Source organism: Amphibalanus amphitrite, unplaced genomic scaffold, assembly GCF_019059575.1.
Source record: "Amphibalanus amphitrite isolate SeventyFive unplaced genomic scaffold, NRLGWU_Aamphi_draft 001041F_arrow, whole genome shotgun sequence".
NCBI lineage: Eukaryota > Metazoa > Arthropoda > Thecostraca > Balanomorpha > Balanidae > Amphibalanus > Amphibalanus amphitrite.
Genome location: NW_024882535.1, coordinates 129,391 through 185,372, shown reverse-complemented (window position 1 = coordinate 185,372; position 55,982 = coordinate 129,391). Strand labels below are relative to the sequence as shown.

Genomic DNA, 55,982 nt, shown 5'->3' with positions numbered 1-55,982 from the left:
GTGCAGAGTTGGTGCTGATTTGGTCAAATTAAGTTCATTGTTCATTGTGTTTCTTAGTTATCAATTATATCAGTAAAATTGTCAGATTGGGTTTCACAGTCGCTTATATACCTGATTTGTGACTTTGTCCAATTACCAGTCATTATTTTCTATTAAAAAACCACACATGATATATCAAATATCTTCATATATGAAGATATTTGTTGTAAAAGAGACTTAGTGCATATTTGGTCCAGGTTGGCGCATTCACCTGATAACCCGTGGTGAAAGCGGCTATTTTTACCTTCATCTATGTAGGTGAGCACATTAATAAACAACCCCTCACGGTTCGCTTTGTCATTATTGGTTGACCGTGTCAGGACCCTCGGGGTTTTCCGTTCAAATCACGACACACGTGTTGAGCCAATATCTCCCAGTGACGGGGAGGTCACGACCTGACCCCGTCCTGGGGGGTGGGGGGGGGGGGGTCACCAGCTGTATATAACGCTAGCTAATGGCTAGCAGAGACACAGACTTCACCCACCAGGCACCAGCTGAACAAACATGTTCAAGGTAAGATACTACAACACTGGCTTTACGAATTGAAAGAGATTCGCATTGTGCATCGTGCCACTGAAGACACACAGAAAGCTTACCAAAATAAGGCTCATGTCGGAGGGACACTGCACTATTTGTCAGTTCTTCAGTGACCTATCTTACCCTGTAATTGTTTTCAGTTTATCGTCCTCGCGGTGTGTGTGACCCTGGCCGCTGCCGGAGGCTATGGGGGCGCTCAGAGCCACGCCAACGTCGAAATGTGAGTGAATATTTTCAAATGATTCTGATAAGATGACAAAGTTTGACCTTCTTATCCTTAGGTATGGCTCATGGTCAGCTCTGGTGAATCAATGTGAAAAAAACAGAGAAAAAATCAAATCTACTCCCATCCTGAATGTATAGGAGACTTAATTTTGTGTTGTGTTTGTAATTAAAATGCTCCTTTGCATGTTGCTTTCAAAATGTAGTCTTGCTAACTTTTCGTCACCGCGTTGGTAACTTTAAATGCAAATTATCCATGGCGCACGAATAGCATGTTTCTTTGATCTTATTTTCAGCTACAACGCATGGGGAGGTGCTAAATACGGTGTGAAAAATCGACACGCTGTGAACGTGTAAGTAACAAGTAGTTCAAAAATGACACACACATGTACCACATAGCTGGTTGCCATTAATCCTATATTTTCTCTTCGTATTGGTCGTTATGATTTTGGTTTATGTTCTATGACTTTGCTGGTAGAGTATAAAAATGTTGCTAGTGGTGTTGTGTTGAAGCAAGCAAATTACAAAAAAAAACGGGAAAAATGATGATTCATATACACAAAGGACGTATAGATAAGAGTCAGGGTCAGAATCATGAAATATAGTTTGACTGTATGCCCGGGCTATATAATTTGACTGCATAGCATAAGCGCTACACAAATGTTAATTTAGGATAAATGATAACAATAATTAGTCAAATGTATATTTAGACACACAAAGCTTTCGGTACGAAAATACCTTGATCACTGTGTTACAGAAATGAGGACAGAAATAATTTACAAATGATTTCAGGTATTTGAACGTTGAGCTGAGCATTGTTAATAAGATTATTAGAAGGATATTTCTATTTCTGATAGAAATGAGCAACAGGTTATTCATCCTTCTAATAATTTACAAATGTTAATCTTTTTCTCCAGAGGCGGCGGTGGAAAGGGTTACGGCGGGGGATACAGCAAATTTGCCGGCGGAAACGCACAGATCTACGCCGAAGGACACGGCTCTGGTGGATCCGGATACGGCGGTGGACACGGTGGATACGGCGGATACGGTGGTGGACATGGTGGATACGGCGGCGGATCCGGCGGTGGATATTCCTACAAGTACAGCGCTGATGTCGGACACGGTGGATCCGGCGGATCCGGCTATGGGGGCGGACACGGCGGATCCGGCTATGGAGGCGGATCCGGTGGATCCGGCCGGGGATCCGGATATGGACACTAGAATATGAACCCTTCCCCTAGCTATATAAACACAATGATTACGAGAAAGAAAGCCGCTAAATAGCTTTGTCAAATCTATCGTTCGATATTCGTTGTGTTCAACGTCCATGGGCTTGTTTGCTCGTCCAATTTCCATCCACGTGTGCTGTAAATATTATACGGACACCTTCCTCCCCGCTGGAATAAAAGAACAAAACAATCTGGTCTGTTCGCTTCATTTCCCGATGCAGCACGCAGCTACGCTTCATCGGAAAGAAAGCCGGAATATCTAGCGGCTGCAAGCCCAATGACCACTACGCAAAGCTGGTTCAGCCGGCAACCCACGAAAAGTGGCCATGCGGCGTGAATCGGAGATTGCGGGCAGGGTGCATACATTCTGAAGTGTTACAGAGTTGGACATTTTTCTTGACATGAATAATGTCCTAGCTTCACATGAAGGTCTAAAAGTAGCCATGTGTATGTTTACAATCGTTTCTAGACCCAATAACAGCTACGTTGTTCACTTAACCTTTATTCGTTGCACAATGTCATGTTTGCGGTCACAGCAGGTATTTGCGCGGTAACAAAACATCAACACTTCACCCGTCCACTGGTGACCTAAACAGACAAATATACCGCACCCAGCGGACGCTGCCCCCCCCCCTCACCAGGCAGCCACCGAAGGCCCGCGAACAGCCAGACGTTTTACCGTGCGGGGTCATCACAGCTTACACAGCTCATACTCGCGCCTGATATCGCAGGACTCCAGAGTTCAACGCTTCGATTCTACGGGTCCTCTGTGCGTCATGTTGATTGACGGACATCTGTGCGTCCTGCATCTGAAAACTGCCGCTACGGTATGGCAACTAAAATTACAAACATCTCCACCTATAAGCAGGGATCCCTTTATTTCCTTGTTGCGCCAGCGAAAAAAAAAATGTTCTGTGACGGTCCCTAAGTGATCCACATTAGTCGTGGACATTCTCGTTCGTGTCATCACTTTGGGTTTGGGTAATACTGACGTGTTTTATAGGGTAAAACAAACTAAAAGTAAGCGGATGTGGTGTATATGGAGAAACGCTAACAGAGAACAAGGGCAGCCTCCCAAGGTCGATGACACGCAAAAGACGCCTCTACACAGACCTCATGCTTCACACTGCATTCTGTTGAGCTGGCTCGCGATGCATCTCATGTGCCTTCTCTGACTCGTTGTCACTCTCGTCCTGGGCTCCTTCAAAATACCTGGACGCAAAAAAGACACACAAAATGAGCCATTGAATTCACAAAAAAACTATTGGCAATCAGCCCGTCATTTACTAACAAGAGATGACAAACAAAATTCAAACAGAGTGAGACGTTATGCAGCTCTAGCGTGAGTCTCCAGATCTAAGGGAGTAATTTTCGGCAATATCAGCTCTGGATCTGTTCTTGGGTGAGTCCCCAGTTCTCAGAGCTGGTGATTATTGGTAGTTTTACCAGACCAGGTTTAAAATTGGGGTTTTACCTGCTCTGTATCTGTTCCAGGGCGAGTCCCCATTCCCCAGTTCTCAGAGCTGGTGATCTATTGGTAAGTTTACCTATCCAGGTTTAGTATTGGGGTTTTACCTGCTCTGGATCTGTTCCAAGGTGAGTCCCCAGGTCTCAGTGCTGGTGATCTATTGGTAATTTTATCTGTCCAGGTTTAGAATTGAGGTTTTACCTGCTCTGGATCTGTTCCAGGGTGAGTCCCCACTCCCCAGTTCTCAGAGCTGGTGATCTATTGGTAGTTTTACCTGCCCATGTTTAGTATTGGGTTTTTACCTGCTCTGGATCTGTTCCAAGGTGAGTCCGCGAGTCTCGGGCAGCCAGATCTGAGCGAACACGATCTGTACAACGCTCAGCACTGACAGCGCCCAGAACACGCCGTGTATTCCCAACACGGACTCCAACCACACGTACGAGTGAACAAAACTGCGGGAAAAAGACACAGAACGTCATAGCCAACACACGCGCGAGTGCACGAAACGAGGGAATAGACACAGAACGTCAGAGCCAGCACACGTACGAGTGAACAAAACTGGGGGAAAGGACACAGAACGTCAGAGCCAACACACGTACGAGTGAACAAAACTGGGGGAAAGGACACAGAACGTCAGAGCCAACACACGTGCGAGTGAACGAAACTGCGGGAAATGACACAGAACGTCAGAGAAATAGACAGCGACGACTTCAGTCAGACGTACATACATAACTACATACACTGGCATTGTAGGCGTTAATTTTACTTAAATGTCTGGAAACGTCGGATGGTGGCATATTGCAATTTAATCAAAATGCAATTGACAATAATACAAAGAAACGACTCATAAATGATGTAAAACACCTAAAATGATGCTAATGTATCTGGCTGACAAACATTGATGCCTTTTAATTTCGCCAGGGCAGTTACTAAGCAATTACCAACGCCAAAACATTTGCAATGCTATTGAAAAGGTCAATGAGTACATCAAGCTGACGTAAAACAGTTAGCAGATCTGTATTACGTCTGGATATACTGGTCATGTTCATATGATGATCTGACTTGCATTTTGCCGGTGACCTGTCTGTGGTGGTACAAGCAGCAGTCACTAGGTGCACTGATGACAGTGTTTACAGTGGGTTGTGTACGAGTAAGTCATTGGACTCATTGTGAATATCATCAGTGGGAGCAGGAGGTGGTCACGTGCAGCTCAACTGTTGAAGTAAGGAGCCGTGTGGAACAACATGCGATTGCTCCTTTTTTTAGAATAGGCATATACAAGATGTTATTTCGAGTATAAGATTGACTCAATTTTTCCAAATAGTAATCAAAAACGGCTTTTATCAGCGAATGGTTTTTATCAATAGTCTGCCCAGGCGTACACAACAGACAGAAGGGATAAAAGAGACAGGGACGGACCCGTTTAAATCAATTGCACCATCAAAGACACAGCCAATCTGCGGTGGTGGGTCCCTGCACTGACCTGAACATCATGAGTCCGAAGCAGACGAGCAGGACGTTGAGGCTGACGGATCGGACCGCGCTGGCGGTCAGCTCGGAGAAGTACACCCACGTCACGGGCGCGATGCCCACGCCGTAGGTGAAGAAGATGATGAGCGCCCCGACCAGCACCAGCCAGCCGTGCGCCGCCAGCGAGGAGCGGTAGTAGAAGAAGAAACCCACCAGCACGCTGCCCAACATCTGACCAACAAGGGGAGGATAAATAATGACGTAGAGCAATAACCGTGTGCTCACTAACCTTCATAAGCCTAAACTTAGCCTAAAATTAGCCTAAAATGGATACATTAGAGGAATATTTAGTCTGAAACACCTGCAATTTGAATTACAATTTGCAGTCTGAGAATGAATCCGTCTGATGAAGCTGGTAAATGAAGGTCCAAATGAAATATGGACTTAGAGGGATGCTTCAGTCAAAAACAAGGCTCACATTGTCATAAAACGGCTGCCTAAAAAGTCAGCTGCTCAAAGGTTTCTTCCCCTCCCCATTCTTCACTAATGAAAGTCCTATCTTTTCACCTCGCTGACACACCCAGTCGCTGCCTGCACCCCCTCTGACGCTGATAGTTGGTACTGACCTGCACCCCCGCCGACCACCGCAACAGGCGCACCCAGTCCTCACCAGCACCCCCTCTGATGCATCCAGTCCTCACCTGCACCCCCTGAAACACCCAGCCCTCACCTGCACCCCCCGCGGACGCCTGCAGCAGGCGCACCCAGCCCTCACCTGCACCCCCTCTGATGCACCCAGTCCTCACCTGCGCCCCCTCTGATGCACCCAGTCCTCACCTGCACCCCCGCTGACGCCTGCAGAAGGCGCACCCTGCCGATCCGCTCGATCAGCCAGGCGGAGAGAAAGAAGCCCAGCAGGCGGGCCAGTACCACCCAGATGGTACTGTAGTACGGGTTACTGTCGCTGGTGGCCGCCGCGAAAATCACCTGCAGAATGGGCCGTGCGGGTCACAACATCACGGCGGTACCTATTTGCGGCACAACTCTTCACTCTTCACCTATTCTTGGTGCACCGCCGTTTTAAACCATAACAGATCTAAGTAAACCAGCTGCCTAAGTCTATGGAGACGAAATTGTTCAGCAAAAACCAAACATGCCATTGCATCGGCTATGCTATTTACATTTTATACATGCTGCAATGTCCCAAAATTTGTCTATTTGGGTGGGAAACGACATCCAAATGAAATTCATTTTCCACTCTCACCACCATTTTTAAGAACAATTTTCCACTCCCAAGTCCCAACCAAGAAAACATAGATTTTTTACCTATAGAAAGACAGTTGTGTGGATGCCCAGTTAGCATCAAACATTCTACACCCTAGAATAAAATGCATGCTTTTCGTCATTTCTCACTCCTTTTTGATCTAATCGAATCAGCAGTTTTCCACTCTCTCCCCTCTTTTTGGTGGGTAATTTTCCCCTCTGACACCCAAGACAAAACTCAATTTTGGGACACTGCATGCTGGGGTTTAATTTTGATATGATAGCCTTGATACAACATGACGGTGTCGCAGAAGAGCATTTCTATTAATTCAAGATGGATGTATACCGCAAGTAATGTAATCTATTTCTTAAGTAATTTGCTAAAAAGTCGTGTTAGCAGGACAACACAGCGATTTGCACATGCTTACCGTTGTGAAGTTGGCGATAGCCTCCCCCGAGTTGAACACAAACAGAAACAGCTGAACGAGCAGCAGCAGAAATGGCCGCCGGTGACGACTCTGAGTCAGCACAGCGCGCATGCGCACTAGCACCGGGCTGCGCGAGCTGACGTCGCCCTTCAGCGAGGAGAGGATGGCCTTGACCTCGAGGTCAGCCGTCTCGGGGTGGCCCCTGCGGACAGGCGGTCTGTTACTGACAGCAGGCCGCTACATGGTGCTCACTCGGGGCTGCGTGCTTGCTGATAAGTAAAAAGCAAGGAAATGCTACAGGAAATGTATTTATTTTGAATTCCTTTTTTAACATTTACGAAATTGGTATAAGCGTTACACAACATACATTGCTGCAATAGCATGTGCTTTTATAACGTGGATTTATGAAACAAAACCTCTCTAAAAAGCTCTAAAAATCTAATATCGAATAAAAAGGACTAAAAAAACGGCGTGGACACATACCGAAAGAATAGAATAGATTTTCTGGCGTCCTCTGCCGGGTAGCCGTGGGCCAGCAGCCATTTGGCAGCGTCTGGCAGCAACAGTGTGGCTAAAAACTGTGGCACTGACGGCGCGATACCGCAGAACAGAACTGCGTTACGCCAAGAGGTCTGGAAAAGAACACCGGGCAATGTAAGGGCGGGTGAAACACCCCCTGGTAGAGCACAGCAGAACACAATCACTTTGAACAGAGTGCATAAAATAAACAACCGTTTTTATTGCCACTGACATGTGCTCCAGATGATAAGCTGCTCTTCATGAACATTTCTCAACTCGTCTGCTATATCATCACCGCAATTTTCTCCATCCCATACTCCCGTACAGACCCGGCCTCCCTGCGTCCCCTCTGTCACCCCTCCCCATCCAGGCTGACACCCCCTCCCCCCGTTTGCCGCCCAGCTGACCTGGGAGCTGACGCCGTAGACGGCCAGCATGTTGATGGTGATGCAGATGTGGGGCAGCATACCCAGCGGGCCGCGGAGACGCTCCGACGTCACTTCGCTGATGTAGGCCCGCACCGGGCCGTCAGTGACGCCGAGCGCCACGCCGAGAACCACCTGGGGACGGGGCATACGGGTTACACTAGGTCAGGTGGGGAGACGGGTCACAACAGGTCACACGGGTCACAACAGGTCATATGGGTCACATCAGGTCACACGGGTCACAACAGGTCACACAGAGTCACACGGGGTCACAATGGGAGACGGATCACACGGGTCATTACAGGTCACATGGGCAAAAAAATGAGACGGTATGGGAAAAAGTTATTCAAGCGAAGTTCCTGGCCAACCCCGGTCTCTAATGTTCACTGACCTTGCACTTAAGCTCACTGAAAGCTTAAAGTCAGTGAATCCAATCCTTTCAAATCACTGACATCCATGTTGAGCATCCAGTCTTTATAGTCACCGTGATCCAGTCCTTGCCCTCCCAGGTCACTAACCCAAGTCCATTGACCCGCAGTTTATTGAGCGGCAGTCCATTGTTCCTCCTCAGGTCACTGACCCCCTCCCCCGGGTCACCCACCCCTCCCCCGGTCACTGACCCTGGCGACGAGCAGCAGCGGGAACCGGAAGCTGAGCGCCAGCGTCAACCAGCTACAGATGCTGACGGGCGCCGCCAGTTGAACCAGCCGCCGGTAGCCCAGTATAGGTGTCAGCACCGTCGACAACAGGTTGCCGGCCACCAGACCAATCGGCAGGCCCGACACCACCCACGTGACCTCGCCTGTGGCGCACGGGACGGAGGGTCAGGTGTTAGTTATGCCTTGTCGAGAAATCTGCTACGTTTTACCCTTTAATGCATTAATTTAACAGCAATATTTGAGCTATTGATTTATGTTGACGTTATATCGACAGACCACGGATTTGCCTGTGACAGTCTGCCCATGGTCAACTGCGGCGTTGGAGTAGTTGGGACTATAGAAACAGACCCAGAGTGTTGGCATGGGCTCTCTGCCAGGGCCAACAGGGAAATGAAGCTCGTGACTCAGAATAGCATTCTTCTCAGAGTTGGAAAAATATGATTGGACAAAATTGGATGACGTTCAGCATTTCTTTGAAGCATGGTCATTACATGCATGCCCATTATAGGCGCCAATACCTCTCCCGGAGTGTTATTCTCCTGCTTCTAAATATATGTAGACTGTCCGCCAGGCGCTGCTCCGCTGCTCTCTGGTCCCGTTTCCTTCGTTAGATAAAAACTCGTCAAATTCGGTGCCCCTGGAGCGCACAGGACGTGCTCTCGCCGATCTCTGACGGAAGTGTCCGGTGCCGATAAACAGTCGGAGCCGGCAGCTGCGCCGCGCTGTGGCCGTCGCCAGGTCCGCGGCCATAGCGCAGTTGGCAGCCGGAGCCCCCCTGACCTCGACGGGGCCACGGACGGCCACCGGTGCCAGGGCTGCAGACGGCGTACCCCAGGGTCCAGTGCTGGGCCCGCTCCTGTTGGCTCCCAGTCAACGGAAGGTTCCAGCGCGAGATACAGTTCGGAAGCTGTGCGGAGAAGTGGACTCGTGAGTGTGTGCGCTGATCTGGCAGTGAAGTCTGAGAGTCGCATCACCAAGTTTAGTGGACGTATTGTGTCTGGTGTCACTAAGCCTTGACTTTGATCGTGTCGCAGCATCGTCGCCGTTCCCCATCACCGAGAAAACGGCCAGATTCCCTGAAGTTCACGACTCATAGCTCTCGGAAGTGGTGTAATCGTTACTGCTACCGGCAGGTGACGCGTGCATTCAGTCACGGCACTGATAAACGCAGCGTGAAAACGGCGTGAAGGCTGCGAGCAGACTGCAGAACAATTACCGACCGCTGCACGACACCCGATCGGCCACTGACTTCAGAGCCTGTCTCAGAGGGGCACCCCAGTGACGTCATACGCGGTGTCGGTAGCATTACTCCAGTGACGTGGCAGACAGTGTTGACAGAAGCGTTCCGGTGACGTCGTATTCAGTTTTGGCAACTGCGCCCCAGTGACGGTGTTGACATTAGACAGTGCTGGCGGCAGCGAAACAGTGACTTCGTATGAAATCGATCCGGTGACGTGTTAACACAATACTGAGCGGAGACCGAGGAGCCATCGGAGACTAACCGGTTCCAGTGTCTGTCTGGCGTCTGTTCCGACAGCGTTGTCACCCGAGACTGGCCTCAGATCTGACAGAGCCGAACGAGTGCAAGAAGCACACCGCCCCCTCTGTCCCTTCCCCGAGCTGTATAGCAGATCCGCCGCTGCAGCAGCCGGGACAGTCGCTACCACGGCAGGTCCAGCCACTACCGTAGCAGTCAGCCGCTACCATCGTGGGCAGTTAACTGCTGCCGCACTTTGTCAGCAACAACAGACCTCAACATTCGAAGAGAGCCGACCCGAGCTCCGCCGTCACCTCATTCAGCGGCCTCTCCCGCACCGGCTTCAGCATGGGCGTGCGCCACGTCTGCTTCATGTGCGTCATCCTGTGGACCGTCTTCAGCCAGCTCTACTCGGCTCCGGTGCCAGCCAGATCTGATGACGTCACAAGACCAATACGGAGCATCCTCCCATCCAGGCGCAGCAACGCCATCATGTTTCCCACCGAGGACGCGCCACCTCCCTCGCCGGAGGAGCCGCTGGGACATCGGACCATCTTCCAGCACCGCTGCGCCAGCGGGTACGCGTCGCTTGGAGGGCTGGGGTGCCGCAGGGTCGCCGACTTCTCCCAAAGGTCGCGACCCGCCTTCGACCCGATCTTCCTCGGCTTCTGAGGGCGCTTCAGGTGCCGAAATCACTAGTCCTTTGTTTGGACATGCTGTTCAGGCAATGTCAAGGTGTATGTTGTGATCGTACCTACATGTGATACGTGTCGGAAGAAGTCTGCACGCTAGATTCAAATGAGAAAAATAGATTGCAAAGAACCTGCGGAAACAGTGTTAACATGTTATAAGACTACCTTAACCTTCGCCCCAGTGGGGGGGGGGCATATGTTACCACCCTGTCGCGTTTTTTGTGTGTAAATAAAAAACCGCGGCGCGTAGCGCCGCGCCGCTTGGGGTAGCTTTTGGCAGGGGTAGCCAGTAACAGTTGGCAGCATTAGGCCAAATGGGCGCTCAAAAACTACTACCCCATAGGGTTTCCATGTTAAATCGACCTTTTTCAAGCGAGCCTCACACTTAAGCTAAAAGATAAAGTGCCAATATTATTGTGGGGAAAGGTAGCTTCAAGCCTCCTCTACAACCTTTTTATCTAGCGTTTTTCGATGCGGAGGCCATAACAGGTCCAAAAAGCATTGGGCGCTGCCCGAGGTACCAAAAGCCCCTCCATGAGAGCACAAGTTCCTGCGCATGCGCACATTGCCTCAACCCTGTACTGGCGTACATAAGTGATACTGCTCACGGACTCGGTCAGCCAATCAGCGTCCCCGATTACATTAATAGATGTCGCTAGCATTACGTGAATCCTGCTCGCGAACACGTTTTAAGAATGAAACAGCTGCGCCATTTCCGCCTTCCATTGATTCCTTCCATCTTAGTATCAACTATACGCTTTTCAACTAACTTTAGACTAAGTTTTAAACGATGGTCAGTATGTTATTTCTGGTACATATATTTAGAAAATAACTGCTTTATGGATTTGGTTTTACTCGTCAGAATAGAATACTCTATTTTTTCCATATTCAAAAAATATATCACCTACCATGTAACTCATCCAGGTAAAATGGGCGCTTTCCGCGTCGTTGGTGTACCCGTTGTTCTATATACCCTGGCTTTTGGTACATCAATTTTGGACAATGTGTGAAATTTTTGACCCCAGGTCATGTCAGGTCAGGTCACCAGGTCAAGTTAACTGACCAAGCCTAAAAAAAAGTTTGCAATCATGTCCAGCCTGCAGTGTTTGTCAGAAAGGTTTTAAACTTGGTGGATTGCATGCTGTTATTAGCGCCTACGATTTGTATATCTCGGATTTTTTATATCCGTGACCTAAGGTCAGGTCAGTGGCGTGACCTTTCCATTACAAGTCAATGGAGAAAAATGAAAATGCCTCTAGATCCGTGTGTACGCATCGGAACAGTCCAAATATTTCAGAATCACAATGATTTAGTCCACTCGTGATGACCAAGGTGTCATTTTTGCTGATAGCCTCTAGACAGGTCATCCGAGGTCACTTGAGGCTACAAACAGTTTTTTGCCAATAACTCGCGATTGGAAAGAGATAGAACGCTGAGGATGGTCTCATTGTGTTTGTCTTGTTGAGACGCATCGACTGATATGCAACATGACCTTTTCCGGTAAGGTCATGACCTTGACCTGAGGTCAAATTTTCAAGTTAACCTTTCAAGGTCAAATTATAGTTCATTCGACGCGTCTCGGCGAGGGGAACACGATTCTGGCAATAGAAATATCGTGGCTTTTTGTAGTCGAATGTTATTGCCGAAAAACACTTTTCGAAAAAAACAGCTATTTTTGGAGTTTTTGCCCTCTGCAGGCTAAACCGTTGACCTGAGGTCAATATTGATAATGACCGTTTCAAAAGAAGAGTTCAAAAGCTATCGTTTGCTCTTCCATACGTTTTTCTAGCTACCATAGTTCCTGAGATAGCGGCATGTTTTCTGAAAAATATAATGACAATTGGCAAATTTTGACCTTTGATGACCTCTGGTGACCCCAATATTGCTCTAAGGTGAAAAATGATCGAAATACTTTCAAACGTACGCATTGAGAGCTATCGACTGCTTTTTACCGCGTCTTCCTAGCCCTCTTAGTTTTTGAGTTAGAGGTGGGTGGTAACATATGCCCCCCCTCACTAGGGCGAAGTTGGCTGAGACCGCCACTGGGGCGCGGGTTAACAAAGCTAGCCGTGTAAAAAACCGACGTCAATGTATTTCACTGTTCTGCATGCATTTTGAGCAATAAATAATTGTGTCTTTGAAAGCGTTTGTAGACAAAACTTGCCATCAAGAGCGAAATAAGAAGTTATGACTGCATTACCATGTTTGCCAGTATAGTTGGGGGAATGCCGAATACCTTTTTTCTGACGCCCGTAGCACGCAATGTAGACAACATAAGCTATTCTTGTTGGCGTCATTCGAGAGGCCAGTCTTTTGCCTTTCAAACATACCAGGCGCATTTGATGAATTCGCATACCGTTAAGCGCACAAACTAAAAATATCAAAGAAGTGACTTTTTCGGCGTTGCCCCGGACTGCGGGGAAAGCCGAAAATGGGAGAAATGATCCACGGGGAATGCCGACATTGATGTTTTGCCACTTTATCTCAAACTTTATCCAGAATTTATCAAAGCTGACACGCGTTTTAAGAGCTTGAGGACGCTTGGTGCACACTGGAAGTTAAAATTGTGTGATATAATAAGAAAATGCCAGGTAAATAATTCCTTATAGGTAACAGGCCGTTGTGTCGGTTGAAAGTGTAATTTGTGTGACTAAAAATTCGCGTTGCTATTCTACAGCAGTAAAGTCCACGTAGCGTGCTTTAACGTGCGTAATTGCACGTTTTCGGCATTACCCCAGCCAGCCATACTTTCATTTCCAGGCCCATAACTTTTCAACGTGCCGTATAAATTTCAAATAGGCAGCACACTTATGCAAAGACATGCTGAAGATTACTTGACCGAATTGGCCAGACAAACGGTAGCATAATGAGTAAGAAATGCAGCTTCAAAGGCGCATGTAGTACAAGGAACGCGTACCTTGAAAACGCTCTTGGCGCCCTCACAGCCGAAGTATTCCGAATGACGACTCGTAACAAACTGCGATGATTGTAGTCACTTAAGCTTCAGAGCATCACTGACAGGTGGCATCCATGTCTTACGGTTTTCGAAATATCTCGAATTTCGGCTTTGCCCCAACTCCGGCATTGCCCCAACTTCCCCTAATGCCTAACCAGGTAGGCTATTTTTTGCAATTATTTTATCATCTGCTTTTTCGACAAAACACACGGGCATCGATCTTATCCAGTGCGCATTTTGTTAACTGTCTTTTTATACTCAATCAGGATTACTTCAGGTGTTCAAAAGCCCGGATTCAGCTTACCGACCGACAGGTGGCCGTTCTCTGTTTGCGATTCCTGGATGATGAACACACTAATGAAGGCGACGGCCGCTCCGATCACCGAGTGGGTCTGCGAAAAGGCCAGCGCTGCTGCCACCTGCCGGAAATAAACGGAAACACGTCACTGCAGTGGGCCATACAATATCACAACCGTCAGTCGTCACAGTTACTTTCATTTCCAAAAGGGCTATTTTTATCTTCTTCTTTTTGTCAGGCAATTATTTCTAACAATATGGAGGAAACCTAATGTAATAAACGATTTATTTCTTTGCTGACTCGGCTAGCAGGCATTTAGTTAAACTTTGCCGTATTCCGTACGCAAGTAGGTACTTAAAGATGGAAAGGTGCAGTCTCCATACTGCACCTTATAGTACAGTCGACTACAGAATGATGTTCCACTCCTCAGAAGCTATCAGTTGACCGGAGCGCTAAGTTGTGCCGTTTATCACGCAACTAAGCGTGTCGATTGTGAGCATTGGGACAAAGCTATAATTTGTTAAATTAGCCCGTGTGATGCGGTACAGCCTACCACTCCAGGCCAATAATTGCCTGTGAAAAGTGGAACACCATTAGGTAGTCGACTATACAGTTATCGCTTCTTAATTCGTTTATTGTGTAATTGTGCTTGCTAAATGTAAGGTTTTTAACTCTCGCATGTGTGCGGCGTTTGCCAGCTTCTAATGTGTAGGGGGGGGGGGTCGGTTGGACCCCCCCTTGCCGTTTGGCCCCTGATCGAGCTAGAGCTTCGCGGAAAAAACGAGCGTGTTGCCCGTGACGAGAGGAAGCCGATGATACCCAATTTTAAGGTCCAAGGTCATTGGTTGACCTTCCAGGTCAGGTCAATGACCCAAAGTCGGGAAAATCGGGACCTGTTAGAAAGTCGTAAAGTGTGGCTGCTAAGGGGTTTTTCGGGGTGCTGATCACGAATATCGTGTTAGTTTTGATCACAGATGATGTCTTGAAGCATTTAGACCAGGTCGGGTCAGGTCAGGTCAGGTCAACCAGTAGGCGTCGTGACAGGTATTCGTAGTACGTGTCAACCGCCTCTGACAGCTTCGTAACATGTTACGAAGGCACCAAAACTACTTCGTAAATGTTCAAATGGTTGCTAAATTCGAATTCAGCTCCAAAAACTAGCCTAGAAACATGTAAAACTCGAAAAAGTGACCCGAGGTCACCCGAGGTCACCAAAGGTCAATGACCTGACCTGACCTTCAGATGACCTTGACACACACGGGAGTAACATCAAATCACATGTTTGAACGTTTGAAACCACGAAAAGCTTGCAAACACGCGGCTAGTGCGAGCCGACATACGCGAAATCGCGATTCCGGCCAAACATGGTCTCGGAAAAGAGGTCACAGGTCAAAGGTCATTTGGGTCAGGGTCATAAAATTTTCAGGGTAGGTGTAAAATTGATCAATGCGAGGGTACTGAAAGTTTCGTCGCGATCGGCCGCTTTTTACGCGAGTTATTCGCGAAAAACCATGGGGGGGTCCATCCGACCCCCCCCTACACATGCGAGGGTTAAGTCGTTCAATTGTTTTTGAATAACCTGCTTACAAAATTATACTTTTCATTCATGTATTTATTGTTTAGATGAATTTTCGGCCACGGGCCATGATCACATCAATGCCATAAAATAAGAATATTGGAACACTTCGCCTTTTGGAAGACCCACGGTCGGTAAGCTTAAGATATTCTTCCAATTGGAAGAATATTGGAAGAAGGTCTTCCAATATTCTTATATTTTGGCATTGATGTGATCATGGCTCGTGGCCGAGAATTCATCTAAAACAAAAAACACATGAATCAAAGTACAGTTACATAAAATCTGTATCTATAATGTGATCTTGATGGTTGGTTTGGAACAATTGAAAATTGCAAGTCTTGATAAAACACTGCAGGTAGTATCCCTCCTGAAGTATATCTGTCTCACGAAGCGCCCGTCAGACAGTGACGTAACCCTGAACCGCAGCCAAAACCACCGGCAGTCGGCTGGCTGGCCAGTCCGCTGCCAAACGCCACGTGACTGCCCGAGGCTTCTGCGTTCCGTCCGGCCGTAGCTCGGCGTTATTCACTACACGACTAGCTGGAGACCCTTGTGTTCCAACATTCACTGCATAACTGGCTTGGCCTTTGGGCTCGCCTTCTCGTTGCAGGCTACCTTAGCGCAAAGTCACGTGATACGGCATATTCGAGCGTTACGCCGGCACGGTTGGCTGACCACGTGACGTGACCACGGCGGGCGTGGTCACGGGTCCAGCCGGAAACTCACGGCTCAGAGGCCACCGGCTGGTCGTGAGTCGTGATCGTACGCCATTTCACGGCGAAACCACTTTGAAGGTGGAACTAATGGCCGGTCATTGCAGGATTCGAGAAGATAGTTTGTGGCGATAACCTCTGCTAAATTCTTGTCATGCAACTATTTAACGCTTCATGGAAGCCAAAATGCAAGGCTAGGGAAATATCATTTTATTTATTCAGGTGAATAACATCATGCTTCAACAGAGTTCCAACTCTTGGGAGGTCGACGGATAGTGCAAGACACCAATTTACCGGCAGCTTGTTCAGTCAAGCAAGGTCAGTGCTAACGCAAATAAGATAGTTCAAACCTAGCCAAGCCCTGAGGGGTTGTGGCCTGTGGGCTGGGTTTATTATATAACAGTAATTACAAACAGCGCTGCATGACTGCAATAGTCCTACAACTTGCAGGCGTACATTTTGCCGAGATGGCCAATAGAAATCTGGGTTATTTGCACTGCTGAGGATCTACACAACGCGCGTGACAACTTGATGGTTTTCATCACCAGGACGCAGCTTTCAAGTGTGTCTTTTTGTTTACATCCAAAAACCACCCGCAATGTGGAATTTCTACAAATCAACTTACATAATGCAATGGAGACCCTCTTAATAAGTCTCGCTTGTCTTAGAGAACTAACATGATATCTGTCTGATGACTGCAGGCAGTTCCGGCACCATGTGAAACAAACTGCAAAACAAGCTTTACATGATATATGAAACGTCTCAGAGCAATTCCCTTGACGTGCCAGGTAAACAGCGATATGATCTTATCTGATTTGACGTCGATCTCATGGAATCGGTGTCTCTTAATTAACGGTTACCAATCGCTTTCCCTCAACAATGAAACCTTCCCCGACGTGTAACACCCAAAGTATAGCGTAAAATATCAAGCATGGGTTCGACGAGCTAAATAAAACTCAAATACATATTGTCAATTTTTCGAGGGTTTTGATCAGGGATGCGGAGCCGTGGAAATTTCAGACGGCTCCGGCTCCGGCTCCGGCTCCGGAGAAAAAAAAAACAGCTCCGGCTCCGGCTCCGGCTCCGGGTGAAATGTCATGGCGGCTCCGGCTCCGGCTCCGGCTCCGAGTAAAATGATCCGGTTCCGGCGGCTCCGGCTCCGGCTCCGGCTCCGGCGGCTCCGGCTCCGGCTTCTACTCAGTACATTCCCTATGCGATCAATTAAATACGGGTGGAAGAAAAAAGGCGATGGGATTGGTACACGCTGCTTCTGTATTTGTATAACAAGGCTATTTTGAATACCACATTGTTTTACGCTTTGTACTGTCAAACCGAACTAGGTAAATAATTGTTTCCTCTTAAGAAAAGGAGCCGGAGTCGCCCCCTTTTTTGACGGCTCCGGCTCCGACTCCAGCTCCGGGCTATATTGTTTCACGGCTCCGGCTCCGGCTCCGGCTCCGGGCAAAATATGCCGGCTCCGGCGGCTCCAGCTCCGGCTCCGGCTCCGGCTCCGGCTCCGCATCCCTGGTTTTGATTGTCATATGGTCAAGTTTCAGTTTTACAATTGTATGCTATCAGAGGTGGCTATCTGTATACATTGTCCGTAAAAAGGGTATTTTTAAAGGTCTTAGTAGCCAAAGCGTGTGGTGCACTGCAAGGATTTTCCAAGAAGTGAAGTCACGCCCCCGCCCCGCCCAACACGCTACATATTGCTGCTCCTGCATTTTTACCGTTCAAGGCTGATTGGTTCGTGCTGGGCGCGCCTAGCCTGTATCACGAGCTGCCCTACGCCGAGGACATTTGAGACCGGCCGACATTCTATAGAGCCCTGGTGACACTCCGCGAGAAAAAGAATTTGAGAAATATTTGTAGACAATCAAAATATTCAAAATCGATGGAATTAAACGTCAGGCTGCCAAGACTTGTTTTGTTAGGTGGTAGATAAGAATTTGTGCATGGTTATGTAGAGCATATTTGACAATCACAAAGGTCAACTATTTCTTATGTGTTCTATTTAGTCCACAATCAACAGGTCAACAACGATCATTTACACAAACCATTAACCTCTGTTATCCCGCGCTGGGCCGGGGGGCTGTTTGAACACCACCCCCTGCGGTTTTTCGCAGATATCTCAAAAACAGCGGCGCGAAGCGCCACCGTTTTTGGCACACCTGTTCATGCATGTTTTCTACACATGTTGTAAAAATTTCAGACCCAGGGCTCTCAAGGTCAGGTCAGCAGGTCACGTCAAGTGACCTCACCTCAGAAAAAGTTGCATTCCTCGTCATAGCTACACCGACTGAACGATCGCCTTGAAACTTTCAGCGATTGATAAAAGTAACAGTATGTACAAAATGTATATCTAGGAATTTTGCTATCGGTGACCTAAGGTCAGGTCAATTTTGCGAACACACCATGTAGTTCTGATGAGGGACAGACGGCATACCACCTTCCACAGCCGTGATTTTCAAAGAAGCAATTCAAACCAAAAAGAGCAGTTTGTGCCTGTGTTAGCAACTATCCACCTTCCTCGTATTTGAAGGAACCGAAAATGATTGTAAGTTGTCGAACTTTCGCCCCCGTCTTGAGTTGAGATGTTTCACAACGTTCCGGCCAGTTATTTCTTCGGCCGTCGTCCATTCAAGCGTTCCGGAGCATAAAAGATGACTTCCTGATGTAAAACAGCGCCTTGAAACACCACGTTCGGAGCAGGACAAAGAAGGTTTATTCAACTGCCAACCGACCGAGTGATCATGGGTCCAATGTCTGCTGGGCTCCAATGCATATATATTTTCCAGACAGACCAGTCCCTTGAGAGATTAGGGAATAGGGATCTTGGAGCCATTGAGTGCCTGGTCCTTATCTGGTAGGTCTTATGCAATGTGCATTTCGGCAAGTATTAGAAGGGACCTAATTCGGGACCTATTCGGAACCTCGTGACCTGGTGACCTGACCTGAGGTAGGTAATTGGGATCTACTTTTCGGGAAATATGTAAAAACGATGCATTTTACATTGAGTATGCTAATGCGATGCGATGACAAAGTTCCGCAGTTTTTACGTTATCTATACATACGAGATGACGAATTAGTTCAAGTCCGATGGTAGTTATAATGCTGAATGCCTTTGCGAGGAACATCGTTACGAGAAAATGAATAGGGGAGGATGGGGTAATTTGGTCGGCGCGGCGGTGTAAAGTCGCCGCCCCACCTGTACGATATCTAACAAAAGTAAACGAAATAACTCTAGCCTCAACTCATTTGTCATTGGTGGAGCTAGCCCGTGGACAAATGTCAAAACTCTCCCCTCGTGATTTTGTTCAAAATCAATAAAACGTGAACTTCATAAGAAAATGGTAACTTTTACTTTCGTTTATAAAATTGTATAGCATGTAACTAGTACTTAGGCTGCGAACAAATTTCGACATTGTGGCGCCATTCCTTATTGTGTGGAGCGTTTTCAAGAGCAATTTCATCTATTTTCGCACAGTCGTAACGACTTTATGGACAAACTTTTCCAGAATGGTACTGCGGGGTAATTTGGCCGGGGCTAGCCGAGCAGCTTACCGGTGTGCTCAGGATCGCTATGCTGGGACGGCCAACTTGATAAACGCGAGTGCCGAGCTGGGTGGGTTTACAGCCACCGGCGGTGGCATTGCGGCACAGTCTGCCTTTAAGGGGCTGGTCAAGAGTAAGACTGCGCAATGCAACACGACTAAGCAGCCAGGGATTCGCTCAAATGAAACGAAGAGTCGCATCTGCAGCTCGCAAAAAATATTGATGACTTTGCTTGCGGACATGGGAAGGCTACATGATGTGAGGGTTTGAGACAGAGCTAAGCTATTGCATTCATTGCAAAAAAGAAATGAGTAAAATTAGTCGACTATTCCTTAACCCTCGCCGGACCTATTGGTTTTCTACATACGCGCCGGCCGAGGGGGGGGGGGGGGGCGGGTACGACCCCCCCCTCGCCGTTTCGCCCCTGGTGGAGCTAGCGCGTCGCGGAAAAAACGAGCGTGTGCGCCGTTACGAGACGCAGAGATTGGTACCCGATTTTAAGGTCCTAGGTCAACCGGTGACCTCTGAGGTCAGGTCAAGTGCCCCAAGGTACGGTTCAGTTTTTGGTGAATAACTTCGCAAAAAACGGCCGCAGAGCGCCGATTTTGGCAGCATCGTGTTCGTCTCGCTCAGGCGCGTCGAATGATATACTTTTTGTCCGGGTCAGGTCAACTTGGGGTGTTGACCTCAGGTCAAGGTCAGGTCAGCACCCCCAGGTCACGAAGTTGGTCGAAAGAGGTCATGTCGCATATCATTCGATTCGGCAGGTCTTCCTGAGTCCATTGGTGGCTTTCCCGACTCGCTAGCTCAATTTGATCAAGAGTTATTGACGAAAAACTAATATGACCTTGATGACGTCATAAATGACGTCACGCAAGGTCAACATTGAAAAAGTGACGCATCTAACCTTGCAAGGAGTGCATAAAATCACGATTCTGTGTGCTTGAGATAGTTGGAGATCGCTCCCGGCGCCAGAATAGCAGTTTTCATTTTTCCCCATTGACTTATAATGGTGAGGTCACGAAAATGACCTGACCTCATATGACCTTTAGGAAAAATCCGAGATATACAAGTTGTGGGACTCATAATGGATACTAGATCCTGCAAGTTTCATTTCCCTGTGACATCTCCTCTGGCAGTGAGAGCGTTGCGAAGTTGCGACATCTGAAGACCGTGCAGAGGTTCACTTATGACGTCATAGGTCAGTGACCTGACCTGACCCAAAAATGCGGTTGGTGTCAAAAGATGCGGCTTGGATCAAAGGTCAGGTATGCCAAGTTTCAGCTCTCTATCGCCAGCGTGTTCGGAGCTATCGCGAAAAAACCCTATGGGGGGGGGGGCGGCACCCGCCCCCCCCCTCGGCCGGCGAGGGTTAACTATAAAAACTGAAACTTTTTGCAAATAATACCCCTTCACTAATTATAAGTTAAATTGTGAAAATGATTTTTAAAAATTAATGAGAGTGCATGATTGAGCGAGTGTGCAAAGAAGTCGCATTTTGAGCTGCTCACGACAATGTTAAAATCACTTTCAAGACCGGAGTCCAAGCCGTTCGAACATAAGTCCGACACCAAGTCAACTTCTATAATGTGTATAAGACACATCATTGCTGTGCTGACACTGATGCTCACTCGCCTAAAACATAAAATCCGACTTCAAACTAACGCCGGCCGACGTGCCCCACCCCACCGGCAAATTGGCCCTGCCAGTGGGATATTTTGGCCGTTTTGCAGATCTTTATAATGCGTCACAATTTAGAAATGAGTAGTTATTCTGTAATTTTCAGTTTACTGTACACTGTACAGGAGAGTAAAATGAATGCGCCCCCTGCCAGCGTTAGGACAGTGCAGAAATATGTTGTCAATCTTGAGATACACCGTTTTCTAAAAAAAAACGGCCAAATAATCCCATCCTCCTCTGATACTGAATAAATTAATTGACCTCTTCCCTCGAACAATTTCAGCCAAATGAACTATTTGAAAATTACTCTTCATTGTTGTCATGTTTCGGTTAAAAAAAAACACAGGCGATTCTTTTCTGGTTCGTATTCAGTTAAATCTGCCAGCCAAAATATCAAAACAATAGAATAATTTTTTAAAACATTCACTAAAGCTGATAATAACCCAAGGAACGAGATCAATGAATTTGTTCAATTTCATTCATTTTGTTGTTCAAGTCTGCTGAATCATTCAAAATCTACCCTGACAATGCACCGGATTTGTGATCTATGTATTGACGTGACCTGAGGTATCTATGTAGGACTTGAAAGCTTCAGGATGCATCAAAATGATGCCCATTATATGTCAAGGCTGGTGGATTATGACCCGACGCCGTTTTCCGCGATCTGCGAACAATTTGAGTAGATTTGCCTCAGCCCACCTGGCCGGCAGAAGGGTCGTCGTATAGCGTCGCCAGTTACTCCTTACTCGTTAGCGTGACATTTAAGATAAAATGGAATTGTGTATGTCAAGCGTCTGTGACATTTCGCCATTGTTATCGAAAGACTTTAAGAAGATGTTTGTGTCTGAAAGACGGTCAGACGGCAAGTCTATGTATCATGAACGCTCATTTGCTCATTCCGAGCGAGCTTATATGTAATGGCTGCACGTCATGATGGGACCCTTATGAATCCCTTCGGTGTTGGTAACATTTCCTATGTCGCAGTCACACTGAGTCGAGCGTATTTCGTCCCAAACTCCCCGGCCCCCTGCGCCGTGTCCTGTCAGCGCCCGCCCTCACCTGTTTGGCCGTGTGTCGATCGAAGAGGGCTCTGCGCCGCGGCTCCACCACCGCCACCGCCACCTCCTCCTCCTGGTCCTCACCATCCTTCATCTCAGGCCGCTCGGACGCCATCGCTGGTCTCTGCCCCAGAACACGACGCCTCGTCCCCGGCGCCGCCCCCGCCGCCCGCCGCCGGCACAGCCGACCGACTCCACCCCACCCCGCGCGCGCCGCCGCGGCGGCCACGCCGGGCGGCAGACACCTGGCAGCCGACGACCTGACGTCACCAGCTACCGATCGACGCGGTGACGTCACACGTCGACGGGATGACGTCACCGGTGTGGGGTGTGACGTAGGGCGTGGTCGGTGCCTGAAGGTGGCCTGCCGGCCAAGGGTACAGACTACAGAGCTGTCTGCTGAGGGTTGTGGTTTACAATACAAATACAAGTTTGCTACACTTGTCACATTGATCGTGATGATGAAATGAGAGCCTTTAAAAGGGCAGTAGAAGAGAGGGGGATGGGGGGGAACTTCGCCGACCCTCCTGCTTTTTTGCAAATAGCTCACGAACTTCTGGTTCCATTAGCGTCAAGTTCTCAGTAGCGTAGGGCGAGGTATTTGGACAGGTGGGGCAATTTGAGCATATTAGTACACCTTTTTGCACTCAAAATAGGCATCTTTTCATTCAATTTCGGCGAATTGCATTCAATTTTAGCGATCTCTCATTTGCTTTGAATAGAGAGATCGCTAAAATTGAATGCAATTCGCCGAAATTGAATGAAAAGATGCCTATTTTGAGTGCAAAAAGGTGTAATAACACAAAGTATAGAAAATCCATAAGTGGTACCATAATAAGACCAATGAGGGAATTTATCGTAACTAAAAGGGCTGTCATATGAACGGGGTTTAACCCGCGCCCCACTGGGGTCTGCGTGTAACACGCCCTACTGCGGGGGGGGGGCTATTCATAGCCCCCCTCCTAACTCCGAAACTACTGGGTTGATCGTCAAAATTCAAACGGCTTCTGATAGCCCCGGAAAAACTGTCGAGCGAAACCTAATTTCATTGACCTCGAGGTCACTGATGACGTCACAGGTCAGGTCAAAGTAAAAATTATTAGCATTTTGGCTTGTTCACGTTTTGGGCTCTGGCCGCCGTCTTACAAGTCAGATCAGGCTCATTTTTTGTTCACACACTCGTGAACAGATGCTCTAGATACCCTGAGGGTACCAAACTTGTATTTTGATTTTCAGGTCAAGGTCAGGTCATCACAGGTCACGAAAAAAATTATATCATGCGTCGGTCACGTGACACATGTTTTATGGTCCATTTAGGCCAAATATTTCGAATTTGATGTCGTCTGTGTCATTCCAGGTCATTTTGAGTCGAATTTAGCTTAGGTCAGGTCACTTTCAGGTCAAAAAAGGTCAAATTTTGAAGTTTGAATTTTTCAACAGAAAAGGTGTCTATAGGATGCAGTTTGAGCTCAGGAACACGATGGTGCTATTTATATTGGCGTACGATGTCAAATACGTGCTGAAAAATTGATTTGAAAATTAATGATTGTGAATTTTTTGCAATAATTGGTATAACTTGGCCATTTTTGAAGATATTTAGCTAAAACTTGCTAGAGTTAGTCATAATAACGCGTTCTATCACATATATTCCGTTTTTTTTTTCGAAAAATCAAAAACTTTTTTGAAGAAAATGTAAAAATGTAAATTTTGAATTTTATTATATAAATGATGTGGCCTCCGCCACCACTAGCAATGTCTCGTCACTACTGACACATTGGGAATAAACAACTGGGTCGTTTCTTTCTACATCTATTGTCAGCAGTGCGTGTGTGGCAGCAGAGAAGTTGGTAACGACCAACTGACCGTAAAAAACCTGTCAATCACACCAGACAGAAAACAATGTAAAATGTTGCCTGAGCGAGATTGCGCCACTCTGACTGCATAAATGCACACATACTTGTTCACACCAAGTGCAAGCAATATGAATAAATCTTAGTCAACTCAACATGATGTCTGAAACAAATACAAATATGTACGCATAATGCCAGGATTAAATCAGTTTTCCATTAACCAAGGGCGATTAGATTATACACAAACTTAATCAGCGCACATGACTAGAAAAATAGGAACGTACTCTTTCCAGGTAGGTACGCCGAGCAACACAATGTCCAACTTTCTCCAGACGCGTTAGCAGTTCGGGTCACATGCAGCATTCACATGCGGGGGACCCTGCCAGGGGAAAAGGCATGGGTTAACGACACGTAGAACGCCGCAACATGGCTCCCCAAATTTGTGTAACACAAATTTCGTGCTATCTCACTCTTACAATCTAGAAACCAAAATTAATCAATAGGGGACTTCCCGAGATGCCAAGCTTATTTGGCCTTATGATCTAATGTAACAGCAAATATCGTCCGACGTCCGCACTCTGCGGCACACTGGCGTTTCACACGCTCGTCTCGTCTCCGTCACACCGCTAGATGTCGGAGCATCGACCGCACTAGTTCTATTACGGTCGCCGTACGCTGCTACGAGTACCACTAAGGTCACCGCTCGATCGGTGCCGTCGCCTTTCTCACACATGGCCGAACTTACACATTCGGCGCTTGTCAGTTACTGGGAGTTCTTGCTCCCCGACTGGGAATCATCCCGGTCGCCAATCAGTAGAATCACACGATTCACTGGTCGATCGTAGTTCGTAGAACCGATCCGCACGCACACCTTGCGGACCAGGCCGTCTCCGCTCGGATACACACTGGTGATGCGGCCGAGCGGCCACCGCGAGCGCGGCTCGTCGTCGTCGATGACGGCGACGATGTCTCCAGGCTGCAGATTTGGGTACCGATGAACCCATTTCTGCCGCTCCTGCAGGGTCGGCAGGAACTCCCGTCTCCAGCGCCGCCAGAATTGGTCCGCCAGAAATTGGACACGCCTCCAGCGCTGACGCACGTAGAGATCGGATTGGGAGAAACTACCGGGATAAGGTACTGCTACTCTACTTTTCAGTGTTAGTATTTGATTGGGGCTGAGGGGCAGGAGCGTATCGTCCGACGCTCCGCTGAAGTACGAGATCGGACGACTGTTGACGATCGCCTCGCACTCCACCAGCAACGTCCGGAGTAGCTCGTCGTCCATCGTGTGGCCATGGGCCACGATGAGGGGAGTTAGAACTGACCTCACGCTCCTGATCATGCGCTCCCAAACTCCTCCCATGGCGCTTGCCTGTGGCACGTTGAATTTGAACTCGAACCAGTCACAATCTTTCTTGAGCAGCTCTCCTCTGATTCGGATGTGGTCGTCCTCCTTCAGCGCCTCCTCCAACATGTTCTTGCCTCCGACGAAGTTCGTCCCGTTGTCGCAGAACAGCTTCCGAACGGGACCCCTTCGACAGACGAGGCGCCGAAACGCGTTCAGGAAGGAATCTGCTGAGAGGGAACAGACGGTCTCAAGGTGGATGGCACGGGATGCCAGGCAGCTGAAGAGGATACCCCAGCGCTTCACTTGGCTCCTCCGCTCCTTGACATAGAAAGGTCCGAAACAATCGACCGCGCAATGGCTGAAAGGCTCCACCGGCTCAGTCCTCTCAAGTGGCAGATCCGCCATCTTCTGCATCCGTGGACTTCCGCGAAGTTTCTTGCACGTGACGCAGCCTAGAATGTAGCTGCTTACCGCGCGGCGACCACCAATGACCCAATATCCGGCCGCACGGAGCTCGTTGAGTGTCGTACCACGCCCACCGTGGCACGTGTTTTCGTGGCACGCCTTCACGATCAGCTCGGTCACGTGACTCTTTCTTGGGAGGATCACCGGGTGGGCAACCTCCTTTGACAGCGTGCTGTTCTTCATGCGCCCTCCGACACAAATCAGTCCGTCCTCTCGGAGGAACGGATCCAGTCTGTAGATCGGGCTTTTGCGTTTTATAAACTTGTCTCTGCCCGTGATTCTGTTCTTGGCTGCCTTCTCTTTGGCATTTTCTTCGCGTCCACATTCTTCGTAGTTTCCTTCTTGTTGCTGTGACGTCAGCAGGCTCAGCTCTTCTGTGAACGCTTCTTTCTGAACAGATTTCAAAATCGCTTGTTCTGCTCGCATCAGGTCGTCTACGGTCATTCGTTCGACCGGCACGTACGATCTGACGTCCGTCGTGCCTCGATTCTGACTTGGTTTGCTGGCCAAGATGGTCATATAACGCCGACACAAGGCTACCGACTTCTTTGCTCGGTGCCAACTGGAGAAGTAGCCGAGGCGCTTCGCGAGCGAGTGGTCTCCACTGGATATCGGGGGCACGTCGTCATCTTCACCGGATACAACTCTCTGTTCTTCGTCGAGCTCGCTATTTGGTTTGGTTGCATCCCCCTCACATTTTCCTTTGGCGTCACCTTCAGTGTCTCCTCGTTTCGCCTCCTGGGAGATCCTTCCCTCGTCGTCTTCACAGGACTTCAAGACCGTGGTCCGGTATGAAGAACGTTTCACTTCTGAATCGTCGTTTGGGACGATGAACTCCTGCTCTGTATCGGGGATGTTGACATCTGCTGTAAGCAGTTCTGGACCATGCCACCACAGGTTGCTGGTGAACAGTTCTCTCGCGCCGACTCCTCGGGAGGCTAAATCCGCTGGGTTGTTCTTTGACTCGATGTAATGCCACTGCCGAGGCTCTGTGTGCTGTCGGATGTATTGGATCCTGTTGGCTACAAACACGTGAAATCGCTTCGCGTCGTTGCGAATGTAGCCGAGAACTGCGCGGCTGTCAGACCAGAAGTATTCCTCATAGTCCCGGATTGACAGCTCGCTTCTGAGAAAGCAGCTTACTTGTACAGAAATAACGGCACCAACCAGCTCAAGTCTCGGGATGGTGACCGCTCTCACGGGTGTGACTCTGGACTTCGCCATTATCAGCGAGCTGGCGATCCTGTCGTCCTTGAAGACGGTCCTGAGGTACGAGCACTGGCCGCATCCATCGTAGCTCGCGTCCGAGAAGTGATGCACTTCGTACTTCTTCACTTCACTGAGCTCCTCTGAGACGAAGCAGCGGGGAACCTTGAGCATGGACAGCAGCTCAACGTCTTCCTTCCAACAACGCCACTCTTCCTCCATGTCCTCGGGAATTGTGTCGTCCCAGCTGTACTTGTCCACGCACAGGCGTTTGAGAATGTTCTTCGCCACGAGAGTGCATGGGCTGATAAATCCAAGGGGATCATAAATCGCGCTCACTGATGACAGAATACCCCTTCTCGTCGCTGGCTTGCTGGGAAAACTGACGTCGATACACAGCGAGTCTTCCTCGGTCTCCCACTTCAGGCCCAACACGCGTTCAAGAGGGAGAGGCGTCTCTCCGTCCAGTGCCAGCTGACAGCTCTTCGACAAACTGTACACCGGCAGTGCTTTCAAAACGTCTCTGTCGTTGGAGATGAACTTGTGGAGGTTGAATCCTCCCTTCGAACACAGACTCACCGCGTCCCGTATCAGTCGGACCGCGTCCTCCGATGTTTTGGTCGAAGCCACTCCATCGTCGATGTAGAAGTTCCTCTCCACAAAGGACGCAGCTTCGGGTGAGTACTCCTCTCCGTACATCTGAGCTGTCTTCTTAAGAGCAAAGAGTGCAACTGCTGGAGAGCTCGTAGCCCCGAAAAGGTGAGTGCACATTCGGTACTCTCGCGGCTGCTCGTCGAGATCTCCGTCGCTCCACCAGAGGAACCGGAGCAGGTCTCTGTGTTCAGGGTTGACGCGCACTTGGTTGAACATGCCTTCGATATCTCCACTGAACGCCACAGGGGCTTCCCTGAAACGCACGAGAATGCCAATGAGGCTGTTGTTTACATCTGGTCCCTGGAGAAGACGAGCGTTCAGGCAGTCATCCTTGCAGAGTGCGCTGCAGTCGAACACGACCCTCAGTTTTCCTTTCTTCTCATGGTACACACCGTGGTGTGGTACGTAGTTGACCATGCCGTCACGGTCTCTCTCCTCGTCCGGAACCGGTTCAGCGTATCCTTTCAGGAAGAGATCACTCATGAAGGCCGCGTAGTCAGTTCTCAGCTTGTCGTCTCGAAGGAGTCTTCTTTTCAGTTGGGCTAGTCTGGCTTCTGCGAGATCTCTGTTGTTTGGCATTGACTGGCCTTCTTTCAGCGGAAGGGGAGCTTCGAAGTGGCCTCCTTCTTCTTTGTGCATGCCCTCTGTCATGACCTTGACAAACTGTATGTCTTCTTGGGACATCGCCTTTTCTTGTCTCTGATCAAAGAAGCCACTGTCGAAGACCTGTTGAACCTCTCGCAAGCTGACATCCTTGACTCTGGTCCGGTAGGCAAAGTGACACAACTTCTTGCGCTCATCACCCGAGCCGACGTAGAAGCATCCCTTCGGTTCGCTCTTGCTGATGAGTCCTACTATACCCCAGCCCAGAAGAGTACGCACAGCCCAAGGATCGTCTTCTTCTCCTGGGATGACTTCCCTGGGCTTGATGATGCGCGGACAGTTGACGCCCAGAAGGAGTCCGATGTCCGCGTCAGATTGTGGCACGGGAATCTTGTCTGCCACTTGGTGAAGGTGCGTCCACTTGAGGCATGTTTCAGGTCTGGGTATCAGTGTGTGATCTGCTGGGATCTCCTGGCGTGAATACAGAGTGGGAAGGTCTACCTTCTCACCGTTCTCCAGGCTTTCGACGACGAGTCCTGACGTCGACATGCACTTCAGTATCTTGCGACCATTCATGGTGCTCAGCTCCAGCTCGACTTCGGTGGCTTCTGGATGAAGGGCGTCACAGAGAGCGTCAGTCACAAAACTCGCATCCGACTGCGGGTCGAGCAGTGCATACGTGACGACCTTACGCTCGGGCTGATCCTGGCGGTACAGCTTTACTGGAACAATCATTGTGTGACAGTGAGAGGTACTGCAGTCTTCGACGTTCTGGACCGTGGATCGCAGTGAAGACGCCTTTGCTTGCATTTCGCCTCTTGTGGGCTTGCTGTTCTCAGTCTCACTGTGACCGCGAGCGTTAGCGGTTTTGGCGAGCGCTTCGTCATGGAGGAGCGTTGGGTGCGCCTTGGAGCACTTATCGCACTTGTCTCTTCTCCGGCAATCGCGCCACATATGGCCTGGTTTCAAACATCCTCTGCAGAGTCTCTTCTTCAACACCTGCACCTTGCGGTCTTCGAGGCTCATGGCCATGAACTTCTTGCAGGCATGTACAGTGTGATCTTCACCGCAGATGATGCAAGGACGTCTGCTTCTTGTCGTGGTTTCTTTAGAAACTGAACGCTCCTCGGTTTTATGGCCGCACGCTCCACAGGGGTTGTCGGTGCTTGACGTGAAAGTATGCACCTTTCCTCTCGCCTGCTTCGGGTCTCTTGTGTGCAGACTCTCTTCCATTTGCACACTCACAGGTCCGCAGGCGATGCGTGCTTCCGTGGCCACCAGCTCCACGAAGTCTGTAAAAGTCGGGTAGCTCGGGGTAGCGCCGTAGACACGGGTGTCCACAAGCCGCTTCCATCTGTCAGTGACGTAGGCAGGGAGCTTCTTGAGCACCAGGTGAATGGTGTGCGGGTCGTCCAGAGCTCGCATGCCTGGGAGGGCAGCGGAGGCCATCAAACAGTGCTCCAATAAGTCTGCGAGTCGCTGGAGTCCTTTGCTGTCCCCCGATCTTACTATGGGCCATTCCCTCAGTCGATTCAAGTAGCTGCTAGCCACGAGGAAGTCGTTGCCGTACCGTGAGACGAGCTTCTCTTTGGCCTTGATATAGGCATCAGCTGTCCGTAGATGTAGGAACCCGGCGATAGCACTGTGGGCTTCACCATCGGTGTACCTGCTGAGGAAGTGTAAGCGTTCCACTGTACTTGAGGTCCGATGCTCCACGTACGTTTCGAACGCTCTCAGCCAGATCGGGAACTTGTCAACACTTCCGGTAAACACACCAGGTTCGATCATGGGCAGGCGGCCTTGCTTGCCCTGGTCTTTGAGGACGTTCACCAGACTCGCTAGCACTTCAGTGGCGGTTGATTCGCTGACCTCCTTTTGTACCTCTGGTTCTTCCTTGGTTCTTGCAGCATGAGACGCTTCTTCCTCACTAGGGGTCTCTCTTCTTGTCTCGCCCTTCGTAATAGGGTGCTCCGACTCGCTCATTCCTTCTTCCCTTTCGAACTTAAGCAGAGCTTCCTTCTTTGCTGTAAGTATGTCATGTTCGGTCTCCAATTCCAGCTCTCGCATTTTCCACTCCAGCTCCTGTCGCTGACGCTCGATCGCCAGTCGCTTCTTTGCTGCAGCAGTCCTGGCCTCCAGCTCTGCTCGCTTCTGGGCATCTTCAAGGTGCATTAGACTTATCTTCGCCCGAACGGAACTTCCTGAAGATTTGAGAGAGATCGATGGTTGTGCGTCTTGTGTCTTGTGGGTTGGCTCCAATCTCCCTTCCATCTCTTCCTTCATCGTGTTCATGTCATTCATGACATCTTGGTGCCTCATTGTACGCTCTTGTCGTTCGCCTTCTGAAAGGAGTACTAGCAGCTCACTGTTTGTTTGAACGAGACTGATGTAGGCTCTCTTCCATTGGATGTACGCTTCCTTGAGCGTCTCATCTTCTTCGCCTTCGTCAGAGCTCTTCAGACTCTTGATGATATCGACACCGGTTCTCTTCAACTCCTTCACACATCTCTGGTACTTCTTTTCCTTCGTGTCGATCTGGAACTGCCTCCCTTCTTCGGTGAGTGTGACGTGCCTCCCACTACGGGATGTGAGACGGTCAACTCCATCAGCAGGTTCGCCACCTTCTGCCATTTTGGTGACCTTGCTTTCAATCAGTGGGAGTTAGTGGATGACAGAGACAGTTTCGAACTACTGATGTCAAGAAGGATGATATGACAACGCACATGGGTCTGGAGACTGGAAGTCAACGTTTGTTAATGGGTTAGTTAATGGTCTAAGCTACTGGCAAGAGGAAGAGTTTTTTACTGATGTGGCCTCCGCCACCACTAGCAATGTCTCGTCACTACTGACACATTGGGAATAAACAACTGGGTCGTTTCTTTCTACATCTATTGTCAGCAGTGCGTGTGTGGCAGCAGAGAAGTTGGTAACGACCAACTGACCGTAAAAAACCTGTCAATCACACCAGACAGAAAACAATGTAAAATGTTGCCTGAGCGAGATTGCGCCACTCTGACTGCATAAATGCACACATACTTGTTCACACCAAGTGCAAGCAATATGAATAAATCTTAGTCAACTCAACATGATGTCTGAAACAAATACAAATATGTACGCATAATGCCAGGATTAAATCAGTTTTCCATTAACCAAGGGCGATTAGATTATACACAAACTTAATCAGCGCACATGACTAGAAAAATAGGAACGTACTCTTTCCAGGTAGGTACGCCGAGCAACACAATGTCCAACTTTCTCCAGACGCGTTAGCAGTTCGGGTCACATGCAGCATTCACATGCGGGGGACCCTGCCAGGGGAAAAGGCATGGGTTAACGACACGTAGAACGCCGCAACAATAAAGTTTTCAAAATTTTCAAAATTTCGAAAATCCGAGACAGCAGTTTGATAGCGCAGTCTATTTTGAGCCCTCTCATGCAAAGAAATTGGATCTAGCTTAAAAACTGAGCCCTTGGGAGCGATTGCCGTGGTTCAATGTTTTGCGTCGAAATCGGCCGAACATGACGTCACTCTGACGTCATTTCCGGCCGACCTATGGTAGCTACGAAGTTCAAATTTTGACACAAGATGTCAAATTGATGCGGCCGAAGGTACTGAAAGTTTGGCGTCGATACGTCAAGTGGTTTGGAAGTTATTGCAGAAAAACGGGAGGGGGGCTATAAATAGCCCCCCCCCCCCCAGTGCACAGTGGGCGATCCGGCCGGTGTAGCCTCGCGAAACCTATCGGCATTCATAACTTCCATGTTTTTGAAGCTAGGACCACAAAATTTAGGAGCAACCTTCTTGAATATCCAATGAGCATATGTTTTAGATAAGGACTATCTCTTTTAGGATTTGTGCTCTGTGGCGAGCTTGCAATTGGCCTTATTGCCGCTCGAATAACGCATGAATACTTTTGAGGGTAGGTCGAAATTTATGACGATATGAGCTGGGTAGGACATTGAAATGGTGTGTACCTCCGTAGAAAATTGCTTCCAAACCAACTTTTTATTCAAACGATTATGCCCTACCAATTTATACATATCATGAAACAGTGTAAATCTCGCCCGGCAAGGCCCCATTTCATAACGTGACCCAAGCAGCGGGTTTGGTTTTTGGTAAATAACTTTGCAAAAAATGGCCGCAGAACCACGATTTTGACATCGTCGTGTTTGCCTTGCTCAGGCGCGTCGAATGGTATACTTTTGTTCAGGTGAGGCCACTGTAAGGTGTTGACCTCGAGTCAAGGTCAGGTCAGAGGTCTTCAAATCACGAAGTTGGTCAAAGGAGGTCATATCGCATATCATTCGATTCGGCAGGTCTTCTGGAGTCCATTGGTGACCTTGTCGACTCTCTAGCTCAATTTGATCGGGAGTTATTGACGAAAAACTCGTATGACCCTAGTGACGTCATAAATGACGTCAGGCAAGGTCAACAATGAAAAAATGCAGCATCAGATCTTGCAAGGAGTGCATGAAGTAACGATTCCATGTACTTGAGACAATTGAATATCATTCCTGGCGCCAAAATAACAGTTTTCATATTTCTCCATTGACTTATAGGTGAGGTCACGTGACCAGCCTGACTTCATGTGACATTTAGGAAAAATCTGAGATATACAAGTTGTAAGACCTCTGAAGGACAATAAGTCCTGCAAGTCTCACCTCCCTGTGAAAGTTACTCTGGCACTGAGAGCGTTGAAAGGCTGCGACATCTGAGGATCGTGCAGAGGTTCATTTATGACGTCATAGGTCAGTGACCTGACCTGACTTGAAAGTGCGGTTGGTGTCACAAGATCCAGCGTGCATCAAAGGTCAGGTATGCCAAGTTGCAGCTCTCTATTGCCTGGGTGTTTTGAGCTATCGCGAAAACACCCTTTGGGGCATTTACCACTTGTGCTCAAGTGCACCAAGCCACGGCCAACCCTTAGAAGAAAAAAGTGTCTGGATGCCAGGGCTGCAAGTGGCTGCAAATTTTCACTGGCTCCCCTAATAGATAGTGTCTTAGTGCATGCGATACAGCATTATTTTCAGTTCATCCTCGTAAAACTTTTTTTGCTGGGCTTAGTTAATTCAATGAACGTAATGTTCAGTGGTAGAAAAAAATATAAAAAGTTAACCTAATTATAAGACATTTTGAACTGATTTTGTCTAATTGCTTTCTATGGCGGAATCGTCTAAACATCTAAATTTCACTTTCCATGCAAAATGGATGCTCAGCACCTAGCAATTTCATCGTTCCGCAAAATATTCAAAGAGCGTAAAAATCGGCTGTGATTATCCCCACTATGAAGTGTTACGGAACGCTGTCTTTAACGATACTTTTGTCTACGAAAAAATGTCTCCTGAGCCATGCAAATGCACTAATCGTAATCTTTGATGAATTTTCTGTCGACTAGTATGCGTTGTTTTCCAATTTTCGGAAAAAAGTGTCTTTGAGTTTTCGCGAGGCTAGACCGGCCCGATCGCCTACCGTGCAGTGGGGCGCGGGTTAAAGATTCAGGGAATGAAGATGTTGACGCATACTGTAAAAAGTCAATTTCGCAAGTAAAAACGCCCAACACGTCATCTCAACTTCAATGCAGCTCGAAATCTTACACTGCTAGCGACTAATATAATGCGCAACGGCTTTTGTTGTTCAAAAAGTAACGTAGCCACTATAGCCAGCTGCACTAGTGATGCAAAATGTAGAGGGTATTTAATGCTTTGTCTGGGTGCCATAGCATCAAATTACGATTCTGTGTGCTTGAGATAGTTGGAGATCGTTCCCGGCGCCAGAATAGCAGTTTTCATTTTTCCCCATTGACTTATAATGGTGAGGTCACAAAAATGGCCTGACCTCATATGACCTTTAGGAAAAATCCGAGATATAAAAGTTATGAGACTCGTAATGGATACTAGATCCTGCAAGTTTCATTTCCCTGTGAAAGCTCCTCTGGCAGTGAGGGCGTTGCGAAGTTGCGACATCTGAAGACCGCATGCACAGGTTCACTTATGTTTTTAACTCAATTTCTAGCAATTGTAGACCATGTAGCGCAAAACAAAGAACACCATTACACTCTCCATGTCGAGCTGTATCGAATCGGTACCTATTTTATGCAAAGATATTAAGTTTGAAATTTGACATAATTTTACCTGCCCTTGACCTGACTTTCACCAGAACATAACCTATACATGCCCCAAAGTCTGCCTGACCCACATAATCACATTTGCCATGTAAAATGGACCATAAAGCATGCAACACATGATACTTTCACATTGTGACCCTCAGTGACCTGACCTTTGTGACCTGACCTGGTATCAGTGACATCAAATAGCAAAATATGTGTTTGACGAACAATGCCCCATCGATGATTTTCAAATGACATGGATGTTACTCAATTTTACAACACATTTCTTGAAATTCCTGTAAAAGGTGATAATTCGACCTTTGACCTGGTCTGTGACGTCATCTGTTTGATCAAGGTCAATGAAATTGGGTCACAAGGTAGTTCTCTGTTGGGGCTATCTAACACCGTTTGCTGCTTGTCGCTATGTTGCGTGGTTCTCGAGATCTTAGGAGAGGGGGGAAATGTCCCCCCCCCCCAACGGGGCGCGTTGATCGGCGGACCCCAACGGGGTGCGGGTTAACTAAGTTTTGATTAGATCCATTTCGGAACATATAACATGAACAATAGGTTACTCATATTCATTCCATTCATAGATTTGGTCAAAGTGGCTTCATTTCCCAGATAACCAATTGTGGCCAATGGCGTACAGTTTATAATCCTCATACGTATTTACATACATCGAATTGGTTAAGCAATGACTTCGGACTGATAATACAACCTGGCCACAACATTGCTGTGTCATCCGCTAGACAAAGGCAAAATTACGAGTTGCGTATATTTGTATTGCCGGGTGAATATACTGAAACCTGAAGCTCCAGCCAAAGTAATTTTTAGACAGCCGAATGCATTTCATAATCAATATAAAATCAGTTGTTCTGACAGGGGGCTATTTATTCAATTCACGCGGTGCGGCCGGTAGAGCGTCAGTAGATCATATAGTCCATTCAGTCGTAGAGCGTCAGTATGTTATTCAGTTCACACAGTCGTAGAACGTCAGTATGTCATTCAGTTCAGGCAGTCGGGCCGGTATAGCGTCAGTATGTCATTCAGTTCACACAGCCGTAGAGCGTCAGTACCTATGTCATTCAGTTCAGGCAGTCGGGCCGGTAGAACAGCGAGCGCTGGCAGAGTGGGTGCCATTCCTGTTCGGCCGGGTTGTCGTGCCATCCGACGGCGTGCACGGTACCGCTGTCATGCGGAACCATCACCACCCGGTCCTCGCCGCGCGGCCCGTAGTTCTCCGGCTGGCCGCTGGCCCAGAACTGGCCGACGGGCACGTCGCCGCACGCGTCGGCGCCGACGTAGTGTCCCTCGTCTCCGGGCACCTCCGTGACGCCCAGCCAGACGAGCTGGCCGGCGGCGGCGCTGTCGGCGCACTGGTTCTCCGCCTCTGTGCGCGGCACGGCCAGGTGGGCGCCCAGGCCGGCGCACATGATCCGAGCCTCGTCGTAGGTGAGCGCCCGGTCCAGCCGCCGCAGGCAGTGGCCGGCGCACAGCTTAAAACCGTCCGGACACTCACACGTCGGGTCTGAAACGGAACAGGGCCGCTCTCAGGCCTAGACGCAGGCCAGGAAAGTGGCACGTCGGGTCTTGAACGGAGCAGAGGCACTCGGCGGCACGGGCACTGACAACAAGTGACCATTTTATCAGGTCACCGCTGAGCTCATTGGAGGTCACCAAAAGAAAAATAACCACTAGCAATGTTAACCCTCAAATTTTAGTCCCTAAGAAAAACTTATTAGACCCAAAGCGGCTATCCCAACAGGGAGAACTCTGCTTGACTGAGCGTCTGTTTTCTGAGGTGACTCTACCGACTCAGACACTCACCGTTCAGAGTTGTTAGAGTCGACTCTACCGAGACACCGTTCAGAGTGGTTAGGGTCGACTCCACCGAGTCACCGTTCAGAGCGGTTAGAGTCGACACCACCGAGTCACTTATCGTTCTGCGGAGCGGTTAGAGTCGACTCCACCGAGTCACCGTTCAGAGCGGTTAGAGTCGACTCCACGGAGTCACTCACCGTTCAGAGCGGTTAGAGTGGACACCACTGCCGCCAGCACCAGCAGACGCACCAGCACCAGCCCCGCGGCAGCCATGTTTTCGCTGCCTGGATAGACACGTGCAGTAGTCCCAGCTGCTCCTCTTCTCGGCATTTATGTTTGATGAAGAGAGAGCACTCGTCAATCACGGGACGTTGCTTAATTTCTTTTATATACGTTTGGTCTGGTTCGAGAAAAATCAAAATTGAGGCAATAATAATTGTAACGTTTTCGCATTTGAAGTCTCATTATTTGTCAATACTATGAAAGTAACACAGAAAGCAGGAAAAATCCATGCCGTTGCGGCATTTGTGGACGCCGCCACAGCCAGTCGGAGCTTCAAATGTCACGCAGATATGTTGCAGAGCGGATATTCTGCTTACCCTGCCCACCACGCAGCGAGAAATGTTTACACTAGAGGTAGCAACTGATTAGAAAATTTGAACCAGACTCGAGCCAGACCCAACTGGACATTTCTAAAACCAGTCAGACCCGGTCTCAGTTGGAATCGAAACCAGTTGGACCCGTTCCCTAAAAGTAAATGAATACATACGTAGGTAGGTATCATTAGTTGCATAAAGTAAAACAGACTTTTCCAACTGGGAATACTTACGAGGTACAGTGTGCAGATAGCATCACTACAGAACACTCCATTGTCTAGTTAATTGTCGCCCTTTAACTAAGAACATCATTTTTTCCTTAAATAGTTCGACTTTTCTGACATTATTGGGTCCATATTAGCCGGGTCCAGCGGGTCCATATTAGCCGTTTTCATGACGGCCATCTGGTATATTTGGTGCACACCTGGTGCAAATTAGGTGCAGATTTGGTCAAATTAGGTTCAGTGTGTCTCTTAGTAGCTATCAGCTAGGGTTGCACTAATTGCTTATATGCCTGCTTTGCCATATTATCAGAAAGTATCATCGATTAAAACACTGAAATAAATGCATTAAATAAAGATATTTGCTGTAAAAGTGATTAGGTGCAGATTTGGTCAAATTAGGTGCACTTGCCGGATAGTCCGTCATGAAAGCGGCTACTACTGACTTTAGACGCTGCTGGTGGTAGCTAGACTAAAATGAGATTAGCCAGCAAAAACTAGTCGCGCTTTGCTCCTTCATGCTTTGATTTTTTTGGTGGATACACTCAAATTTGAAACATTTTGCATAACCCGGCACCGCCTGGGCTATTTCCGTACCCACGGCCACGACAGCATGGGAGGGGGGGTCGGATCCGACCCCCCTGTTATCTCGAGAACCAATGGTCGTATCGAGCACCGCGAGGCGGCGTTCGAAAGGTGTCTACGAGACCTTCCCAAAGCACACTTAACCCTCGCACCGACGGGGGGGCGGATATCCGCCCCCCTGAGGTTTTTCGCGAATAGCGGGAAAACCGCGGCGCTACGAAATTTGGTATGACTATAACCTCATCAATTTTACACATGGTGTGAAAGTTTGAACCTCCTACCTTTTAAGGTCAGGTCACCAGGTCACTTTGAATGACCCAACCTCAAGTCACTTTTTTGCAACCTTGTCACCGTGCCAGAGCTACAGTAGATGTCGGAGGCCTTTGAAAGTCGCAGGATATTATAAGGTCATTAGTAGCTACAATTTGTATATCTCGGAATTTTGATATCGGTGACCTAAGGTCAGGTCAATTTCGCGACCTCCCCATTATAAGTCAATGGGGGAAAAATCAACTCCCTGTTTTTACCACTAAAACGGGTCGGAATGGCCCCATATACCATACATGACTTCACATACGATCAACCTTCACTACCTTGAGGTCTGTTTTGCTGTTGGGCAGCTGTGAGGTCATGTGACGTCATCAAAGGTCACCAAAGGTTTTTGGCCAATAACTCCGTACAGGAACAAGATACAGACGCGTGGATGGTCTCATTGTGTTCAGCTTGTCAAGACGCATCGAATGATATACATGATGACCTCGAGGTCACGTGACCTGAGGTTAACCTTTGACCTTGACCTTTCGAGGTCAACATATATATCATTCGATGCGGATTGACGAGAGGATCACGATGATGCCCTTAGTTTGTTCCTATCTTGACTAATTCGAAAGTTATTCGAGAAAAACTCTCTCCATATCTAGCGCCGCCATTTTGACTTTTTCGACCCCTGTGACGTCATCTTTGACCTGACCTGAAAATGACCTTAGTAAAAATTGTAGATCTTGGCCATGCGTATCCGATGCCGTTTACCGCTTGTCGCTATCTTGCTTCGTTCTCGAGATCTCAGGGGGGGGGGGGGGGGGCGGTCATCCGCCCCCCCCCCCCCCCCGTCGGTGCGAAGTTGGCGCAGACCCCCGTCGGTGCGCGGGTTAAGATTTTAACCCGCGCACCGACGGGGGGGGGGGCGGATATCCGCCCCGCCCTGAGGTTTTTCGCGAATAGCGGGAAAACCACGGCGCGTAGCGCCGCGAAATTTGGTATGACTATTCCCTCATTAATTTTACACATGGTGTGCAAGTTTGAACCTCCTACCTTTTAAGGTCAGGTCACCAGGTCACTTTGAATGACCCAACCTCAAGTCACTTATTTGCAACTTTGTCACCGTGCCAGAGCTACAGTAGATGTCGGAGGCCTTTGAAAGTCGCAGGATATTATTAGGTTATTAGTAGCTACAATTTGTATATCTCGGAATTTTGATATCAGTGACCTAAGGTCAGGTCAATTTCGCGACCTCCCCATTATAAGTCAATGGGGGAAAAATCAACTCCCTGTTTTTACCACTAAAACGGGTCGGAATGGCCCCATATACCATACATGACTTCACATACGATCAACCTTCACTACCTTGAGGTCTGTTTTGCTGTTGGGCAGCTGTGAGGTCATGTGACGTCATCAAAGGTCACCAAAGGTTTTTGGCCAATAACTCCGTACAGGAACAAGATACAGACGCGTCGATGGTCTCATTGTGTTCAGCTCGTCAAGACGCATCGAATGATATACATGATGACCTCGAGGTCACGTGACCTGAGGTTAACCTTTGACCTTGACCTTTCGAGGTCAACATATATATCATTCGATGCGGATTGACGAGAGGATCACGATGATGCCCTTAGTTTGTTCCTATCTTGACTAATTCGAAAGTTATTCGAGAAAAACTCTCTCCATATCTAGCGCCGCCATTTTGACTTTTTCGACCCCTGTGACGTCATCTTTGACCTGACCTGAAAATGACCTTTGTAAAAATTGTAGATCTTGGCCGTGCGTATCCGATGCCGTTTACCGCTTGTCGCTATCTTGCTTCGTTCTCGAGATCTCAGGGGGGGGGGCGGTCATCCGCCCCCCCGTCAATCCGCATCGAATGATATATATATATATATATATATATATATATATATATATATATATATATATATATATATATATATATATATATATATATATATATATATATATATATATATATATATATATATATATATATATATATATATATATATATATATATATATATCATTCGATGCGGATTGACGAGAGGATCACGATGATGCCCTTAGTTTGTTCCTATCTTGACTAATTCGAAAGTTATTCGAGAAAAACTCTCTCCATATCTAGCGCCGCCATTTTGACTTTTTCGACCCCTGTGACGTCATCTTTGACCTGACCTGAAAATGACCTTTGTAAAAATTGTAGATCTTGGCCGTGCGTATCCGATGCCGTTTACCGCTTGTCGCTATCTTGCTTCGTTCTCGAGATCTCAGGGGGGGGGGGGCGGTCATCCGCCCCCCCGTCGGTGCGAAGTTGGCGCAGACCCCCATCGGTGCGCGGGCTAAGATTGAGGTCAACTTTCGGGTCAAGGTCAGGTCAAAGGTCAAATTCTGGGGTTTTGCATGATAAGGCTTACGGACCGCGGAATCGATAGCTGCCGCTCGAAACTCACCAAAAATGACCTCAAAGACCTAGTGAAGGTACCATGTGCGTATAGGGGTCATACTAAGTACGGGTCAAGGTCAGGTCAGGTCACGAAAGGTCACGGTTTTCACTTTCTGCTTCATGGTCGTGCGACACATGTTTTATGGCTTATTTTTCACGCCGAATCCGATGGTAATGGTTATATGTGTCATGTGACCCCGACTCACTGTGCTGGTGATAAGTGTGCATTGAAAGCATAAAAAATCGTTTATATCATACATAACTAATCGAGGGCTAAGGAAAAAGTCATTTTTTTTTTCAATTTTTTATTTTTGACATAAAAATGCACTATGCTAGACGCGCTTTGTCCCAGGAATCTAGTGGTGCCATTTGTTTTCACATGCGATGTTCAGAAGTGCCTCTAATTCACGAGAATGCTTATGACGTCACCATGCCCTATGCATGTTGGAGCTATTTTCTACAATTTAGGGGTCAAAAATCAAGATGGAAAGTTGAAATTTGGGACATCTAATGTTCTAATAGAGTTCTATAACATATATTCCGTTTTTTGGAATTTCCCAAAATTTTGGATTTTGTTAGCTGTTTTCCAAAAAATATTGTTTTTTGAATTCTTAGGGGTGAAAAACGCATTTTATGGAAAATCCGAGATATCCATTTTAAAGAACTCGTTGAGCTGCGTCTATTCATGTCCCTAATTTGCAATTTAAACCTCGATTTTTGGCGATTTTTTAAACATTTACCACTTTTTGACTGAAAACGCCATGTAGTTACATCACTAAAATCGATATATAAAAAAAATTGGGAAAAAATCCTAAAAATTACACAGGAGACGTCAAATTGATGGGGAAGAAGATATGCCAAGTTTCAAGGTGATAGCCTAAGCGGTTCATGAGTTATTTAAGAAAAACGAAGGGGAGGGGTCGGATCCGACTCCCCCCAGGCGGTCGCGGGATATGTTTGTGCATAGGAATAGGTTTTCAAACTTTTTTCATAATTAAATGATTATCACTCTGAAAAAGTTAAAGGACCCAAAACTTCCAGAGTAGGCCTTTGAGAAAATTTCTGCACTTCATCCAATTTACCTTCCGCTGCGTATGCAATGTAATGTAAAGTATGTAAAGCGTATGTAAAGGGTATGCAACCTTGGGACAAAAATTTCGCACACAGTTCAAATTGATGTATGTATCATAAGCCATCGTCAGTATTGCGACGCGGCACGCCGTGGTTTTACGGCCTATACACGCAAATGACTGGCAGGTCTGGTCAAAACGCTTCCCACCCAGGCTAAGTACAACTTTCGGGAAGTGACGCCTGTGTCAAAAGTATGTGTGGAATAGCGAAAATCAATTTGGTATCAATTTGATATTGGTGTACCTGCCAAAACTTTGAACCCCGATTTACATCTCTCTATCCTCCGTTGACTAGCTCCCATGCAGCATTGGCCCTTGTATGCCTACTCCTACGCCTCTGCAATGCCCGCTATCTCGATGTCGCACACGAACAGGTACCGATAGGGGGCTGGGCCTTTTCGCACCTCTGCATGGCCGGCTCACGGCACACTGCAGGTGTAGCCGCCGCGCGGGGCGGGCCTCACGTCTCCCATGTCAGTGCATGATCAGCTCGGACCGGTGCTCGTGATTTGCGGTTTACAGTGATCTTTCTAAGTTTGCTGGTGTCTGCAACTAGCAGTGCAAAAGGCAAGAAATGCTGGATGTTTTGCAAGGCAGGAGGAAATAGGTGCTGGTTCCAGAGGTGAGAAGTGAAAGAGGGAAGAGTTGGAAGAGATTTTGTGGTGCTCCAGGTAGAGGGTACAAAAGTCCTCGTGGCTTGTGACGTCACGGACAAATTGCAGTAGAGATAAACGTACTGCAGAATATCTCGTCATACTTGAGGCCAAATCTAAAGTATATCTCGTGTTACAACAGGATATATGCACGGAAGACTTCGTGGTACCTGATACCAGAAGTTTTGGAGTTTTGGAGACCAAGCTTGGCGCGAAGCGCGGCGACCACGGCTGGCCAATGGCGTGTCACCATCGTCCCGGCGCCGTGCTGTTGGTGCTGTCCGTCTGTGTGACGCTGCTGGTGCTGGTGCTGTACCAGCCGCAGTTGGTGATACCGCGGTGGCGCGGGCCGTCCTCTGGTGAGCTCCCACCCCTGCAGCGGCAGCCGCCGTGTCCACCGCCAGGTCAGTTGGTCACCGCCGCAAAACGCGGCCGACTTGGGAACATCATGTTTGAGTACGCCGCCCTGCTGTCAGCGCGTCACGCCCTCGCCCGACCCGTGTGGCTGCTGCCGGAGATGAAGGACGAACTGGAGGGATACTTCACACCGCTACCGATGCCGTCCCTCCCCCGCGGCTGTACCTACAACTGGACAGAAGTTAGCGTAGATGCGCTAATCAAGGATGCGCATAAGGATGACGAGCGAAACTTTCTCATTGCTGGCTATCCAACGTCGGTACATCTGTTCCACTCAATGCGGGCGCGGGTGCTACGTGATCTCACCTTTCTACCAAACATTCGCCAAAACGCTAATCTTCGTCTTATCGAGCTATCTGGCCAGAAGAATCTAACTTCCCCAACGTTCATCGGAGTCCACGTTCGTCGGACCGATTACCGGCAGTGGATGAAAGTCCACACTGGCGGGAGGCTAGTGGAGAGCGACTTCATTCAGCGAGCGCTGGCACTAATGCGCAGTCGCCATCGTGACACACTATTCGTGGTAGCTTCCGACGACCTGGAGTGGTGCGAGAGCGAGCTGATATCCCGATCAAACGCCACGGATATCGTGCTGGCTGGTGACGGTGTACAGACGCGGCCCGGCGCGGACCTGGCGCTGCTGGCCGCCTGTAACCACTCGGTGGTGACCCACGGCACGTTCGGGTTCTGGGGGGCCTTCCTGGCGGGCGGAGAGGTGGTGGCGCCCACCGGCTACGGCACGCGGCAGACCGGTGTCGAGCACAACGTCCGCCGGGCCGCTCTGAACTGGACTTGGATACCGGCGTTCAGTCCGAAGACGAGCACGGTGAACGCAGACGCCAACCGCGAGACGACCAAGATGCCGAGAGCTTAGATCGCTGAAAACGAAGAACGTAGTCGCAGGTGACGTGTGATAACTGTTTCCTCGATACAAATTTCTCAAAACTATGACGCCGCTGGTCCTTACCCCGCGCCCCGCTTGGGGTCCTGGATTTCGACGCCCTAATGGGGAATGGAAGGGGGGGGGTCGAGCAGCCCCTCTAACTCGGCTCCTGGGCCACGTAGCGACACGCCATGAGCGGCATTCGAAAGAACGTACAAAATATTGTCGGCAACGATACAGTTATTTTTGAATCAGGTCAAAGGTCAGGTCACCAGAGGTCATCAAAGGCACCGTGTTACCTATTTCAATATTTTTCGAAACACCTGAACACTTATAATCGGGAACCAATAGAGCCACAGCGCAGCGGAAAAGTGAATTCGATAGCCCTTTTACAGACCTTTCTGAATATTGTTCCCAGATTTGACCTCAGGTCATTGGCTTAGCCTCCAGAGGGCAAAAACTAAAGACATAGTATTTTTTACTAAAATGTTTTCTTCAGTGACTTTTGACTCATGAAAGCTACCACATTACCTTTGCCAACATCGTGTTCCTATTGTCGAAACACGTCGAATGTGCTGTAATTTGACCTTTGAAAACTCAACTTGAAAATTGAGCCTCAGGTTAAGCAGGTCATGACTTGACCGGAAAATGTCATGCTGCATACCAATCGATCCGTATCGTCGAGCCGAGTGATACGGCCTCTAGCAAGCCTCTATTAAAAGTTGTCAGCGAAAAAAATGGTCGCAGGTGCCATTTTCAAATAGAGAGGTCGCAGAATTGATCGTAGGATACCGATCTCAAAATTCCGAGGCATGCATTTTGTACATATTCTTGCTGTTATCGATTATACTGAAAGTTTAAAAGTGGTTGGCCCCTAGGTGCTGCTACGGGGGCCATTGAATACTTGAGAATACCATTGAGATGATGCCACTTGACGTGACCTGGTGACCTGGCCTTGAGTGACCTCGGTCTGGAATCTTCACAGAATGTGCGGAAAAATGTATAATAAGGTGTATCAAAAATGAAGCGGCCGTTTTTGAGATATTTGCGAAAAACTGCATGGTGTGCTCAAACAACCCTCAGCAGGGCGCGGGTTATCAGCTGATGTTTTTTGTGTAAATAATAATAGCCGTTTTCACGACGGGCTATCCGGCGAATGCACCTGATTTGACCAAATCTGCACCTAATTTCTTTTACAACAAATATCTTCATTTTATGAATTTATTTCAGTGTTTTAATCGATGATGCTCTCTGATAATATGACAAAGCCGGCATATAAGCAATTAGTGCTACCCTAGCTGATAGCTGCTATAGGGACACACTGAACCTGATTTGACCAAATCTGCACCTAATCTGTACCAGATGTGCACCAAATGTGTACCAGATGGCCATCGTGAAAACGGTTAATATCTTCCTTTCCTGGCAGCTGAAGAATATACGGTGAACTTTGGAGTGAGTTGACTTTATCTTAGACCAGTTGTAGCTGAATCAGAAGCCAGTCCTTAGCATTTTTCGCCACGGAACACAAAACTCCAGTCCAGCCTGACCCAATTCGCACCTGTTCGTGGTTGAAATACCAACAAAAAAACCCTTTGCCGCGCCCGGCCCAGCCCATCAAAAATAGTTTGATACTAGGGTGACCCGCGTGCTCCGCAACGCGAAAAGGGATATTTTCGATCGGCGGGTGTTCGGTTGTTCTTGTGTCGGTTGGGTTATCTATCCATTTCGGTCGATTGTTTTTTTGACGGCTAAACCACGGAATATATAGTCTACGACATATATTACTACGACTACGACTACTGTCTACGACTACTGTCTTACGACTACGACTACTGTCGTAGACTATATATTCCGTGGCTAAACGTTTTGGTTTGTGGAAAAAATATCCACCGCATCGAGGTGCCCGTGTCTGATAAGCATGCTTTCCACTTCAGAATCTGTCAAATGTGCTTTATAATTGAGGTGCGTAGTTTTAAGACAAATGAAAGGCGTAGATAATTTTCGCTAAAAATCGTTTTGCAGAGGTTTAAAACATTTATATTTTTAAGAATACTGTTGCTTGTCATGCAAACGTGATGATTGGATCTTGGAGAGAATTGAATGCTCTTTCTAATGATAGCATTTTCAATTGTCAAACGTATCAGGTTAAGCAGCAAATCCCGTGTATCTTTTTAGTGGCACATTATGGACAAATACCATTTTAATTCAGCGATTTTTTCCACATTGTTTTTGATCAATTAGCTTTTCACAATTTTTCCATGAGAGACGGTACATTTTTATTGCTAATAGGCGCTGTTTCAACTCATTCCGTCTGACGATCACCTGAAATTAATATAAATTCCAAAATCCGTTTAAAATGGCACTTTTTGAAATGAAATTGCCCTCACACTTGCACGTGGCGCGTGCCACCCCTGCACCGCACACTATTCGATTGCCCGTTCGATTCTCTACACGATGCTGTTTTCCCCGTGCCGATCGGGCGCACGGCTACCGAGATATTGCACGGGGAACGGACCCGTGTCGGGCAAATTTAGCCATTTTCGCCCGTTTTTGCCAGCCGATTTATACATGTAAAGTCTATGACGCGAATTTGCACTTTTTGGGCACGCGCCACGCGCTCGCTATCGATCCGATCGAGCCGAGACCGCTCAAAGGCACGTTGTCCATCCTTGTTCTATAACTTGCGCAAATTTCAGCGCGGTAGGTGCAACGGTGTGATCTGTAACCCGCGCTACGTAGCACCATGTCGCGACCTTCGTAATAGACAGAAACTACGCCTTCCTCAAATAGTAATATAGATTTTCTTTATTGCCTTCCCCGGTCCGCCCAGAGTCTGTTGATTCGGTATATTCGAGGGCCCAGTACAGCCCTTGGCCTGTTGGGCTGGCCAATCCTGGCGAACGCTGCTGCCATGGGTGCTAGCCCTGAAAACGACCATCGATAAGGGTTAACCCGCGCCCCGTAGGGGGGGGGGCCGAAACGGCCCCCCCCTGTCCTTTTCGGTCGATATCTCCTAAACGGCTAGAGATATCGCCACCAAACTTTCAGGACCCCTCTGGGCATCAATTTTACACATTGTGACCAAAAACTTTACCAGAGGCTATGATAGGTTGGCCACAAATGACGTCAGAGTGACGTCATGTTCTGTCATTTTCGACCGAAAAAAGACCTTCGCGAGAAGACCTGTCAGGACTACAGCTTTGAAGATACAGAAAAATGATCAAGACATAAAAGGTGTAGAATTAACAGGGCTACAAAACTGCTATCTCGAATTTTTGAAATTTTTGAGTTTTGACCCCCAAAAATCAAAAAAGCATTTTTTTGGGATATACTCGCCAAAAAATCCAAAAAGTTTTTTGAGTTTCGTAAAAACCGGAATATATGTGATAGTGCCTACCACCTTCTATCTACATACCAAATTTCAGATCGATACCTCGTTTTTTGGCCAAGTTATAGCGAAAAAACTGTTCAAAAATGATGACGTCAAATTTTCAAACTTAATTTTTGGCAATTCTAGAGCTCTTAGAGCAAAACGAAGACCACCATTAGACACCCCGTGACGAGCTGCATCGAATCGATACCCATTTTATGCAAAAATATCAACTTTGAAATTTGTCCTAATTTGACCTGACCTTGACCTGACCTTCACAAAAACGTGACCTAGGCTGGTCCCAAAGTCTGCCTAACCCACATAATCGCATTTGTCATGTAAAATGGACCATAAAACATGTATCACACGACACATTCATATTGTGACCCCCGGTGACCTGACCTCGCTGTGACCTGACCTGGTATCAGTGACCTCAGATAGCAAAGTATGTGTTTGACGAACAATGTACCATCGATGGTTTTCAATAAATTACCAATTTACTCGCTTTCACAACACATTTCTTGAATTGCCTGTGAACGGTGAAAATCTGACCTTTGACCTGACCTGTGACGTCATCGGTTTGACCTAGGTCAATGAAATTTGGTCACAAGGTAGTTCCCGGGTGGGGCTATCGAACGCCGTTTGAATTTTGAAAATCGGCCGGTAAATTTCCGAGATCTTAGGGGGGGCCGAAACGGCCCCCCCCTACGGGTGGTAGGGTCCGCCGGTAGCCCTACGGGGCGCGGGTTAAACAAGCACAAATGACGATAGCCAGCAATCCGTACAGAGTCAACACAAGAGCCAGCGCTCGTATCAGAGGCCGGCACGCGCCGGCGTTACGTGCAGGTCTATGTGCGGTATTGCAGACCGACCGTCCCACGGTAAAACCAGAGTCAAATGCCAGCTGTGCCATCAGGAAAATGGCCGCTCGCGGCATTTTTTGTCGGAAATTGACCAAAGAGTTTCACCAATCAGGCGAAGAATATCCGCCGACGTGAGAGATAGCAGGCAAAAAAAAAAAAACGGGTTTCACCAACGTCACATGCGGCATGAATGTTTTTTTTTCGCCATTAAATGCAAGGCGATAAATTCCACGTGGCGTCACGAGAGAATGCTGACAACATAGTTTGATGACCTCGCTGCACTTTGTTAACCCGCGCCCCGTTGGGCTCTGCCGAGCAACGCGCCCTGTTGGGGGGGGGGGGGGGGGGGCAATTCGGCACCCATCCCCCCTAAGATCTCGAGAACCACGCTACCTAGCGACAAGCGGCAAACGGTGTTGGATAGCCCTATCAGGGAACTACCTTGTGACCCAATTTTATTGACGTAGGTCAAACCAATGACGTCACAGGTCAGGTCAAAGGTCGAATGTTCAACGTTTACAGGCATTTCAAGAAATGCGTTGTAAAATCGAGTAAAATGCATTTCATTGAAAACTATCGATGGGGAAATGTTCTTCAAACACATATTTTGCTATTTGAGGTCACTGATAGCAGGTCAGGTCACAGAGGTCAGGTCACTGGGGGTCACAATATGAAAGTGTCGTGTAATACATGTTTTATGGTCCATTTTACATGACAAATGCGATTATGTGGGTCAGGCAGCCTTTGGGGCCAGCTTAGGTCACGTTTTGGTCAAGGTCAGGTCAAGGTCAGGTAAAGGTCACGCCAAATAAGGTCAAATTTCAAAGTTGATATTTTTGCATAAAATGGGTACCGATTCGATGCAGCTCGTCACGGGGAGTTCAATGGTGGTCTTTGTTTTGCCCTACGTGGTCTAGAATCGCAAAAATTGAGTTCAAAAATTTGACGTCATCATTTTTGAACAGTTTTTCACTATAACTTGGCCAAAAAACGAGATATCGGTCTGAAATTTGGTATGTATGTACAGGGCTACGGAGTCGGAGTCGGAGTCGGAGTCGGAGTCGATCGGAGTCGACAGTTGTGACCGGATTCGGAGTCGGAGTCGGAGTCGATTTTAGAAACCCGAGCCGGAGTCGGAGTCGGAGTCACCGAAAATCTGTCGACTCCGCAGCCCTGCTAGGTCTGCGGAGTCGGAGTCGGGAGTTGGAGTCGGTCGGAGTCGACAATTCTGCCCGGAGTCGGAGTCGGAGTCGGAGCTGGTTTTTGAAAGCCGGAGTCGGAGTCGGAGTCGGAGTCGCCGAAAATCCATCGACTCCGCAGCCCTGAGAAGAGCGCAGGGACTATCACATATATTCCTTTTTTGAAATTCTGATATTTTTGGCTTTTTTAGTCTTTCTAAAAAAATCATTTTTTTAAATTTTTGGGGATCAAAAACCCAAAATTTTGAAAATTCGAGATGGCAGGTTTGTAGTGCCGCTTTTTGTCTACTAGACCATATAAAGAACTTTGAAATTGCTTGGTAACTGTAGATTTGGTGAGCGTTTCAAAATTGCATGTTTTTTTTGCTTATTTTTGCTCGAACATGACCTCAGTTTGACCTCAACAACTCCTGACCTAAGGTGACCTAAGACTTAAAATTTGGTGTGAAGGTGTGAAATTGATGCCCGGGAAGGTACTGCCGTTGTCTTGCTATTTAGGAAAAACCACAGGGGGGGGGGGGCAAATTGGCCCGCCCAACGGGGCGAGGGTTAAGTCTTACATGTTGCTAGGCTGAATTTTGGAGTGAGTTCGAATTTAGCAACCATTTTAACATGTACGAAGTAGTTTTGGTACCTTCATAACACGTTACGAAACTGTCAGAGACGGTTGAAACGCACTACAAATACCAAATACCCCTAGTGGTTGACCTGACCTGGCCTGACCCGACCTGGCGTAAATGCATGAGCACATCATCTGTGATCAAAACTACCATGATATTCGTGATCAGCACCCCGAAAAAAACCATAGCAGCAACACTACGAAGGTCTAAGAGGTCCCGATTTTCCTGACTTTTGGATCATTTACCTGACCTGTAAGGTCAACCAATGACCTAGGATCTTACAATTGGGTATCATTGGCTTCCTCTCGTCACGGGAACACGCTCGTTTTTCCGTGAAGCCCTAGCTCGATCAGGGGCGAAACGGCAAGGAGGAGGGTCCAACGGACCCCCTTCCCCCTTAAACGTTCGCGGCAGGCAAAACACCAATACGGGTGAGGGCTAAATTCTCCGAGGGCGTGCCAAAAGGCACGCCCTCGGCACGCCAGGGGTTATAGTTTGCAATGCTGCCCTATTTGGCGGCGCTAAACGACGCCGTTTTACGCTATCCGCGAAAATCCTTAGGGAGGGCTGCAATAAACCCTCTGGCCGGGCGAGGGGTAAGGAGCATTAACCCTAGAACGCCTAGGGGGGGGGGGTTGTATCAACCCCCCCCTGAGGTTTTTTCGAAGTGCACGCTAAACGGCTTGTCGTAGCGGGCTGAAATTTTCAATACCCTCTGGGGCAACCTTTGCGCATCTTTTGCCGAAAAAAAATTGATCGGGTCATGTCAGGTCACGGAGTTATGACGTCATAAGAGGTACAGCCTCCGGCCGGATTTTCACAAACTGAGTGCCAACGCCCGAGGTTTCCTGCCGGTGGTACGGACATCGGTTGATGGATCGTGATGAAACTTCCCATGCATGTTGGGGCAAGTATTGGCTATCATATGGTATAAGAAATTTGACCGGGTCAGGTCAGGTCACGGAGCTATGACGTCACAAGAGGAACAGCGTCCGGTACTATTTTTGAAAAGCGCCCGAACCACTATTTTGCTAATTCTTGTCACCTCAATGGGAATATGCAGCAATATTAGCTTCTATAGGGAGCAAATGGACCTCCCAAATCCAAAAATACAATCAGATTTCAAAAATTTAAATTTTGATTTTTCGAATTTCTGCCGCCGACTGTGACCTTGCCGACTTCCGGCGCTCCCAACGCGCCATTTTTAGAGCTAGGGAAACGAAATACATACCAAACGATAGAAAATTGATCAAGAAACACGATAGTGAAGGTTTCAAGTCGATATCTCCCACCGTTTTGCCGCAATCGCCGCCGAAAGTTGAAAAAAGTCTATTTTTCCGAAAATTTGACCTTTGACCGGTCAAAAGTAGGTCAAATATTGACCTAGGACCAAAAAATATACCACCAATCGCGAGATCTCGTTGAGAGCAATCCGTTGGTTTTTTCCGCTAAGCTCTACGACCTTCCGTTTCGAAACGCCAGGGGGGGGGGGGGTCGTAACAACCCCCCCCCCTGGTCGTTCGTGTTATGAGAAATGGCCTGGTCGTGCGAGGGTTAAGCAATGTACGGAGTCGAAATCCTTACTGGAGTCGGAGTCGAAGTCGATTTTTAACCTTCGCCCTGGCAGGGCATTTTTCATAACACGGCCTGGCAGGGGGGGGGGGGTCGATGCGACCCCCTCGCGATTGGCTCCTATGGCACCTAGAAACACCAAATTTGGTAGGTAGGTGGGCCCCCTGAAGTTCTCGCCCCTGTACAAGTTTAGTTGCTCTAAGTCAATATTTAGGGTTTTTTGGTGGTATAAATGTAAAAATTTCGCTAAAAACAGGTCAAAAGTTTTTCGCTTATAACTTTTGATCTAATTAAGATAGAGCAAAAAGAAAAGCACCAGTGAACTCAGCACGTTAACGCGCGTCGAATAATATACTTTTAACCCTATTAGTGGCAGGCTCCTGGCTACCCCTATTAGTGGCAGGGGGGCTGTTTACGACCCCCCTTGATATCTCGAGATCTAACGGGCCGATTTTCAAAATTCAAACGGCATTCGATTTCGCTCAACGTGATCTATATTTCTAAAAAATAAGAATTAAAAAATGTCAATGGGGGGTAGAGGGGGTTAAAACGGGCAAATTGCAGATACATTTTAGACTGTTTATCACGGCCAGGTTTCTGAACCAATCTTAACGCAACTTTTGCCGATCGATAGAGAATGAACCAGGAATTCACATGGATCCTAAAAATATGCATTTTCAAAAATCATAGGCGGATACAGATCATTGAGATTGGGGGTACACAAAAAGTATAGTAAATAAGGTTTTTGTTGGTACTGTTTCTAAAAAGGGTGGCAATGGTCTTGTTATGTTACAATTTTCTTATGAGAGAACGACTAAAATTGTATTTACACGGACATGACATAAAAACACACACACAAAAACACGCTGCTCATTCACTCACTCAGATGCTACCATACTACCCACCCGGCTCTACGTACCCCGACACTGCGTCCCGTTTCATTTCAGCCAGCAGCGATGCGTAGGTGGCCAGCCGATTGGGGTGCGGCGACCCTGGCGACACTCCGGAGCAGCTGGGCGCGATGCTCAGGAGCTGGTCGGTCAGCTCCTGAGTAGTTGCCACTCTGGAATAGTTACTCAAATTGTATTGGTCATGCATAGGCGGTGTCAGGGCACCTATGTATGTTAGGAGGTAAAAAATAACCCCCCTTTTGGACGCCTGGATCCGCCTATTATAGCAAAAACGTATCAAAAGAGGATGCACAATAACTTTGTATATGTTATCACATGATACCTTTCATTCACTGTTCGTAAAACTGGTGCATACAGTTATAATACATCAGCATCGTGATCTTCGCCCAAATGACTCGCTTCACGAATAGGACCCCCCAATTCCCAGTGCTCTGGAGCCGCCCCTGGTAAAGTTATGAACTTGAAATTTTCAGGGAATGTGCCGAATTTAGTTTTAGGAAAAGTCAGAGAATTTCAGCAGTCGTAGCTTCAGCGGTTTCGGAGATATTCCCGAAAAAACTGAGGGGTGGATGAAAACAACCCCCCCCTGCCACTAATAGGGTTAAGCTCGCTTAACCCTCGCCCGTATTGGTGTTTTTTCCAGCCGCGAACGTATAAGGGTGTGGGGGGTCCGTTGGACCCCCCCCCCCTTGCCGTTTCGCCCCTGATTGAGCTAGAGCTTCGCGGAAAAAAACGAGCGAGCGTGTTGCCCGTGACGAGAGGAAGCCGATGATACCTAATTTTAAGGTCCTAGGTCATTGGTTGACCTTGCAGGTCAGGTCAACGACCCAAAAGTCGGAAAATCGGGACCTGTTAGAACGTCGTAAAGTGTGGCTGCTATGGGGTTTTTCGGGGCGCTGATCACGAATATCATGTTAGTTTTGATCACAGATGATGTCTTCATGCATTTAGTCCAGGTCGGGTCAGGTCAGGTCAGGTCAACCAGTAGGGGTCCTGCCGGGTATTCCTAGTAGGTGTCAACCGCCTCTGACAGCTTCGTAACATGTTACGAAGGCACCAAAACTACTTCGTAAATGTTCATATGGTTGCTAAATTCGAATTCAGCTCCAAAAACTGGCCTAGAAACATGTAAAACTCGAAAAAGTGAACCGAGGTCACCAAAGGTCAATGACCTGACCTGACCTTCAGGTGACCTTGACACCCACCCTAATGCATGGGGGCAACATCATATCACATGTTTGAACGCTTGAAACCACGAAAAGACTGCAAACGCGCGGCTAATGCGAGCCGACATACGCCGAATCGCGATTCCGGCCAAACATGGTCTCGAAAAGTAGGTCACAGGTCAAAGGTCATTTAGGTCAGGGTCATGAAATTTTCAGTGTAGGTGTAAAATTGATTAACGCGAGGGTACTGAAAGTTTCGTCGCGATCGGCCGCTTTTTACGCGAGTTATTCGCGAAAAACCATGGGGGGGGGTCCGTTCGACCCCCCCCCCCTATACGGGCGAGGGTTAACCCTCGCCCGCACATGGGGGGGTGGGTGGTTGCCACCCACCCCCCAGGTAGTCTTTCTGCTCTGCACTCAACATTTTTAGAGCTAGGAGGCTGATTTTTCGTATAGCTGCTCCTCTATCCTTTCTTGATGTTCACTGAAAGTTTCAAGTTTCTGTTGTTTTTGGTTTCGGAGATATGACCTTGTTTTTCAGGTCATGTCATGACCCAAATGGCCAATTCTCAGCATCTTGCGTTGGCTATGGGCCTTGTGAGCTTTTGACACCTCGATTTCGGCCTTTTTTTTGCCAGTCTTACCTCCCACCTATCATGGAACATGTTGTTCGACGATGTACAGATGTCAAGGTCAGGGTCAAGGTCAACCTAGGTCATCTAAGATAATTGCGTTTTAGGCAAGCGAAATTTATTTTTTGTGAATTTTTTGACTGCATTTTTGGTAAAAGCTTCTCAGATCATGATTTCATGTAATATGGACACATAAACAATCGGTGTACACATCGGTATACATACACACAGACACACACAGACATACAAACGCATATAACTGACCTTGACCTAACTTGACCTAAAATGACCTCAGCAGCAAAAACCTGGTCGGGTAGTGTGACTAAGAGGTTCTAGCTGGCTTGGCACCAGAAAACGGCATCGGCATCGGTATTAGTGGTGTCAATCGGTTACCGAAAAAATCGGTTACCGAAAAGATATGCTGACCGATTCGGTAATCGGTCGGTCAGGCCCCCCAAAAATCGGACACTTTCGGTCACCCTGTCAGTAAAACCATTTTCAAAAAGAGAAAGTATTCCATTTTTGCCTAGTTAAAATGAAAGTTATTGGGATGTTAATGATAAAGTTGCAAAATTTCCCCCAAATACTACAAGGGATGCCATGTTTTGGCAACTTCAGTAGCCATCCCACTCAGCAGGCAGCAGCCACCAATTGTCCAACCACAACCACAAGCAGGCTGATTTTGACTCAGTTGGCCCCACAAATACACACCATTGTGAAACTCAATTCCAGTCTTTAACTGTAAGTAACTTCTACCACAAAATGTATTTTGCAGTGGCTAAGAATTGACTGAACTTGGACTGAAATGCCATTTCCCATTAGTTTCCATCAGAATTTACCAAATAATTCAATTTTGGGGTAGAGTAATAGCAAATAGAATTTCGGTCAAATTTCGGTCAAATTTTGGCTTGGGATGTTATCGGTCGGTATTCGGTCGGAAATTTTTCCCAAATTTCGGTTTCGGTCGGTATCGGTCAGACATTTTTTGGAAAATGACACCACTAATCGGTATATGATAAGCAGCGCACTTGATATCCAACGGTGACCCAAAACAGCAACATTTTTTAGTTTGACCTGACCTGGAAGGTCAATGACTGACCTGAGAAGGTAAAACTGGGTATCATTGGATTCGTCTCTTCCCAAAAAATCTTTTTGGTCTTTACCGCTAAGCTCTATCTCCAACAGGAACGAAATGGCGCGGGGGTGGCAACCACCCCTCCCCCCGCCATGTGCGTTCTAGGATGGGAAAATGGCATGTGCGGGCGAGGGCTAAGTGTACTTTAAGTTTTTTTTTAATTTTTAAGTAAACTTCAATTAATCAATTAAGTTCAACTTAACCAAATTGCATCATATCGCATATCATTCGATTCGGCTGATCACCAGGAACACAATGAAACCATTTTTAAGCTCTAGCGTCATTATGTGCCAAGTTATTGGCAAAAACGTATTTTGACCTCAGTTGACCTCATTTGACCTGTCACCTGACCCATGGATAAGTACACCAAACAAAGAAGCACCGAGTGACCTGCTGTTAAGTACTGTGGTTTCAAAGCACAAAAGTGATAGAACGAAGCGGATATCTCCAGTATTTTCCGAATTAAGTATTTTCTTATAGGCTTAACATTACGACGTAATGACCTCTAACTGACCTCAGGTCAGTGACCTCAAAAAACCCGAACTATATGTTATACAACTCGGTGAACTTAGCACATCCTGAAGGTTTGAAGGAAATCAGTCCAAAACTGTGAGTTGGACAGGTGCAGAAAGAAAATTGAAATTTGACCATGACCTTGTACCGGTTTTTCTGACCAGGTGACCTGACCCAAGGTCAGTGGGACCTAAAACTTCCAGTTCATATGTAAAAAGGTTGCCCTATAGGCTGTGCCAAATTTGGCGGCGCTGCGCGCCGCCGTTTTTACGCTATCTTCGGAAAACCTTAGGGGAGGGGGGTCGCATCGACCCCCCCCCCTGCCAGGGCGAGGGTTAAGTAGGAGTCGGAGTCGGAGTGACATCGACTCCGCGGCCCTGAGTGTGCAAAGCTGAGAGTTAGAGGAGGACCCGAACTACCAGCGTCCTCTGTTGTAGATACAGCAGATAGAACGATTGCCGTGATAGGCGATAGGTGGCAGCACCTGTA

General features: G+C 47.8%; 4 protein-coding genes and 1 long non-coding RNA gene across 5 annotated transcripts; 1 reads left to right on the top strand and 4 right to left on the bottom strand.

The window, feature by feature from the left end:
* Positions 1 to 508: 508 nt before the first annotated feature.
* LOC122369487 (holotricin-3-like) lies at positions 509 to 2,217 on the top strand. Its single transcript, XM_043344276.1, has 4 exons — positions 509 to 552; positions 717 to 796; positions 1,095 to 1,151; positions 1,716 to 2,217. The coding sequence occupies exons 1-4, from the start codon at positions 544 to 546 to the stop codon at positions 2,017 to 2,019; spliced, it is 450 nt and encodes a 149-aa protein (XP_043200211.1). The 5' UTR covers positions 509 to 543; the 3' UTR covers positions 2,020 to 2,217.
* A 296-nt stretch (positions 2,218 to 2,513) lies between these two features.
* Positions 2,514 to 22,478, bottom strand: LOC122369486 (facilitated trehalose transporter Tret1-like). The gene is made up of 10 exons (XM_043344275.1): positions 22,266 to 22,478; positions 13,689 to 13,803; positions 8,221 to 8,402; positions 7,583 to 7,735; positions 7,140 to 7,288; positions 6,657 to 6,858; positions 5,803 to 5,952; positions 4,979 to 5,196; positions 3,798 to 3,947; positions 2,514 to 3,239 (listed from the first exon to the last, which is right to left on the bottom strand). The coding sequence occupies exons 1-10, from the start codon at positions 22,377 to 22,379 to the stop codon at positions 3,149 to 3,151; spliced, it is 1,524 nt and encodes a 507-aa protein (XP_043200210.1). The 5' UTR covers positions 22,380 to 22,478; the 3' UTR covers positions 2,514 to 3,148.
* A 2,399-nt stretch (positions 22,479 to 24,877) lies between these two features.
* Positions 24,878 to 30,562, bottom strand: LOC122369489. The gene has a single exon (XM_043344279.1). It carries the CDS (start codon positions 30,560 to 30,562, stop codon positions 24,878 to 24,880), a length of 5,685 nt encoding a protein of 1,894 aa, XP_043200214.1.
* Positions 30,563 to 30,972: 410 nt separating this feature from the next.
* LOC122369492 lies at positions 30,973 to 31,746 on the bottom strand. Its single transcript, XR_006254410.1, has 2 exons — positions 31,604 to 31,746; positions 30,973 to 31,342 (listed from the first exon to the last, which is right to left on the bottom strand). It is a non-coding gene; the product is annotated as an uncharacterized LOC122369492 (long non-coding RNA).
* A 3,512-nt stretch (positions 31,747 to 35,258) lies between these two features.
* LOC122369488 (brevican core protein-like) lies at positions 35,259 to 37,018 on the bottom strand. Its single transcript, XM_043344278.1, has 2 exons — positions 36,516 to 37,018; positions 35,259 to 36,025 (listed from the first exon to the last, which is right to left on the bottom strand). Exons 1-2 carry the CDS (start codon positions 36,646 to 36,648, stop codon positions 35,583 to 35,585), a joined length of 576 nt encoding a protein of 191 aa, XP_043200213.1. The 5' UTR covers positions 36,649 to 37,018; the 3' UTR covers positions 35,259 to 35,582.
* Positions 37,019 to 55,982: the final 18,964 nt, after the last annotated feature.

Bases quoted from the DNA above. Each gene is read 5' to 3' on its own strand.
- LOC122369487 (XM_043344276.1), top strand. The intron at 797-1,094 runs GTGAGTGAATAT...TCTTATTTTCAG, and splicing joins AGCCACGCCAACGTCGAAAT to CTACAACGCATGGGGAGGTG. The intron at 1,152-1,715 runs GTAAGTAACAAG...CTTTTTCTCCAG, and splicing joins AATCGACACGCTGTGAACGT to AGGCGGCGGTGGAAAGGGTT.
- LOC122369486 (XM_043344275.1), bottom strand. From the start codon at position 22,379: ATGGCGTCCGAGCGGCCTGAGATGAAGGATGGTGAGGACCAGGAGGAG. The intron at 13,804-22,265 runs GTGAGGGCGGGC...TATTTCCGGCAG, and splicing joins ATCGACACACGGCCAAACAG to GTGGCAGCAGCGCTGGCCTT. The intron at 5,953-6,656 runs GTAAGCATGTGC...CCCATTCTGCAG, and splicing joins CTATCGCCAACTTCACAACG to GTGATTTTCGCGGCGGCCAC.
- LOC122369489 (XM_043344279.1), bottom strand. From the start codon at position 30,562: ATGCACCTTGAAGATGCCCAGAAGCGAGCAGAGCTGGAGGCCAGGACT.
- LOC122369488 (XM_043344278.1), bottom strand. From the start codon at position 36,648: ATGCCGAGAAGAGGAGCAGCTGGGACTACTGCACGTGTCTATCCAGGC. The intron at 36,026-36,515 runs GTGAGTGACTCC...GTTCCGTTTCAG, and splicing joins CACTCTAACCGCTCTGAACG to ACCCGACGTGTGAGTGTCCG.